The sequence below is a fragment of the Conger conger genome, chromosome 14, assembly GCF_963514075.1.
Source record: "Conger conger chromosome 14, fConCon1.1, whole genome shotgun sequence".
Lineage (NCBI taxonomy): Eukaryota > Metazoa > Chordata > Actinopteri > Anguilliformes > Congridae > Conger > Conger conger.
The window spans coordinates 3,785,443-3,857,531 of NC_083773.1; the positions used below are offsets into that span (position 1 = coordinate 3,785,443).

At 42.0% G+C, this 72,089-nt stretch overlaps 1 protein-coding gene across 1 annotated transcript; it reads left to right on the forward strand.

The window, feature by feature from the left end:
• Nucleotides 1-19,479: 19,479 nt before the first annotated feature.
• On the forward strand, nt 19,480-39,067 carry nicn1 (nicolin 1). The gene is made up of 7 exons (XM_061220862.1): nt 19,480-19,601; nt 20,863-21,015; nt 22,310-22,489; nt 26,140-26,253; nt 30,343-30,411; nt 37,893-37,997; nt 38,260-39,067. The coding sequence occupies exons 2-7, from the start codon at nt 20,878-20,880 to the stop codon at nt 38,299-38,301; spliced, it is 648 nt and encodes a 215-aa protein (XP_061076846.1). The 5' UTR covers nt 19,480-19,601; nt 20,863-20,877; the 3' UTR covers nt 38,302-39,067.
• Nucleotides 39,068-72,089: the final 33,022 nt, after the last annotated feature.

Here is a 72,089-nt window from a genome sequence, read left to right on the forward strand (position 1 = left end):
TATCGCAAATTATGTGTTTTAATTGGTTGTTTAAGGATGGCATCAGGTTTCGTCATAGTTTGGACATATGAAAACACAAACATGTTTGTGTGTTCATGGTTGAGTTATTGATTTCCTTGGACAGAACCGATGATCAAAAATATCACCAATTACTACTGTATTACATTTCGTAATCTATCTGTCACTGTATGATATCAGCCTTGCACAGCATGGCAGGTGAAGAGGTTCTGCAGAAAGATTATTATTTCGTAGTAACACACGTCTTTGCCTTTATTTCACAGCATGGCTGTTTGTTATTGAGACGTACTACTTGTTTGTGGTAAACGCGTGATACGCCTATGCGTGTACACGCACACACACACACACACACACTCCTCGTTTCACCTGCGCCCATAAATTCCGAGGTGCTATAAAAAGCGTCCCAGCTGATCCTGATGAGAAAGCACGCCATTATCTCCTTCTCCAGGCACCTGTGATATTCTCAAACTGATGGGCAGAACCCCTGCCAAGAGAAGATTGGGAGAGTAACATCAGAACTGAAACGGTAATAAAGACCTTACGAGCAGCAATGCTGAGGTCTCGGGGAAGCTGCTGGGTCAGTTGGGAGGTGTGTAAGGGACACGGTTTATGGATTTTCACTGAAACAGAACCACTGACAGCATTAGCACACAGCTGGTGAATAGAGAGAAAGGAAGGTTTGGATGTGCAAGGCTCTGTAACTATTCAGTGCAGCCTAAGCTTTATAACATTGTTTAAATTATGATTATTATTATTATTATTATGAATACTACTACTACTAAATGGTTGGCATTTATATAGTGCCTTTAACCAAAGCGCTGTACAATTACTGCTTCTCGTTCACCCATTCATACACACTCTCACACTCACACACTAACGGCGATTGGCAGCCATACAAGGAACCAACCAGCTCGTCAGGAGCATTTGGGGGTTAGGTATGGGGTGGGATCGAACTGGCAACCCTCCGACAGCCAAACTACTACTACTACTACTAATAATAATAATAATAATAATAATAATAATCATAATTGCATTTATATACATTAGTACTTTTCTCACACTCAAAGCACTTTACAGGACTGTACTCTCCTCAACCACCACCAATGTACAGCACCCACCTGGGTGATGCACAGCAGCCATTTTGAGAGGAAAATGCCCACCAAAGACCTTACATAAACAATACACAGTACTTTAAAATATTAAAGAAATTAATTATTCAAAACAAAGTGCCAATTATATTTATATGAGATGGGCAGCAAGTGGTAACACTGCACATATTTTCATATTTAAAGAGAACAGTCAATAAACACAGCAAAATGACTTGTTTAGCATCTACCTATAGCCAGCCTTTCAGTGTAGCCTACTCTTTGCCTAATATGGGTTTCAATTTGAGGAAATTGAAGCAGCCTACCCTGAACTATTATTATAAGAGTGACATCACCTCACATGCGCAGGTGCCAGGTTTAATAGAAGATCCCTGGGACACCATTACACAACCCTGCAGGATAAGGAAAGTTCAAGTTTTTCAAATGGGTCACCCCTCCCACGTACGAAATGCAACACCACGCGTGGGAGAGGGACTTCACATTAGGCAAGGGGTAACACCCTAGGAACGAGTCAGTTTTGAGGATATAAGGCCAGACAGGGTGGTGCTACAGCCTGACATGAGGCAGAAGGGCAGTTATCTCCTCATAACTGACTTGCTCATAGGGTATTATCCCACTTATACCACGGCTAACTTGCCAAAGTAATGTAGCTATGGAAAATGTTTTTTTTTTTCAGTCTAGAAACAAATGTATTAATTGAAACGCAATGGGAATTGGAGAAAATATTCCCAGTTGCTGACGAAAAAAAAAATCTTCTCACAGCCTAAAATTGCTTGCTGCAACTAAAAGCTCACTAGCTCACCACCACCGAAAGGAAACGTATATAAAAATATAATGTTAGGCTATATACTCATGTTATCTCGCAAAATAATAGTACGAAATTTATAGAAATCCTTCCCATTTAAAACGGAGGCATAGATATTTGTTGGATATTTTAGCTGTGAAAAACTTCTTCACACATGTTCGACCTGTTCAAAAGGTTATACAAAACTAATGCATGTTCACGTGGTGCGTCTCGGTCAGTTACTGCCATATTCGTCCTAGGTGGTTGGTTATTTTCGTCAGTGCAGTGCTATAATTGTACATAATGTACCGTACAGACTTCCACGGCGCATTAGCACAGAAGGATGCAAACACCCAATTTAAAAGAGTGAGTGCAAATTGTAGTCCAGAAAAAGCACGTTCATAAGGGGGCCTGGATTGTTCACCTGTGATATGATGTACTTTTCAGCATGAGCATTCTTCTTTCAATGCCAAACCCTCTGCTGGTGTGCATGGCCAAAAATGTACAGTTTTAGTCCCATCTATCCCAAACACCTGGTTCCAATCAAGGGTCACCACTGGGACCGTGAAAGGCCTGAGGAGCATTATGTGTTCTTGTGTTTTTATGTTATAAATGGGTTTATTTAAATGTACCATTAAAATTGCTGATGGAAGTGTGACATTATGTTCATATTCACCTTAGACAACCTAAGTTCCCAAAATATGCAGACCATCGTTCCCTCTTTGAATAAATTCTCTGGATGTGTTTGTTCCACTTCAGTTGAACTGTCAGCACTGGTGCCATGGTACTTACCTTCTGTGACAATTTCAACTTCTTTGCTCTTTCTTCTTTGTTGAAAAATCACCTTCATCTTTACAGAAAAAAAACGTTTGTATTTTTTGACACTAAAGCCTTCATTATGTTCCTGAAAAAGCATAGTTTCCCCAAGAAACCTTTCAAATCAGAGTAATCTATCACAAACTAGCAAGCTACATTTGAATAATGGCATTGATGGTATTTTGAATAACTCTATGCACTCAAGATTTGTTTTTTTTTGTTATTGATTAGCATAGTTAACTTGCATTAGTGCTTCAATGATAATGCATGCACTCTCAGTACTTTAATGATGTTAGCTAGGCCTGTTGCTCACACAGCTGCGAGTGGCTTTAGATAAGAGCAGATGGAGTGAAACTTAATGGCTCTCTCCACTAGCCTCCTTCACTTCTTAAAGGTACAATAGGTAAGATTTTTGTATTAAAACATTGTTAGAAGACCATTATAAATCCCTTCCTATCATTTGAAAAAGGCTCACTGACATGTTGACTCACCCTCTGCCTGTGTTTATAGTCCTTAAATCTGGGTTTCAAAATATACAGTTGACGCACCGACACTCTGTACCAAAACATTGCACAGCTGGACAATAATTCAAGCTCATTGGTTGAAAATAGGTTCTAACTGCCACAGCCAATGGAGTTTCAGCGTCAGCGCGTTCATAGAGAAGGGGGAGGGATAAACAGTGTCGTGGTTTGAAGGGCTTTGTCGCTGCAATTCCTCTCTTGACCGTTAGGATTCCGAGAATACCTGTTGTACCTTTAGGTCAAACTTTCGTCATATGTACTGCATACGTGTGGGAGGTGTGGAACAGAAATGTAGGAGCGGCACTATTCATTTCAAATCAATGCCTCGCAACTTGTCCGCTCGGCGCAAACGTCCACAGCACTGAGGATAAGCCACACCGCTGCCATGGAAACGGCAGTCGTCATTGCAGCTATAAATTCCATGAACATCCCATCCCCGGCGTTGCAGGGTTTTATTTGTACCTGAACACAGCACCATTAGCCACATGTTGTTTGAATAACCACCCGAGTCGTCTCCATGTCACCGTCGTATGAGTTACCCGAAGTTAACGAGTTGGGCGAGTAAACGATCCTGTGATGACCGAGGGGGGAACAGGAATTAGGAGAAGAACGGGGAAAAGAGTGGCCAGTGAGGAAGGTAGGGCAAGGTGCACAATAAGAGTATCACCAAACAAGAGCCCCAGTTCAATCTGTGAATGTCCTGGGCTTTTGCTTTGAACCCAAGGATATATCATGAAACAGAAACAGAAAAAAAAAAAAAACAGCTTGCAATACAGTCTGAAACTAAAAAACACTCCCTTGTCATTAAGCCGGGCGGCTAAGCTGCTTACAGGCAACATTCGAAATGGGAAAAAAACAAACAGATATTCCCAGGACGGCCGATGGTCAAACACAGAGGTTCTCACGCTGGCAGTTGGTCAGCTTTGAGTCGGGCAGTTACGCAAACAAGTATCCTGCAAGGTGTTAGCTTTCATAAATGCTACGAAACACGTCTTAATAACACACAGCTACTCCCACGCCGCTTTTGCGCACCCCTGACAAACAGTAATCAGCATCAGGTGTGTTGAATGCAGATGTGAGCCCATCCATTGGGATGAGGCATTGCTAGCGGTGTGGCGTCTACTGAACCTACCCCACCGCTCTCCTGCTTGTGACATTATATTGTCTATTCCACTGGAGTGCTTGAAAGTAAAAGTGAGTTCAATGCTAATTCCGCTCTGATGGAACAGAACTGCCTTCCGAATAGGGCCGTGGAATGAAATAAAAAAAGGCCTTGCCCTCACTGAAGATAAGGGAAGTGAGCAAATTAAAGGAACATTTTTATGTTAAAACGGTCAATCAAACTGCTGTGTCAGCAAATAATAATTCTCCATCCCTCTGCAGCCATTAAAGTCCTGCCAGGTAGATCTAAACTGCAGACGTGCTCTATTGCATTGAGATCACTGTTCATGTAGCCATCTTCAGATGTTAGGCTGTTAGAAATCAGAAGATGGGTAGACTGTGGCCATACAGGGATTCACATGGTCACCAGCAATGCTCAGGTAGGCTGTGGCATTTAAGTTTGTTCAATTTGTATTAAGAGGCCTAATGTGTGCTAATTGCATTCCTCACACCATTGCTTTTTTGGCATAAAATCTGAAGAACTGTTTTTTGCAGAAGTGCAGCAGGCTCCGTGTGCGTATTGAAAATGCTACAGTTTCATTATGCAGGCGAAAAAATGCTGTGTTGTTCTATGCAAGCCAAACAAATTATGCACCGTTAGAAATGTAATGTCTTGAAGGTCAGTCCAGACATTGAAGTTGAAGAGAGGTTTGGTATTCCAGCAACACAATGATCCAAAGCATACCTCAAACACCACCATGAAGTACCCCCAGGAAAGACGGATGAAGGTTTTGGAATGGTCACCACAGTCCCCAGACTGGAATATTCAGAATGTTATTGAAAATCTGTGGAGAGATTTCAAACATGTTGTACATGCAAGGAGACCAAAGCACTCTTAGTATTTCAATATTTACAGGCTGTTATATTTGCCCGAGGAGGAGTTACAAAGTACACTTTGCACAGGGCCTTTTTTATTATTTTGAAACTGTAAAAAATAAAAATAAATCTTGCTTTAAAATTTTAAGAAATTTGACTTGTTTAACTTTGTACGATTTAGTAGTCAGGTTTGCTTCCGTTCACTTATATATTAATTGTAAACACCTTTTTGACCAGCGGCCCCCAAATTTTTGCACACCACTGTATATATGTGAGAGACATTTGAAAGTGCATTATTCTTTCTGATGGTGCTCAAAATCCCAGAAACAACATGCAAGTTACATGAAAAATAGGACTATTGGGGCTTGATTGCTCAATAATTTGAATACATTTCCTTTTAAAATAATATTTACTGTACCATCTACATGTATTCTAAAAAGGAAAAAAAGAAAACTCGTAACAACTATTTGAAATAAATTGCTTTTTCAAACTAATGAAAATAACAAGAAGAAATATGTCAGATGAAGATGATGTTCATTATGCAAGCTTGCATTCTGGGAGAAGAAACATAATTAGATGAAGTTGTTTTACAGTACCTGCATAATGTGCAAGAAAATCAATTCTAATTTCGAATTATTCCAGAGTGGTCTCTCAGTTATTCCTGGCATGCAAAGCATGCTGGGATCTCTGCATTTCGGTTTCGGTGGGCATACTGTACACTCGCCGAGCACTTTATTCGGTATTTATTAGACTTCTTCGGCTGCTGTAGCCCACTGTTGTAATGTGTGGTTATTTACGTCACTGTCACCTTCCTGCCAGCTTTGACCAGTCTGGCCCTTCTCCTCTGACATCTCCCATTTACAACGTGTTTCTGCCTGCAGAACTGGCGATCCCTGGATGTTTTTTGTTTTACTCACCATTCTGAGTAAAGACTAGAGACTGTTGTGGATGAAAATCCCAGGAGATCAGCAGTTACAGATGTACTCAAACCAGCCCGTCTGGCACCAACAATCATGCCACAGTTGAAATCACTGAGATCACATTTTTTCCACATTCTGATCGATGACGTGAACTTGACCTGTGTCTGTATGATTTTATGCACTGCACTGCTGCCACACGATCGGCTAATTAGATAATTGCTAATGATATTAGCAATTATTCAGAATTAGATAATGAATAGGTAGGTATGCAGGTGTTCCTAATAAAGTGCTCGGTGACTGTATGTGCATTCGGCTCTCAGCTTACCTTGTTCTGTGCCGATCAAAGCTCACTGCAGTCGTCGCAGTGAAAGGGTGCCTCGATCACATGCAGAACATACATTTTAAGTGAAACGAGGAGTCACAAGAAAAAAAAGAGGATGTTTTTATTTTCATGAATCAGTTGCTATGAAAAACAGTATTCAGATGAATGAAATACAAATATTCCTTGAACAGTCTGACTGTAACTAATATTGCATGCTGAATAATGACCGCTTATCAAATATCATTTCAGTTATTGTAAAATTTGCGATTTTGTGCTCCCAACATTTTTATTGTAAACAAAGTGTAAACACTGTACTGAAAACAAATAATTGTACTGTGTTTATTCGCAAAACAAAACGAAAAAACAAATTTAATAGTCTAGAACACGCGACCATGGAAACTGCTAAATGCAAATAGAATTAATTTCTGAAACACAACTGATGTTAATGACTCAGTTAGTTGATCATTGTGCACAGAAACATAACAAGCTTCCAGGGAACATTCATTCATTCATTATCCTAACCCGCTTATCCTGAACAGGGTCGCAGAGGGGCTGGAGCCTATCCCAGCATATATTGGGCGAAGGGCAGGAATACACCCTGGACAGGTCGCCAGTCCATTGCAGGGCACACACACCATTCACTCACACACTCATACCTACGGGCAATTTAGACTCTCCAATCAGCCTAACCTGCATGTCTTTGGACTGTGGGAGGAAACCGGAGTACCCAGAGGAAGCCCACGCAGACATGGGGAGAACATGCAAACTCCGCACAGAGAGGCCCCGGCCGACGGGAATTCGAACCCAGGACCTCCTTGCTGTGAGGCAGCAGTGCTACCCACTGCACCACCCGTGCCGCCCCCACAGGGGGGCTGGAGCCTATCCCAGCATACATTGGGCGAAAGGATTCCAGGGAGCATGGAGCACTAAAACATCCCGCCGTAGGAGACGTGTTTAGAGAAAGCAGAGGTGTTGGATTCAAACGAGACGAGGCGATGGGGAGTTAAACAGGGCAGCAGATATGTAACCGTATCGCAGGTCCGTAAGGAAATACTGACACTGTAAGTGGTAACAGCCCCAAAAAATATATGTATAACAAGCCCCTCAGAGAACCTATAGCTGAAAAGCTAATACAATTACATTTCTGTTTAACTTCACAAGCTGTTCAGTCTGTGAATTGACAGCAGTGGAGAACCTCCAGCTTGTGAGCAGGTAATGAATTTATCCTGCTATATTAGCATCAATTAGCTTGGTTGGGTCAACGTAAGGTAAGGTAAAGCTTGGTACGCGGCGAGCAGGCCGGAGTAGTTACACAAGAAACTTAACTGGCAAATGATCAATCCTTCTCTGTCTTCATTCACAACATGGATGTGCAGCTGACAAATCTGCAGAAATTGTAATCACGTCAACGTGGAACAGAATCTCGAAGGAATGTTAATTTTGTGGAATCCATGCCACAAAGAAATGAGACTGTTTTGAGAGCAAAAGGAGGCCCTACCCAGTATTCGTTCCTCATAAAGAGCGCAGTGAGTGTATATATATATATATATATATATATGTTATATATATATATATATATATATATATATATATATATATATATATATATATATATATATATAACAATACAAATAATAATATCATTAGATTGTTATTGTTCGTGGGCTTTACCTTTTCTGTTGAACAGGGTGGTTCAACCAACAAAAACATCCAATAATAGAAAGGCAAAAGACAAGCAGTCACTTGTTCAGATGGTGATGTCATTTTAATAACTGCATTTCAAAGGAACAGTACACCAGTGTTTTTGCTGTTGCGCCTCAGTGTGTGTCATGATAATTAAATAAAATAGTGCAGATGGCAACTGACACACATTTGCCTAGCAACACTGTAGAAGATGAATTTGTTTCAGAATGTGGGATGAGTGGGTGGATGACTTTTTTTTACTCTAATGATGTATGGGTAGTAGTTTTTAAAAATAACAGTGAGGTAACCTATGGACTAATCAGCCACATAACTTGCATCACTATATAGACCCTTACGGTTCAGAATTGTATAAGCTTCCGGTCTTGAAAAATCCCCAGCAATAAAACCGTTTTTTTTTTTGTACTGCATTGCAGCTAATGGATCCCCTGATGATAACATCTGGGATCTGCATTAACCCACCCCAAGCAGCACGGTACAAATGGTCATGTTGTAATGTAATGTATGCACAAGCAAATACATGTGCACACACACACACACGCACGCACGCACGCACGCGCGCGCACACACACACACACAAAACACCAATATGCTCTTTGTCTCTCTCACACTCACACACACTCACACACACACACACACACACACACACACACACATTATCAATGTGACATCCTTCCTCCGTCATGTCACCTCACCCCCAGTGCTCTGTGTACTTTAAAGCACGCAGTCATAAATGACCCAGTTAGGTTGGCCTTACTTCATTGCCACACATAGAATATCAATTATTCATGCAGCACTGCTTCCTCCTGAGCAACAGATTCATGTGTGGAGCGAGTGCGCTGGCACACCGATAAATCAGCCCCAGCATGCACTGGGGCTCCGCTCCTTACCATATAAATACAGATGAACCCTGTTAAAACCCCCGTGTTCGATATCCCAACACGCGTTCATCACACGTTGTCTTCATAAACCGCAATAGATTAGCTTACGCGTTGAAAACTTTGAATACGAATATAATATCGGAATTCGTTTAATAGCTCCCATTTACGCTGGCGGCGATGTGGACGATAACAGGTTTCCGATTGTTAATTGTACGTGAGTTTGAAAACCCAATGGATATATATACCTCCACGTATTTTGTTAGCATTGCCTAGCAGCTATCTAGCAATTTCAGTTAGCTGGGTTACTTCATTTGTCTCATCCAACTGTTCTACAGATTTCTTTGACAGTGCATTTTACAATCTGAGATATTAGAAGTGTGGCTAGGCTATTCAATTGAATTTGCTAAAGGTTATGCAATTAACGAGGGTTGATTTTTGTGTGAAATTTCTCCGCCTCCTGCTTCTAAGAGCTGGTATAAATCACGGTGCAAGCCGGTGGTCCCCAAACTGAGAAAAAATAACAGTGAAAGATCTGTGATTGCAATTGTGGTTGGAACAAAAACCAGCATACACAGGGGGTCTCCAGGACCGAGCTTGGGAACCACTGGTGTAAGCAATGTGGAGACTTGGGTATGGGCCTCAAAGACTGAGTGAGAACATTTTTGCAACAAGAATCATACTCTACTCCCCGAGCCAAAAATCATCAAATGGTACAGGATTATGCAGCCACTCGACTGGGTGATTTTGAGAATATTGGCTATTGTCAAAGAGAAGTTACTGGCAAAGTTGTTCAAAAAACTGAAAAAAGGCAGAAATCACAATGTAAAATGATGTATTATTTATTAAATTAACAAATAGATCTATTTGTCACAACTATAGTGACAGTAACATGTTATGCTTGAAGTGGCAAAGAAATCGGGGGAGTTATCACTAGTATAAAAAAATGTAATCAAATAAATGCATGGATCGGCATTGAATCTTGGAAAAAACATTATTTTTTACTTTAGCAGTACATTGTAACAATAGAAAAACAAGGTTATACTGTGTTTGCTTCTTAAATTATTTCGATTTGGTAGGATGTGGTTGCGGCCTACATTCCGAGCTTCGAGTCTTTGATGGAGTGCCTGTTGTCACAGAAAATGTTACCATAGCTGCAGGAGAAAGTGCGCTCAGTTGACAGGGGCCCATCAAACATTTCACTGCAACAAGTGACTGCAGTTACCGTCCAAAACTGCCTAAAAATCACAGAAAGCACAACAAAAAAAACAAAAAAACAGGAAAAGTTACAGAACTGCCGAGAAATCGTGGAATCTGTGACAACTCCGAGTTCTGTGAGAAACAACCAGCCGTAGAAATAATTACACTTCTGGGACATAAACCCTCCCGCACAACGTTACCGCTCCATCCTGGCAATCAGGCGCATAGCGTGGAATTCCAGGCCTCCTAAAGACAATTGCCGTGGGCCCCCATGTCCCCTTTTATATAGGGGAAATATCCCTTCTGATGAGACGTCAAACCGAGGTCCTGACTCATTAAAGATCCCATGACACTCTTCGCAAAGAGTAGGGGGTTCCCCAGTGTCCTGGCTAAATTCCCAACCCTGGCTCTCTCAACCCGCCGCCTAATCATCCCCCTGATTCGGTTGGCAAAAACACTGCCCTCTCCCTCTCCACCTCAGCTGGTGTGTGGTGAGCGCTCTGGCACAAAATGGCAGCCGTGCATCACCCAGGTGGGTGCTTCACATTGGTGGTGGTTGAGGCGAGTTTCCCCCTCATCACTGTAAGCACTTTGAGTGTCTAGAAAAGCGCTATATAAATGTAATGATCTTTCTATCTATCTATCTATCTATCTATCTATCTATCTACAGTATATTGATACATTGAATTGGTTCTCTGAAATAATTCTGAAATAATACTAGTATCAACAGCAATACTACTACAGCAACCAGCTAACCTGTTCACATCCTGTTCAGCATGTGGGCTAAAAGCTCAAATTGTAGCCTGCCAGATCTACAACTGACTTACTGACATTCACAGCAAGTGTCAAGTCAACAATAGTCTACATTTCCTTATCGTTGCCAAAGCTGGCAGATTGTTGAAAAAGGCCACTGCAGTGTCAATAAATGTAGGTCTAACTTATATGACACACACAGCCCTCTTTCCAAGCATTGACAGGCTATTTATGCACATGTTTAGTACAACACTCAACTTCAAATTAGAAAAATGAGGCATGCTGACTTTCAAAACACTTTACATAATAAGCTATTATTATTGAATGGAACAAGCTAATATGCTATTTACTTTCTTTGAAATGTGTGCGTTTAAATTTTTAGTAGCTGTGGCACACACTCAAAAATTGTGGGACAGAGGAACTAAGAGCAGACTCGGGGAAGAAGGTGAAAAAAGCATGCTTTAATGAACGAGTGGCAGATCCAAAACACAATCCAGAAACAGGCAATGGTCAAAATCGGGGCAGACAGGCATATACAGGGCATGCAGCAGAGTGGTCAAAAACAGGAAGGCAGTCCACACAGATGAAGGCACAGAAAAGCTGAATCCAAAAACACAAAGTGGCTTTCGCCTTCTTGGGGAAAGGCTTTGTTGCATTTAACCGCAATAATGCTTGGCACTAGCATCAGTCGTCATTAACCATGTTCATTTCCATGCATTTCACCCCCCCACCACCACCACCACTGGTAAAAGAAAAAAAAAGAAAAGGAAATACTAAGAAACTAAAACTACCTACTAAGTATCAATTCAAATGACTGCCATGCACCTTAGTTATGAAATATTTGGTTATAGCCTGAGTCTGTGAGTCTGTAATACTTTCTTGGAAACACCTCTATTAAAATGTAAGCATTGTCTAATTTGCTAGGAAGTACGCAATTACACTCAGGCACATTTCCAATTAATGTGATATTCGAAAATAGAGTGCTTCAGTGCCCATATGAATTTTTCCAAATTTGTTGAATTGTTTAGATCTGCTCTCTGGCAGGAACAACTTGGAACTAGACAATGGGGAACCAGAAAGATAACTCTAACAATTTGGAACCAGTTCCTTGGTTCTGGGTTTTTGAACAGGTTCCATGGAATCCAGTCCTGGTTCTGGTCCAGTCCTGGTTCTGGCCCAGTGCTACTGATTACTGTAATTAAAATGCCTACTGTAGCAGCTTAGGATACAAACAGAGATACAGGTTATACCCAGGTCATGATTTCTGGCCTCATGGTCAACAGTTTCTCTGAGGAAATGGGATGCATTTGATGACATTACATTACATTACATTAATGGCATTTGGCAGACGCTCTTATCCAGAGCGACGTACAGTTGATTAGACTAAGCAAAACAATCTTCCCCTGGAGCAATGCAGGGTTAAGGGCCCAATGGCTGTGCGGATCTTATTATGGCTACACCGGTGGTCATTCACCTCAACCACTACGCTACAGGCCGCCCTATTAGCTGAAATTATAAGAAAAATGTGCAAGAACAGAAACGTTTTTTTTTAAATGTTTTTCCGTACAGTACGTGCATTTCTCTGTCCGCAGACAGGGTTGTAATTCCACGCTTCCAGGCCGTCCTTTATTAACGCGAGGGCCGTAACGGAAACAGCGTTTTTTTTAAAATAAATCGGAGGCGGTGGCGACGTCTCTCGGGACGGTATTCATTGGCTTCATCGTGAGCGGCAGACGGAGCTGTGATCAGCCGGGCCCCGGTGCGTTGCGAGTCCGTCAGGACGCGCGGCTGATTGCTGAAGGACTGCGGCTCCAAGATAAGCCCCGGGGCCCAGAAGACGGGCCCCCGCCTGGGCTCAGCTGGGAGAGCATTGTGTTCAAACCCGCGGAAAAGGCCCCCGCAAGAACAACCAACGCGAGATTCCATTGAAACACTCTCCCCCCCTGTCCAAAACAATGGATGCCGCTGCTTGGATGCGTGCCGGTACACTGTCAGCGCAAAGGCAGGTGCTGTTGGGTCCTGTTTTCTCTCCCACCCCCACACTTCATTCCTCCCCCCACCCCCCACCCCCACGCACACACACCTCACCATCCCCACATAATATAAATAAATAAACGAGTGAATGAAGAGATTATTCCTCTATATCCACTGTCTGCTATCAAGCTTTTGCCAGAGAGAGAGAGAGAGAGAGAGAGAAAGAGAGAGAGACTGGTCTCAGGGGAAAAAGAATTAGGACGCTTAAAGTAAGAGTTGCTGCAAGCTTCTGTGTTACATTCAATATTGCGGGGTACGTTTTCTCAGCTTTACGTGGGTCACTCAAATGGACTAAAAATGGCTATGACCCATCTGTACGCCACAGAGACTTTTCTCCACACGTCTGATAACGATCCGTTTCAAAGTTACCGGTTGAAGACAAAAATATACCCGAGCAATGATGTTCTTCGGCACATTTTTTAATTTGATGTGGCAGGGTCTCCTGTGGTGTTCAGCTTTGTCCGTAATGTCAAATAGCAACAGTACATTTTATGTTATTGTGATCCAACAGCCCATTGTTTCCAATTTTTTTGAGTAATTTCTCTGTCAAAGTTTCTCCTCAACATTCCAGCTTTCTAATAAGCAGACACAGTGGTCTCCACCGGTTAACACGAATCACCCAGTGCTATTACAATATGTATTTCAATGAAAGTCTCATTCTGTTCAAACAGCTCATTTCCTGTTATTTTGACCTACTCAACAATGTGTTAAAATAGAACATCAATTGGTTCAACGACCTGTGTTTTAGAACAGCGTATTAGTGTTCAGGGTCTGTTTTGAGGTATTACTGCAAAGACACACCAGTAAGCTTAAAATATTTTAGACTGTTAGAGACCTGCCAAACGGTGAGCCCTTTCTGTCTGAAATAAAGCCATGTAAGGACAGAGAGAGAAATAGACAAAGGTTTTTATCTGTGTGTGTGTGTGTGTGTGTGTGTGTGTGTGTGGGGTGGATGGGGGGTGAATGTGCTCTCATGTGAATCCTTGTGTGTTGCATGTAATGTTTGTTTGGTGGCTGCAGTTTATGTGTACTTGGACTGAAATTTGGATACATGTATAAACATAAATTCTGAAATGAGAATTTACAGAGAAAGTGTAGGGAATCAAAGCTGGAAAAGAAAGGCCAATTTGTTATTCTGCGCATGGGCCACTGTTCAGAAAAGTCAATGAAAGACAAATAATGCATTAGCAAATCAGTCTGTCTCTCCATTTCAATCCCCGTTTTTAATAGATACTGTTTGAAATTTGCCACGGATAGGCTCACTTTCCTGAAGGAAGTCAATAACTGTCATGAAGCATCCATGTTTAACTACAGGCTAAATGAAATCAATTTTGAAAACATAAAAAAAAACAAAAAAACACCAAAGATCGTAAGATGACTATTTTTTTTTTTTACTAATATATCTGGAAATGGTTTAGCTGCAGTATTTGTTTACATATCAATCAGTTTCTCCAGAGTGAAATGATTGTACCACTATTTTAAGGGGAGTAGCTTTTTCCGCGTGATTCAAATAAATACAAGAATGGTTATACGAGTTTTTTAAGACAAAAAATGAAATCCTCTAAAATTAAATGACTAATGTTCTGCTGCGGGAGCTATTACTGTATAATGTTAGTACTGACACACAAACAATTACGGAGGAGTATGTTTGATTAGTCAACATCCTGATCAAATTCTCAAGTTCCTCACCCTGCCTGATTTCCGCTATTATTGCATATTTTCACTGAATAGCACTCGATGGTTTAGAACAGGGGTGTCAAACTGAATTCCCAGGGAGCCACAGTGTCTGCGGGTTTTCGTGGTCGCCTTTCAATCAGCTGTCAATTAAAGCCTTGAGAACAAGGTGTGTGGATTCTTTAGCCAATTAAAGACTTAAATGAACCACAGGTGCCGGGAACAGCCCGAAAACCAGCAGACACTGCGGCCCTCCAGGACTGGAGTTTGACACCTGTGGTTTAGAAAAAAAAGGCAATATACGAATAACATTAGGATGTGTCTCTTGGATAGCAATGGCTCCCGCCTTGCTACTCTCCCATGTTATGCTCAGTCTTTCTGATTGTGGAGCAGTTGTGCAGTTCTTTGGATGTTGTTCTGGGATCATATGTGACTTCCTGGATCAGTTGTCATTGCGCACTTTGAGAGATTTTGGCAGGTTGGCCACCCCGGTTCCAAGGGTTTAGCCATTCGCAGATAATGGCTCTCACTCTGATTAGGTGGAGTTTCAGAGCCTTCGAATGGCTTTGTAATCCTTTCCAGACTAATATGCTGTATTTCAACAACTTTTTTTTCTCTTATGAATTTCCTTTGATCATGGCATAATGTGCTTGTGGAAACTTCCATATTAAGTATGAGTAATATTTAGCTTCAACATGGCAGGCTGCAATCAAGCCTGGCTATGGTCAATCAGCTGAATCTAATTATCAATTAGATGTGGTTAATTAGTGGATTGAGTGACTCTACGGGGGCAATTACTTTTTTCACACGGGTGATATGGGTGTTTGATAAAACATTTCAATAAATACATGAAATAATCATTTTCAAAATGTGTTTCCTGTTTATGCAGTTTCCCCTTATTGATTACTGTATTTTGTCTTAAGATCTGAAGTCATTCAGTGCGGCTAATGATACAATAATAGAAGAAATCGGAAAATATGTTTTCACACCACTGTACCTTCTGATATATTTGTATGCATTCATCACTTTGTATGACTCCTTTCCTGAGGAATCTCTTAAGTCCTCAACTCATAGAACTTTTCTGCCCTCTGCCTGTGGCTCTGCGGCTGTTATGTGTAGGTTCCTCAATAGGATAATAGGACAATATATATACGATATATTTGCAGATACGTTTTGGCAAAGCCTGCCAGTGTAGTGTGGTTGACTCGGCTAGTTCGCTAGTAAGTGCGGATGGTGCAGTGAAAGCGAAGGCTGGTAACAGGTTATCGCGACAACACTCCCCGATGACGTAACCCTCAAAATTCAAAAGAACGTTGTTGCCCTTGGCTAGAGGCGAGTTCGTCTTTAGCTGACTGGTAACGCGTTCGTTCAACAAATAATTTGGACAAGTGAGAAGGCCGGGGTTCAAATCCCACCTCGGACTCAGGCAATTTTTCACCTGTTACACCATCACCTTCTGAAGATTCAAATATGGGAACCCTTGGGATTCCTACATTCTCTTCTGGCCTGACTCGTGCTTCCACTAACCGAGAGGTCTGCATCTCCCGTTCTGGAGAGCCACAGGATCCCCTGGTTTTTATATTCACCTTAAAATCAGCACATGGTTCAGGGACAGGAAACCAATACGTAAACCACAGAAAACCAAGGTGAGGCTAAAACGGTGTGGTCAACTGCTTTAATTGATCAATTAAACACTGAGTTCCCGCAAACATTAACAGATCCAGTGGCACTGCAAAGGCAGAGTAGTAGGACCCCTGTGTTAACTGAAACTGAGACAATTAATCTATTATTCTGCATTGTGATTAGCTGAATGGAGTATCAATCTTTTCTTAAAATATGGGTGGGGCTAAATATCTGTCATACTTACAACATTCTGTTTAGCTGGTAGAATTATTGACTGTCATGTCACCAGGACTTTTGACATAACAAGGGAACAGAATGGTTGGTTTGAGAATTGAAAAATAGCAATGTTGTTCTTTCTCAACACTGGCAATCACCTTGGCAACCTGTGACTATTTGCTTTTGCTAAATAAAGAGAGAATTGCTTTTTATTCATAAGCATACAGATTTCAACACTAAATTTGAAATATTAAATTGCACCAGTAAGCTACATTTAGTCTCATATTAGTCATGGTCTTTTAATAAATAAATCATTAGGTTTAATTCATATGGTGTCAATATTTGTTAGGGAGATAAGTTACTTAACAGCATGGATGAAATGGGAATTGTGCTAATAAATTGAATTTAAGTTTATTAATGTAGACAACCAGAATTACGCATAATCACCAGATATTCAGGGCAGCATTTAAAATTGATAGAAATGAATGATTTTTATGATACAAGTTAAAGCCAATAGAAACATTGGTTTATGATGCAGAATAATTCACATTAAAACAACACAGATCTGTTGGCCTGCATGCATATGAAGTGATTCACTACAAAGTGTTTTCTCTACATCAATACAAATATTATATATCCCACAAATCCTTCTGAATGAAAATAGTAAAAGCTATTATCCAGAGTTCCTTCTGGTAAATTGAGAGGATCAGACCAGATAAATACTATCATAAAGAACTACATTACACTTAGCAGATGTTCTTATCCAGAGTGATGTACAGTTGATTAGACTAAGCAGGAGAGAAAATCCTCCCCTGGAGCAATGCAGGGTTAAGGGCCTTGCTCAAGGGCCCAACGGCTGTGCGGATCTTATTGTGGCTACACCGGGGATCGAACCACTGACCCTGCGGGTCTCAGTCATGTACCTTAACCACTACGCTACAGGCCACCCTATTAAAATATTTTTATGGGTGGGATTCAGAACATTGAATGCCATTCTGGTCATTTCTCTCCCTGTATGCCAGAAGCAAGGAAACCAGGTGACTTTTCACACACATAACAAAACTAATTACATATTTCAGATGCTTAATTTTGTGTTGAGTTTGTTCTTTCTGGCAACCTCAATTTGCCATGTAGGTCTTTGTTGTTTACATTACATTACATTACATTACAGGCATTTAGCAGACACTCTTATCCAGAGCAATGTATGACGAATCAAACAAATCAAACAGTCTACAGTCCATTGTATTGTTTTGTTGTCCTGTGTGAAATGTGAAAAGCCAGACCTGTCTCTGCTATACTTTTTGCAGCTCTTTTTCAGTGTCGTGTGAGTCCCACCAAGCACGACAGTGGCTCAGGCGGTAAGAGCAGTCGTCTGGCAATCGGAGGGTTGCTGGTTTGATCCTGTCCTGGGTGTGTCGAAGTGTCCCCGAGCAATACACCTAACCCCCAATTGCTCCTGACGAGCTGGTTGGTACCTTACATGGCAGCCAATCGCCGTTGGTGTGTGAGTGTGTGTACGAATGGGTAAATGAGAAGCATTAATTGTACAGCACTCTGGATAAAGATGCTATATGAATGCCAACCATTTACCATACCTACACTTTGAAAGGGACACCTCACTAATCAGTAACAGCTGAGAAGCCAAATATCCCCTAAAATGAGAGCACTATGTATAAAAGAGGAGGTCATTCCAACAAAAAGGTCACCCAATACGGCTCTCCATACCCTCAAATTAAAGTCTGCACCTCACATTCATTGCGCTGGAGTACGGAGCTGAATAGAACAGAAGTTGTACCACTGTCTAAATACTTATGGACTGGACTGTATACATATATTTCCGACCACTTAACACTGCTGACTGGACATTTGCAATAGCGTGTCAGCTCATGCCTTTGCCTGGTCTACCTTTTCTGGTCTACACCTGACAAAAGTTCTCAATTAGCAAAAACTTTTTTCTGGGACAGGTTTGATGGAGTAAAACATATTGAACCTTATTTGGCTGGAAAAAGGAGGCACTGCAGTCAGTAAGCCTTGAGGGGGAAAGGGATATTTCAACTGAAGGCATCTAAGGAAATATTTGCTGTTGATGCGCTCTGCATCTCATTGCTTCAAGACTGCCTTTAATCTCTGCCTCAGCCTTACGTGCAATCTCTTGTAGCAAACCCTTTGCATTTGCAAGGAAGTGACATGAAATGCCTTACATAAGCCGGGGGAGACAACAGTAGATTTCACGTTGAAAACATCTGCATTGGGAAGCCGTTGCTTTCTAGCGCTTGTAATTTTCTTTGTTGGATGATGTGTGACTGCTTTTAATCTGTGAAGGCTGAAGATTGTCAATTTTCATCCCTGTTTGCCATCGGTTTCTTGGAGATCACAGTCTGAGAATGTAAGCATTACGTGTATCTCACCACTCAGGGTTCCAACTAATCATTCAGTGACTTTGATTAAATACACTGAAGCTCCCAGAACCGAAAAAAAAAAAAAAAAAAAAAAAAAGGAAAGGAAAGGAAAAAGAAAGCTGTAAGTCTGAAAAAGAAACTAAAATGTGTTCTGTCCCTCACTTTGAGTAATGAATGCAATCAAATATTTTCTCTTGGGTCCCTTTTGCAAACATATTTAAGAAAATAAATACTGTCTAAATTTAGTTAGCACATAATGCATTGAGGTGAGACTGAAGAATTCGGAAAAAAAAACTTTACTTGTAACCTCAGATGATTTCAATGGAAAATATATTTACGGTGTGAATTATATCTGTTCGACACAGAGGCCAGTTGGCTTGGCTATATGATGTCTATTGGTGCACATTTGGATAGTGTAACTTAATAGAGCCATATTATTATTAACCGAACCCAATGCCCTTACTGGCCCTTTAAAAAGCTTTTGCGTCGCCATGGTCACGGACAGGAAGCTGGAGGAAGCGTTGTGCGCGTTCATTCATCGTACTGCAGAACACATCCAGTGTCCGCCCGAAACAACCTACGATTAATAACTAGCAGTATCCACATTCTAAATTTGTATATCTGTGAATTTGAAGACAAATGTCTAGTTAAAGGGCTAGGTACGTTTTTTATGTTTAATTCTCTTCTCTACGGTACATGTAGTAGCTGGCTAGCTAGCTAACAGATAATGAGCTGCCTAGTTGTGTATGCAATTAACCAAAACAAATGGCAACACATGTTTCATGTTCTGTTAGATTGTTGCAGGTACCTCTTGACTTTATCAAATGAGCGCTAACTCGATGGATATAAACGTTTATTTTAAAACGATTTATCTAGCTAACTAGTTTTGCAAGCTCGTTTGGTTGCCACTGCAACATGTAACGTTGGGCTAACTGTTAGTAGATAGATTGTCTAAGTTAGTGAATATGCGTGGTTGTAGTCGGCTGCTTGCTCAGACTATTCACAACCGGAAAATCCTGTCAGGCTAGCTGAGTATAACTGTACTATCACGATAAGCCGTTGTATATTTTGGAAAATACTTCCAAGAGGTGTCATTTGCTAACATATGGGTCAGTGACAAATAAAGATTCCAATTTAGAAGAAAACTATTTGCCTGCAAATAAAATCCGTTTTGACATTCATTAGAATTTTTATTTTCAGCAAATGCAATTCATATATTTTAATTCAGAACTCATATGAAGACACACCTGTCACAGGGGACTTCACTGTTTAATTAGCTGGTCCATATTAATTTCATTCATTTCCCTTAAAATGTGAAAACTACATGTATTAAATCCTAATGGTAATTAGGTAATCCTAATACAAAAATAATTATCTTTGCCAAAGGCTATGAATGTTTTGGATTGTCTTATGTTACTTATGGATATAAATGTAGATTTGTTTTATTGAAAAACATTTAAAAAATGCTTGTATATAAAAAAAAAGAGAAAATAATGCATGCTTGGATGGATAGGACACAACTTATGAAAGTAAAACAATGAAACATTAATTCACAGATGTTAGCAATAAAGATGCCACTGTTGTGGCATACATCGGGGCTGGTTATAACATTATCACCTATTGCTAAATAAATAAACACAACGAGTGTGTGTATGAATGGGTGAATGAGAAGCATCAATTGTACAGCGCTTTGGATAAAGGTGCTATATGAATGCCAACCTGTGCCTGCATGCTTGTGTATTAAAATAAAAAATAGCCATGTAATGTAAATATTAATACTGTGTTTTTTGTTTTTTTTTCTCCCTGTTACCAATCAATATGATATACGTGTGTATATGATTGTATAGACAGGATGTGTGTGTGTGTTCAGTGCAAATGCTGTTTTCTTGCCAATTTGATGTGTGTAGTTGTGTTTTCCAGCTGTAAGGAGTAAGCATGACTGACTTGACTGGCGTGGCAGCCTGCACGGTGAAGTCCCCGGTGGCCTTGGAGCTCGGGGAGACGATGACGGCGGCGTCCCGTCCCGGGGTGTTTGTCATTGATGTCACGTTCCCACACGGCCAGGCCGCTAATGTGAGTCGCTGCAGAAGGCCTCATTAAGCCATGCTCTTATTCTATGGTTTCGGGGTGTACACGGTTATTCGAAAAACTGAAAAAAGTATTCGGTGACATGATTACTGGGCTCTCAGGAGCATACCACGGTAACATGTCGGAGGAAACTTCATTCATTCCTTCATTATCCTAACCCGCTTATCCTGAACAGGGTCGCAGGGGGGGCTGGAGCCTATCCCAGCATACATTGGGCGAAAGGCAGGAATACACCCTGGACAGGTCGCCAGTCCATCACACACCATTCACTCACACACTCATACCTACGGGCAATTTAGACTCTCCAATCAGCCTAACCTGCATGTCTTTGGACTGTGGGAGTACCCGGAGGAAGCAAGGAAACTTGTTCATGTTTATTTATGTGAGCTAGCTTACTTTATCTATCTACATGAGAGGAGCACTGCTGCCAGACAAGGTCTAATTATATGGAACAATATACTGGGTACGTTTTAGTTATGGTTTGTGATATATAAAACACTTTTGTGTTTTAATTTTAATTTTGGAGAGACAACGATTGATGTTGTGCCTTGATCTTGGTTGAAGCGACGTATTCCCTGTGACGTAATTGGATACTTCCCACAGTAACTCATGTTGTTTCCACCTGTTTTTTTTTATTTCGGAATCTCATGCTTACGTGATTATACACATTTATGTTAATACAAACCTGTCATGTACGCATTTCTATGAAACAGAGACTTGCTTTGATTGCTCAGAGAATAGTGCAGCTATGGGATTCTACAAGAGTTCTAGAATGTAGTGGCCTGTAGCGTGTGGAGTGGTTGAGGTCCATGACTGGGACCTGCAAGGTGGGTGGTACAGCCATTGGGCCTGCATTGCTCCAGGGGCGGATTGTCTCCTGCTTAGTCTAGTCAACTGTAAGTCGCTTTGGATAAAAGCGTCAGCCAAATTACATGTAATATAAAATTCACAAGGAGGGGCACATTTTAGTTTCTGGTTAGAGTTAATGTTTTATTTTGTGTTTGTGTCATTTATTTTACTGAAAGAGATGCCATGATGGCTTGATCACCTGCGCACCCTTGGTTAATATGTAACGTTACTGTTTTTATGTTTTGTGACTGAAAACGTGTTCAGCGATATGTTTTTTCCAGACTTGGTTGTTGGCTCTTATTTCTGACAGTTGACTCAAAACTGTGCTTGTTATTTTTATTTTTTATATATACTCCCCATTCCCTTTCAATAAATTGCCTTTATTTTAATGAACACTTAATTGCCTGTTATTCTTTTCCCCCATTCATAGATTCAGGAGATCTCGTTCAAGAACTACTACACCGCCTTCTTAATGATGCGTATCCAGCGAAAGGCTCCCGATGGGGAAGGCTCAGCCAAGTGGGTCACCTGTCTACAGAACCACCCCCTCATGCCCAACCCGCACACGGAGGAGCAGTCCCAGGACTACTTCTCCATCCACAGGCAGCAGGTGAGGGCCGGGCACTGCCTTTATTCTCTGGAGAATACAGTAAGATACAGTAATTTACCGAAGACTGAAGTGCCCATGTTTTGGCGGTTATATCTGCGATAAACTGTCGTAAAGTGAAATCTGTAGTCTTTTTTCGATTCATGTAAGAAGCATGCTCACTTTAGGACACATTGGTATTGCGTAAGACCCGTTATGATTTTGACAATCCATCGAATATTTACTTTTTAATCTGACTAACGCTGGTCAGCCACAGAGAACATAAAGTTATGTGATGTTACCAGCTACAGGTGGCTAACATTAGGTAGTTACGTTAGATGTTCTCACAGCATTGCCACAGTTGAGTGCAGACTTCTTAATATTATTTACTTTTTTAGCCTAATTCCTGCATTGTACAACCTCTTTATAATATTGTTATAATAACAACTTTATGATATTCACCCTGGCTCAGAGTAGATTGCAGGTCTGGGTGAGAACGGTCATAAATGTTGCAGATATTGGGGTGTCTCGGTGGCGCAGCCTGTAGAGCACTGACCGCATGCTCATTGCGAGCCGCGACATCAGCGAATCCGACCGTCCGACCGTCTGACATTTGTCGCATGTCTTTCCCTCTCTCGCTCCCATTCTTCCTGTCTCTCTATACTATACTGTCCAATAAAGCTGAAAAAGGCCGAAAAAACATCTTTAAAAAAAATGTTGCAGATACGGGCGGGAAAGGTCAGAAATGTTGCAGATACGGGCAAGAAAGGTCAGAAATGTTGCAGATACGGGCAAGAAAGGTCAGAAATGTTGCAGATACGGGCAAGAAAGGTCAGAAATGTTGCAGATACGGGCGGGAAAAGTCCGAAATGTTGCAGATACGGGCAAGAAAGTTCAGAAATGTTGCAGATACGGGCGGGAAAGGTCAGAAATGTTGCAGATACGGGCGGGAAAGGTCAGAAATGTTGCAGGTCTGGGTGAGAACGGTCAGAAATGTTGCAGATACGGGCGGGAAAGGTCAGAAATGTTGCAGATACGGGCGGGAAAGGTCAGAAATGTTGCAGATACGGGCGGGAAAGGTCAGAAATGTTGCAGATACGGGCAAGAAAGTTCAGAAATGTTGCAGATACGGGCGGGAAAGGTCAGAAATGTTGCAGGTCTGGGTGAGAACGGTCAGAAATGTTGCAGATATGGGCGGGAAAGGTCAGAAATGTTGCAGATAAGGGCGCAAAAGATCAGAAATGTTGCAGATACGGGCGGGAATGGGATTTAAAAAAAACAGCGCCCCACAGGGCTCTATTCCAAAGTAGCGTCTGCTTTTTGGCAGTCAGTAGGAGGGGTGTAAAAGAGACTGCTTTACCTTGGGAGATCATTTTAAACACGACCGAAACATCTTCTGTCAACCTCATCACGAGAATGAGCCCAGTTTAAATAATGGCAGTTGTTAAAAGGACATTTGGTCATTTTAGCAATTCAGATCATTCACATCACACCAGGGGTTACACTCTCTGGGCGTACACCACTTTCATGTATTTGTTTAATCTCAGAGGTTAAAAGGAACACCTTCTCCATTAATCCCCCTTATATTATTCTGTACATGAACTGTAGCAGAACAGTTCGAAACGTGTGGGTAGTCGGTAGGCGCCCCTCGGCAAACCCCCAAAGGTGTTTGTTTGCTTTGAAGTTTCCTCCCAATTTAATTGAGTAAACTGCAAGAGGATGCCATACGCATGGCAAGGTCATTTCGCCAGCACGTAACGCATCGGCTCGATGAATAATAAATAAGCGGATTCACCATTGTGCCACGTACTCGTTTGTCGTATGACAGAGCCTCACTGCAATGCAGCAGTGCAGTTTCACTTGTTCCGTGCCGCCCCCTCCCCCAATCATTCAGGGCGATAAAACCGGCATCGGCTCTCAGCGCCGAGGGTGAAGCAGCACATCTGCCTGCCAGACGCCTTCTGAAAAGACCGCCACGTGTGTCTTTCTCCGGAGCAGCTTGAAATGAGAGCAGGTCCATAAATAAACAAATAAATGTGAACAGTTCCTCTTGGATGTTTGTTACTGTCAGGTGGAGTTAGGTGGGGATCTTGACGTGGAAACAGGAACACACACACCGAATGTTAGCGTGATGAATATTTGATGTTTTTTTTTTCTTTTTCCGGAATACGCGAGTCCGTTTCATTTAGCTCCTGTGACGCTGAATTAAAGGAGAGGCCAGCAGCGTCAGCGAGCCCTGCTTATTTAGACCGCAGAGTCCTGGGGAAAACGCTCTGTCCTCAGATTGATGACATTTATCTGCGGTTAGGGGCTCTTTCCTGAGTACCAGGTACCTCCTGGCCTATATCGGAAATAGGTAACATAATGACGAGAAGAGGCCATTCCACTCATTCTGACGTGCAACGTCTCCAGACAAGCGTATCCAGCATTACTACACGCCCGGACTTGAACACTGCAGGGGTCTCTGCCTCTAAAACTAAATCATAAATTGTTGTCCAAACACTGGACTCTACCTTCATGACCCAAGTAGGCTGTGCCAGGTCATGGAAGGTCTCTGTATATATTCTTTTGAAATATTGTTTGGACATTTTTACCATTGTTTTACTGACAGACCTCGACCTGGAGAAAAATCTATACGGTTATAAGTTATTCCAACTGAAATTCTGAGGAGGAAGAGGGCAATGGAGGGGCCAGAGGGGATTGAGAGTTTGTGAATCCCTCTCAGAGTGCCCGTGTTTGGCTGTTTAGTGTGTGATGCCTTTACACAGAGAGTACATCCGCCCCAAGCAGCTGCATTTTGCATTGTTTATGATTACTGCAACGGCTCTATTTCGCTTCTCTGCTTTGGGTTATTCCACCTTTGGTTCTGAATGTAATGGGTTTGTGCACACCTGCTATGGAGTGGTAGTAGCTTTGGAAGTTGCATAAACACACGGTAATTACATTTTATCCTCACGCCGTGAAGTGGTCTTCTTTCAGGACCCAACAGCACACAATAATAGCAGGTTACATTTCCTAATTTAATGAGGCGTGTAAAGTAAACACGGGATGGCGTCCCGGTATCTGAAAATAACTTCCGTTCTCTCAGAATCACGCACCCTCTCGAGGGTAAACTATACTACCTGTTTGACTAAGAGCCGGCGTCAATGCAACGCACTGCAGTGCAGAAATAAAAGTTCCAAAAGAACATTATTTAGCAAAATGTCTAAAATATGGTGTGACAGCCCACCCCTATAAAAGAGCTGCAGGACAGCCCACAGAGAGACGTCCTCATCCCTCTACATCTTGGGTCTTTTCTTGGTTGGTTTAGGGTGGCCGGTAGCTTAGTGGTTAAGGTAAATGACTGGGACCATGCAAGGTCGGTGGTTCAAACCTCGGTGTAGCCACACTAAGATCTGCACAGCCGTTGGGCCCTTGAGCAAGGCCCTTAACCCTGCATTGCTCCAGGGGAGGATTGTCTCCTGCTTAGTCTAATCAACTGTAAGTGACTTTGGATAAAAGTGTCTGCCAAATGCCGTTAATGTAATGTAATGTTTAGTTTTCGAACAGTACCTATTTACTCACATAGAAAAACACTGACTGGAACAAAAGTGTATTTTTTAAATGTATTTTTTACATATGTGGCTTGTGGAATGAGAGCTGTAATCATGTTTTCTGTTTGCGTTTTGTTCCAGATGCTGACAGAACCTGACAATGTGACTTTAGTTCGGCTCGTTCTACGGCAGCCATCTTCTGCCTGGTTGAACTTCAGTCTTGAAGACATCAAAATTCACCTTTGTGCAGATGAGGTGACCCACCCTTTCATGTGTAACAAGTGCATGTACAGTGCTGCAGTATTAGTAGCAGACAATGGGAATCTGTGTAAACACAAAACACATTATTGAATTTATCGTACGGGTGTTCGATACCTTTTAATTAAATAAATGAAATTATGTGATTTGTGTTTACTTGGTCTCCCTTTGTGTCATATTACATTTTGCCTAAAGATCTGAAACTATTGAGTGTGACAAAAATGCAATAATAGAGGAAATCAGGAAGGGGGGCAAATACTTTTTAACCTCTCTGTATCTGCTCCAGGATGGTTTAGTTAGAGACGTGAGCTGCGTGTGACGGCAGTGGAAAAGCTCCAGAGCGGTGCACTAATTCTTCACGAAGACAGCTGTGTTTTTTCATTTGAAACGGATAATTGATCCGGATGGCTCATTAATTTAACGCAACATTCAGCGTGATTCGGGAAAGGTGGAACTAAAGCGTCTCTGCGTAAAGTGTATCGCTGGTTAAAAAATCTGCGACGGTGGTCCCGGATTTGTAAAGGTGGGTTCATGAATGACGACGGTGGAAGACGGTTGTCACCTTTCTTTCAGTGCGTGATTTTTAAATACAGTTCCTGCCGTTTTCCCCTCCAGTGGGAATGTCTAATCACACGCAGGCTGTTCCCATGCTGCAGTCTCCACGGAAAAGTGTAGACACCACACACGCTCTCCTCTGATGCATGTGCTGATCTACGCACAAGCCTGGCTTACACAGGCAGGATTCGGAGAAGTGCACTCTGGGCCCGATTAACTAAGACCTTCAGCATGCAGCAACCCAAATTACAATCAACGAGCTTTTCACTGGTTACTGTCGCCTGCCGGCACGGATGGTGCAGTGGGTAGCACTGCCGCCTCACAGCAAGGAGGTCCTGGGTTCGAATCCCCGTCGGCCGGGGCCTCTCTGTGCGGAGTTTGCATGTTCTCCCCGTGTCTGCGTGGGTTTCCTCCGGGTACTCCGGTTTCCTCCCACAGTCCAAAGACATGCAGGTTAGGCTGATTGGAGAGTCTAAATTGCCCATAGGTATGAGTGTGTGAGTGAATGGTGTGTGTGCCCTGCGATGGACTGGCGACCTGTCCAGGGTGTATTCCTGCCTTTCGCCCAATGTATGCTGGGATAGGCTCCAGCCCCCTGCGACCCTGATCAGGATAAGCGGGTTCAGATAATGGATGGATGGATGGACTGTCGCCTGCAGACTAACTTGCAGCAATGTGTAATTGGCAGTGGCATCGTCGAGGACTTTTACGCCCGTCTCATCACTCTCTAGCGACTCCTGCTGGTCGAGTGGCCGCATGCTTTTAGCACGCACAAGGCCAATAACATGACCAATGATTGGTCCTTCTATTCGTTTGCCACCGATCGTTGGTTGCGTTACTAGTTTCGCGTGTTCTAAACGGTTTTTGCATATGCTGATTTATTTTATTTCTGGGCCCTTTGTATACAGTATTGACAAGGAAACCTCTTACACCCATTGAATTAGCAGGAGTAGAGGTGAGATGGGAATCAGAAAGTGGACCCAAACGGTTGGTGATTGTAGCCACAGTAAGATCCGTACAGCTCTCGTGCCCTTGAGCAAGGCCCTTAACTCCACATTGCAAGCGTCCGCTAAAATAACTGTAATGTAGGCTAATGCAATGATAGTATCCCCTAACCCTCGATTATGCTGCTGCCAGTTATACATTGTTGCAAGTTAGTCTGCAGGTGACAGTAACCAATGAAAGGTTTGTTGACTGTACTTTTGGGTTGCTGCACGCTGAACGCCGTGTTGTAGTCAGGATTGTGGACGGTTTCTTCAAAGAAGGTCATTTCTTTGGGTCATGTGATCTGCGAGAAGCATCAGCCGCTAGCTGGTACATTGGATTTTCACAGAGCAGTGTGAAAGAAAGCTGAAATCTCCTGTCATCAGACATAATATTTTCAGAGAGGCAGTGGTAGGCAGCTCCATAGCAACATAATTGCAAATTACAGTGTGCAATGTCATAATGGCTTGCTGGAAGAAAAAAATACATTCCATGAGCAGAGTACAGTGATTTGACATTAGAAAAGCACCCTGTAATCTATTAACCACATTTTAGCCTAGCCATACAAAAGTGTCATTTTACATGGGTTTCTGAAATAACGTTTTCCGAAATCTCTCCTCTGACTGCATCGAACCCCAGAGGAGAAAACGGTAGCCTTACCAACATGTCTTGAGTTTGTGAATCATCTCCATGACATGGTTCTGACAGTTATGCAGGTCGTCATGGCGATGCTATAACAGCCAGTGGCGTCCAATCCTAAAGGATATGAAGATTGTTGAATAGGGGAGTGCAAGCTCTCTAATGGCACAGAAACAGTCTCAATCCCTCCAAAAATGTATTCAGCAAAAGGAATAATGTAAAAAAAAAAAAAACAACAAAAAAAAAACAAAGGTTGGCTTTTGATAAAAAAAGGGCCTTTTATCTCTCAGGTCTTTTATCTCATCTTTCAGGTCTTGGTGTCACCCACGCCCTGTAGTTCTCCTGTTATACACTTGGCTGCAAAGCAGTAAGAGCATTGCACACAGTATCTGGGATAATAACCCTTATCCTAGATACTGTTTATATGCGCTATGCATCGACTGTCACAGCAAGTCCTCGCACACATGGACATCAGTATGCATTGGGATATTCCATAAATTGCGTTGGATTCATGCCTCTCTTAACTGAGATACAGAAATGTGTCTTATATTTGCTGTGATCTTTCCCCAGCTTGTCTGTTTCACCATGCACTCTAGTGAGTATGTTAAGACTGAAGGTTCCTTGCAAAAATAGATGGTGCTGCAAGTATTTCTTATTAGTGGAAGGTATAATTACACAAATCCAAATAAGCTATGCACATGACTCAGTATTGCGTTTAATGCAGGAATATTCCTCGTCTTACACCGGGATACTGGCTTATTTGAGTTACGGCTATGAGATTAAGGCGTTTACATGCTCAAGTGGTAATCAGTCAGTCAGTGAAATGTTATTTATATAGCACATCTTTACCAAGGATTTGGCACAATACACTGAATAGTTTACCATAGTTTTCCCACAGAGGAAACCATAAGCTGCAGTAGCACGGACATCTCCCTGGGAGACTCGTAGGAACCGGGGGTGGAGGGGGCCATCCTCATGTGGCCCTCAGTGGGTCCACAGATACAGAACCAGTCAGAACCAGTCAGAACCAGAAGCGGTGGGTTTCAGGCTGGTCGCGTGGAGTGTCTGAAGGTGGCGGTCCAGGAGCGGGGTGGTTAGCTGCAGGCGACTGAGAGCAGGATCCTGGGTGACGCGGGGAAGGGGGGGCGGTTCCCCACTGGTGGGGAAACAAAAGAGCTAGTGCACACTCTGTGATCCTCCACCAAATTGAGTTTGACACCCCTGGCCTGAACACGGGCAAAGAGTTTCTGTAGAACTGAAAGGCCCTGTTTCACAAACTTAGAAACTTTCAAACTGGGTCAGATTACTTTGACTGATACATTTGCCAATGGGAATTTGACATAGTATAAAATTAATATTTATCTGCTGGGAGGAAAAAAAACTGCTTTAATAATTGGAGGTGATGTAAGGGTGGACAATGCCAGCGATCTGTAATGAAGATATGTGACTGAAAACTTGGCCGAGGATTCTTTGTATAAAAGAGAAAAATGATTGCAGTACAGAGAATTTCTGATCTTCATTTAATTCAGCTTTTTTTCTGATGCCAGGTACGTGTTCCTTCTTGGCACCTGTGTTGAAAGGCACATTAAGCCTTGCTTTGTCTTTTCAATTTGCAGATGTAGTTATTTCCTGAAGTTATATAATATTATACACATGTTATTGTTCATGTCACTGCCATGATGATGATTGGACCTACAGTATATTTAAAATAAATATGCATACCTGTCTGTCTCTGTTGACCCTGCAAGTCATTTGCAAGCTACCCATCCATTTGTATTTGAAAAGTGGTCTTTGTGGGGAAAAAGATGATATATAAATTGCAATTGTGTTTTAATTTAAAATAAATTATGGCAATATTCATAATGAAAAAAAATCTGTAACAAGTGTAACCTTAATGTCTTTTGCCAGGATACAGAACGGGATGTTCCAGCCTGGTTTTCTCATCTGACTCCAGTTGACCAACCTCCTGATTTAGAAGTAAGGCTCATAAACACCAGAGCAACCGTACTTTCTGCTGCATTCTATCTGTATGATCAATCTTGTTTTTGCCTCTGTTTTTATCGAATGTCTTTGAGTTCGGTTTTAAAGGATTTTCATAAGCTTCGCCTTAATGCCGAAGAAAGGATAAGATCCTTCTTTGATTTCTTTGACTTTTTTATTTTCACGTTAATTATATTTTGCTTAATAATATTCTTTCATCAATTAATTATGTGTCGGCTCAGAAGTGGGCCTGTTCTGATCACCAGACCTCACTTTTGATGTTCCGTTCCCCCATGCAAACGGGCTCCCTGGCCGACCATGCTATTACATCATGTGAAGGGCCTGCAGTGTGTCTCTGATGAGGGGGAACAGGGGGAATCCAGGGGAACATACAGACAGATAGTGAAAGCAGTGTGCTCACACAGACAGACAGTGAAAGCAGTGTGCTCACACAGAGCTACACAGACAGACAGTGAATGCAGTGCTCACACAGAGCCACACAGACAGACAGTGAATGCAGTGCTCACACAGAGCCACACAGACAGACAGTGAATGCAGTGCTCACACACAGACAGACAGTGAATGCAGTGCTCACACACAGACAGACAGTGAATGCAGTGCTCACACAGAGCCACACAGACAGACAGTAAGCACAGTGCTCACACAGACAGACCGTGAATGCAGTGCTCACACAGAGCCACACAGACAGACCGTGAATGCAGTGCACTCACACAGACAGACAGTGAATGCAGTGCACTCACACAGACAGACAGTGAATGCAGTGCTCACACACAGACAGACAGTGAATGCAGTGCACTCACACAGACAGACAGTGAATGCAGTGCTCACACAGAGCCACACAGACAGACAGTGAATGCAGTGCACTCACACAGACAGACAGTGAATGCAGTGCGCTCACACAGACAGACAGTGAATGCAGTGCACTCACACAGACAGGCCGTGAACGCCGTGGCCCTTCCAGCCAGCTCTGGATTGATCTGCGGACTCTCTGACGAGAGGCGGGGAAACCTTCCCCTCGCCAGGCTCTGTGGCCTCACTCCGCTCCTCTCCCAAAATAACGCCGTGTCCTCGGATTTTAAAACAACGGAGACGGGTCAGCGGGGTGCTCCGTGGGCCCTCGCTCGGATTTGCATTCCCCAGAACCGCAGAGGGCTCCCTGTGATGGAGGGAGATCAGGGCTAATTAGGGCTGCGGGAGAGCGCGGCGCAGACTGAGGGGTTTCTCTGCCGAGTGCGGGGACTGGAATCCCAGGCTGCGGAGGATTCAGGTAGAGAGTCTGGAAGAGGAGCGAAGGCAGAAACGTGGTGATGGACAGCTCGGTTAAGCTGTTGGGCAGAGAGGGTAATAAAGATATATACCGCAGCCTGTGTCTAAGGCTTGAGGAATCAAGAGTAGCCCCTTCTTTCTTGGGAAGAAGCATAATGGCAGGCAATTTGAAAGCAGGTGCTTAACAATCTGAAACAGTTTTTCGTCAATTTTATTTTTGAGTCAAAGGCGAATTTTAACGCTAGCCATCAACAGAACAGGGCCAGGTGGTTGGCCATTGTGAGGAGAGGGAAAAAAAAGGAACAGGTAGATAGAAAAGTCTTTTTGCAAAATATGTGAAGGGGAGATTTATTAAGAGTGAAAGTCGGCGATGGGAGAGCTTTCTGTGGCTCAGAGGATTTTCTCTGGGAACGGTTTGTGTAGAGCTGGCGGGGGCAGTAGAAAATGGCAGATGGAAAGAAAGAAAGAAAGAAAGGAAGATAAAAGTAAAGGAGTGTATGTGGTATGAGGACCCACACAAATGATGGGGATATTAGAGAGGAATGCTGAACGCTTTGCGTGAGCGTGGGTATCATTACATTACATTACATTACATTACATTACATTACATTAATGGCATTTGGCAGACGCTCTTATCCAGAGCGACGTACAGTTGATTAGACTAAGCAGGAGACAATCCTCCCCTGGAGCAATGCGGGGTTAAGGGCCTTGCTCAAGGACCCAACGGCTGTGCGGATCTTATTGTGGCTACACCGGGGAGTGCCGCGGGAGAGGAAGCCTGCTGCTCGGTGGGCAGTTCAGACGCGCGTGTCCGTGTCGTCTAACGAGGCGGCCGTGGGGGAGAGGAGATGAGAGAGGTCGGGGTGCAGGAGGTTTAGAGGCGCTCTCAGGTGTAACACGCCGGCCGCCGTTAGCGCAGTGCTGCCTGTGTGTGTTCATCTGGTGATGCAAGACTGGGCTAATATTTTCAGATTTTCTAATGGAAGCTGAATCAAGCCGCGGTGTTAAAATGTACCCCAGTTAAATATTGTGAATCAGGTTTCCATTTAATCATCAGTGTATACACGGGGTGAGCAATTTATTAGGTAGACATGTACACCAGCTTGTTTAATCAGCCAATCATATGGCAGCAACAAAACGCATAAAAGCATGCATACATGGTCAAGAGGTTCAGCTGTTGTTCAGACCAAATGTCAGAATGGGGAAGAAATGTGATCTAAGTCACTTTGATTGTGGAGTGATTGTTAGTGCCAGACAGGGTGGTTTGAGTATCTCACAAACTCCTAATACAATCAGTCCTCACTGATTGTATATACTTTTTCAGTAATGCGTGAATGTGCTTGAAATGTGTCTGTTACACTGACAGCAAACACGTGCTTCTCTCAGGGTTATGGACAGCATTAGGGTGCATTTGGGCGTGGCATGCTGGTCCGTTTTTTATCTATAGAAGCCAGCAATTGAGCTTGCAATGCTTTTTGGTTTGCCTTATTTTTGTCAGTAAATTATCAGATACATAAGTTTAGATTCCTTTTGTCATATTGACCTGTCATATTGTTGCAAATCTACCCGCTGCTAACATTGACAAAATGAACACCTACGTACACAAGTTCTACAGCAAAGTTGTTGCTGTTTCCCTTTAAAAAGTCAGATCACCCCAGTGTCGTATTTCCTCGGCTGGAAGAGAGGCCGGTGCCTTCAGTGAGTTTGACAGGAAGAGGCCGAGCACCAAACCGCTCTCAGAATGCACAACCCTCTGCTTACTGTGACAAGCACGGATCCGCTTCTGCCGGCCTTTAATTGATTCAAAGTGTTTCACTTGGAATTATGCTAATACCATTTCACTGAAATTGTACAGCACTTAGAAAGGCTTTTAAGATCTAATCTATTTATGCCTATATGCAGTTAAAAGCAAAAGTATTGTATTGGGACAGTAGCGCATTTTTTTTGTTGTTGTTTTGGCCCTCTACTCCAGCACATTGCATTTGAAATTCAACGATGGGTATGAGCTTAAAGTGCACTGCCAGCTTTAATGTCAAGGTGTTTGCGTCCTGGTCGGAATTACAGCAATACTTTTGCATTTAACTCTGAGCGTTTCCTAAAACATTAGTCTGCATTGAGACGTTTAATGTTTCAATTGAATGAAATGGTATGCTTGACGCCGAACAAAATGATTGCTTTAATTGGAAAATGAAGCAATTTGAAAGTGATGAATCGTCCCTATTGCAAGCATACGCGATTGTAAAAGTATCTTAAAACCATGTTAGTACGAGATGCAGAGGTGTCAATTTAGCATTTTTCTGAAAAGAATGCCCCAGAGCTGCAAATTGTGTGAAAAGATGAAGGGAATATGTCATCTTCCTAAATTATGTCTAAAATAAATAAATAAATATATGAAAGATGAGCCTTTTCATGTTTCCGGTAGGGGATAAAAGTATGAAAGCAGCTTATTATTATTACTACTATTATTATTACTATTGTTATTGTTTTAATGTTATTTATGGCATCCAACATTTAAATAATCTGAAATATTCTGTTTTGCTCGGGGAAATTTTACCACTTGCTCGTGAGCCTCACAGAACAGGTCAGTATAGGGAAACTCAAATTAATATCCAATATCTTTTCAGATAATTAACATGGTTATGGCTATCTGCTGTGGGAAACGACTGCTGCTGTAGATAAGTGTGCACTGTGCTAAGTAGCTACTGTATGTACTGTTCAGAAATGATATTTAAGAAATAGTTTTATGGAAAGCAAACTGCCGACTGTAGCCTGCAGCACGGCTGGAGCGTAGCTCAGGGAGGGGGGGGCTTCAGAGGGCTGGGAGGACTCCTTCCCATCATGCACCACCAACTCCCTCTTGACCCGGCTCCCAGGTTCACCGGCACAAGAATCGCCTTCCCTCCACCTCACGTGAAGTAGTGGTAGCGGGCATTGTGTGCTTTAAAAGGAGGGTCGTAAGTGTGTCTGAAAGTAGCAGTCGTTCACGCGCGCCTGTTCCAGCGTCTTTGCTCAGTGATATCGAACGGCTTCGTTTGCCCCTCTCCGCTCGACAAACAGGCCCTCGGTGTCGCTGGTCCAGAAGCCTGCCACTGCTAACAAATTGTCTTGCTGGCAGGGGAAAATGGAATCGATCAAAATGGAGTAAACTGCAAGTGTTGCGCAGTGAAATTTAAAGCGTTTCGTTAAACAGTGCAAACTGCTGTGTCAAAACGTGTTGTCTTTAATAAGTGGCAGTTAAGGTATTTAAACTTGAAATGTGTGACTGAAACCCTGGCTGCTGTATCTGTGTCAGCTACAGTAGTTATGCAGCAAATGGCTCAGTGAAATAATGAGCCGTTTGCTGAAATAAAAATGTAATTTATTATTACTTATTATTATTATGTTGATGGGAGAGTGGTGAGCCGCGTTCTTGATCGTTTGAAATACTCTGCAATACAATGGAAACATTGTGTACATTTACATATAAACTGTATGCATTATGGAACCATGGATTGAAGGACAGCTCATCTTAGACCCTGCCTGTCGGAATACGACACAATCAATGGTGTCAGTCACCCACTGTTAAATTACTGCTATTGGGTTAAGAATCCTGTAGCATTTTCCCTGATGTCTATTGAGTGACTTTGTGAATAGACCTTTGTCATTAAAGACATTGATATTTTTACGAATCTACATTTTGTAAAGATAATCCATCATCTTTATAATCTGTTCAGAAAATGTAAATTGGAATACTTGTAATAGCATTTGGTGCACAGTTGAGTTCCCTTCAAATATTATCCACTGCAACATTGGGGCATTAGAATACAGGTTTTTACAATGTGTCTGGTTTGCTGAAAATGTTCATTATTATGGGTAATAATGAAGAGGACTTGCCGGGGAAAATCTTAGCAGGTCACAAGGCCAATTTAATTATAGTTTCAACATGAAAAGTCCCAACCGGCATCTGCAAAGCCAGTGGTGTAGATATTACACTGCTTTGAGAAGCGCAAGCGTATAATTCATGGCATTTTCCCCAAATGAGAACGCTATTATCATCGATTTTGATCCATCATACATTTGCATACACTTTCACGTATTAATATTACTTCAGTGTTGTTAAAGCTCTCGTATCCAAACAGCAATCCCAAACTTCACGGTTGGATTTTTCATCTTTTTTCGGTATGCTTTCTGGATATGAAGGCTGGGGTAGTAAGTTATTTTTCAAATACTTGTTGCCTTTAGGCACTGCATCACACACATATTTGTCAAGTTTAGCTGTAGTAGCATGACGGCTTTGATTTGTTACTCCTTTGTAACAGAGTTCAACAATATTTTTGCCGGTTGAATTTATGGAAAAATCAACCATTTGCCATGTATTCACGTTCGGCTGTACAAGCAATACTTAAGGACAAAAAGGAAGTATGAAAGAAGTCTGAATCAAAATGTTAAACTTTTCCACAAATAGAATTACAACAAATAGGAATATGCCGGGGAAGGCAAATGTCGTAGTAATGTCACTTGCTGCAGTGGTGACACGACACTTGTGTTTGTTTTTCGCACCATTCTGAGTAAATTCTGAGACTGTTGTCCGTGAAAATCCCAGGAGATCAGCAGTAACAGAAATACTTAAACCAGCCCATCTGGCACCAACAATCACGCCACGGTCAAAATCACTGAGTTCACATTTTTTTCCCATTCTGATGGTAGATGTGAACATTAACTGAAGCTCCTGACCCGTATCTACATGATTGTATGCATTGCACTGCTGCCACATGATTGGCCGATTAGGTAATCACACGAATAAGTAGGTGTACAGGGGTCCTCTTAAATTTTGAAACGCAATATCACTGAACAAAGATGCTGTCTGGGAGCTGGATAAGACGTTGAAAGTGTTATTTTATTCCTTGCAGCAAACGTACGATCGACAGCGGACGTCTGTAAAGCCTGAGAGCTCCCATCGACGTACTCTTTGTAATTTAACTGCGCCGATCAGCTGATGCGATCAATGGAGAGTCACTAATTGTATTAATGGCCCACTTCTGGGCGGTGTTCAGCCGCTGCGACGTTGTTTGCCCAGGCTACGCAGTGCTCGCCTTCGCTTTGAGCGGAGCAGTCTGACAGGGGACTGAAGCAGTGTAATAGAAATGAGTAGATCAGTGTGTAATGACCACGTTTTGATCTGTGGCATGAAATTAGCAACAGTCCATAGATCTGCGCTTATGTAAACTAAAACCTTCCCCATCGCTCCAGGCATGGAGGGTTCTTTTCAAATCGCGACGGCCTGAATTGCCATTCTTTCGCTTATTAATTATTAAGCATGATAGAAGAAAATATACAGTCTGACCTCAACAGTGACTTAAACTTGTGTAAGGAATATTACTGGTGGAAATACACAGGACTCTCTCTTTCAGACCAGGACGTTGGATTGAATGTCTTCCTAAATAATAATGTACACGGTTATGAAAAACAGTGTTAATGGGATTCAGCAAGACGGTCTGTAGAATATGTAAGGCACTCTGGCGAATTGTAATTATATCCCAAACGCTGAGTCTTCTTGTACCTCTGTATGAAGAGAGATGTACGGTTTCCCCATCTTTGCAAATCACAAAGATTCTCATACTGGCAGTTATTTCCGTGGTCTTCTACTGCTCCCTGGTGTTTGGAAAAAGAAAAATGGTATCGTGGCACCAGTCCAGCAGTCTTCCTATTGTTTCTTGCAGGTTTAATACTCTGTGTATTTATTTTTTTATTTGATACAGGTAATTGATGTTATGTTGACATTAGTTATATTTCAGTATAACAGATTATAATGTAATACGAGTATAAATACCACTCTCTCACACACACACATTTGCAAGCTACTCATTCTGTACAGGATTAAAAATGCTAAACCAAGTACATCCAATACTGCCATAATTGTAATTGCAGACCTCTTGAAACACTGCACTCTTACCCTAGTCAGCAGACAGCCTCGTATGTTTGAGTGTGTGTGTGTGTGTGTGTGTGTGAGTGAGTGTGAGTGTAAGTGTGTGTGTGTGTGTGTGTGTGTGTGTGTGTGTGTGAGTGTGAGTGTGAGTGTGTGTGTGTGAGTGTGTGTGTGTGTGTGTGTGTGTATGAATGGATGAATGAATGAGAAGCATCAACTGTACGGCACTTTGGATAAAGGTGCTATATAAATGCCAGTTTAAATGGTATTTGTGGATGTTATTTAGGGCCTGCCAGATGCCCAGACTGTGTCCTCCAGCATCCAGCAGATGTGGGCGTTGACAGAAGTCATGCAGACCCATCAAACAGCAGCTCCCATTGGCCGATTTGATGTGAGTGACACACCTGTGTACTGAGACATTTAACATAAAAGTAGTAAAATGATACTAAACCTGCATGCTATCTCAAATCTTTATTGAAACCATACTGATCAGTATTGCACCAAAGTCTAACTGCATTCAGATGACTAACGTATCACTTTGTCAAACGTGTATTCAGAGTGTATTTGTGTTCAGAGTAACATTTTCTTCAGATAATTGTAAATGATATTTTGTGAAATTGTCTTAATGTATTTATGTTCTTGTTTGCTGACAGGTGGATGGCTGCTATGATGTGAAGTTGCTGTCTTACACATGATCATAATATTACAATATTGTTTTCAGTGTTCAGAATCAGAAGCATAACTGTACAATGTAACTAGACCTATACACATTATAAGCCCATCCTTTTATGAAATATGTACAGGCTACCAGGTCCACTGAATATTTTACCAGGCTTGAATCGTTTGTATTATTTTTGTGTTTGTTAATTTATTGGTGCTGTGTATTCTTAATTTATTTGACTTATGTTTAATTTTCTTAATGCATCTGTTAATGCATCTTTGAGTTGTATTTCCAAAGTGCCCGTAGAATGTCAGAAGATGATTTCAAACGCTGAACAATGAAAGCACTCAACGTGATTATACATCTTATCACAGTCTGAGTGCTCTCCAGGTCTAGTGTTTTGAGAAAGAAAATGCATAACTTATACTTCATTATTTTTGTCAAAAGGCGGGAGATCGTGTGAGCATTTGGCACATCCACAGTTTTGTAGTTTTATGTTGAAAGTTGAATAAAATATGGACCATAGGCTATCTGGATTTGAAGTGGCATGACTGAACAGAATGGCTCCCCCTGGTGTCCTGTATCAGTTATCTTCAGATAGAATATGCATATCGAGACATTTCTCCCTGTGTACATAGTACCCACGTGTTTCTGTTGATAGTCAAATTGAATAACACAATGCATGGCTCAAGCATAGGCACTGTAATCAGTATTTTATGATGAATGATGTCATGAAAATGTCATTTGATGATATTGTTGTACTGTATACAATCATTCATTAAAGCATTTGGACAACAGTATCACCATATTGAGATGCATTAGAGGTTAGAAATGAAATGTCCTATAATTCATTTGATGTCAAAGGAGGCAAAGGAAACCATGGCAACGCAATACGTTTGTTACCTGAAGGGCAATATTATTTTAGATTCTAAATAGACATTTCAACATTTACTATGTTCTGGTGCATTTAGATGGACTACTGTGGCAGCACCAATGATTCATGTTTAAGCTGTTGATTGGTTTAAGAGCAGAAAGTATTTCTTCATCCACCAACTTCCAGTGCTGCTCTTGACCTCCATATTGGTGTGTGAGCAAAATACTGTGAGCTAGTCTCACAGACACAGACTAAGCTTAATAGAGATAAATAGAGTTTTGTATTGAAAATGGAATTTAGTCTAGGACTAGGCTTAATCTGTGTCTGAAACTGTCCCTATATCTGTTATGATTAATTCATTTTAATGCATGATGTGAATCCAAAATAATATGAGCATCATACTGTGTGAGGGAGAGCATGTGTCTAGCAGCATAATGAGCTGAAACTGTTGTGTTCACTGTTTTGTGGTGATTGTAATCTCTGTAGCATTGTTTTTGATAGTCCTGGACTTATTATATCATGATATAAAACTGATGACACTGTATGTCCACCTCGGAGTGCATCCAGCTCCAGTTGCGTAGCCAGGAGATGGCAGCATCTTTGTGCACCTGAGTTTACACAATGTGACACAACACGGTGTGTCTTGCTCATTGAGGTGAGACATTGAACAGGACTGTGTGTGCGTGTGTCGCTTTGCTCCGGGATGGTCAGCATCCTGTCGGCTGTTGGCCTCGTCTCAGTGCCCAGCTCCGTCCACAAGGCCAGGATTTTTATTTCTTCTACCGTTTTCCTCTTTCTTTCTGACTCCAGTGTTCAGGTTCTTTGTCCTGAGGTATTCGGGGTGGAACAGCAGCAGCAATAAGCAATACTGCAGTGGCAGGCACTAAAGAGGGCATCGTATAGAGGAAAAAGCAAGGAAACTGCCGGGATTCATCACAGAAGACCAGGCACAGAGCACTGGACTGAGATGTTCAAGTTCATGTATATGTCAATGTTCACTTCTACCGTGTTCATCCACACGTTCCTGAACACAAAGGCGATCATGGCCCCCAGCTGAACTTCCTTAAATTCCTCCACACCGCTCCTCTACATCACAACAGTGGATTCTAAACAGTGGTGGGTTGGAGTTTCCCCCTTCACTCCCACAGAGTGCTTCGATATCATGGGAAGAGTTATACAGTGAGGGTGGAGACCGCCAGCCAAGGTTAGCCTCCACCTGGATAATGCACAGCTGGCTGTAGCAGGCTACCTCTTACTGTGGCAAAAATGTGGAGTTTTATTATAAGCATTTCTGAGAAAGAATACAATCATTGTTTCTTATAGATGGTTGGTAAGCAACCGTCAGCTCCAGCCGGTCATTAATTTTGCATTCAAACTGTACATTTACTGATGAAGGATAACGATTTCAGGAGCACTTGTTGCACACAAGTTTATCTTGTGACTATGAAGGAACGTGAAAGGGTATTTTCCGACCGCAAGGTAGGGGCAGCGGAGTGGGTAACGGCGTTAGGTGCGAATGTTAATGAGCTGTAACCGTTTGACAAAGCCCCGCTCCGGTAACGGGTGGGTGCGCGGTTTTGAGGAAGAACCCTTTCGGCACGTCTGTGTCCTCTGCGGCATGCGCGCTGACGCCAAACTGGAACTGCGTCTGAAGACCACAGCATCAAAAGTAAAGAGTATGGGAGTCAAACTAGTTTGGGCGATTGGGGGACCCACTGTAGGAAGAAAGCCACACAGCGCTCTGTTGCAGACGAACCGCTGGCAACCCCCACACTGGGGTGAATGCTGCGGCTTATTATTTCACTGTTCTTTAATGCCTTTGTTTCTTGGCTAGTTATATTTTACAGTGATTTTACTTTCATGTTCTGCAATTGATTTTGGGGCGGTTGGAGGATAGAATCCTTGTGGCGTTTTGTTTGATCCAAAGTTCACCCGTTTAGGGGCCCCTGAATCGTAGTTTATAATTAGGCTTGTTAGCCACAGTGTGATCCATATGATATATCTATGTGTGCGTGCTACATGTTTCTTGCAATTATTAATAATAATTCATTTATATAGCACCTTTCATACATAAAATGTAGCTCAAAGTGCTTTACATTAAGCCAATTACAGAGACGACATAATAAACACTGTGGAAATATATCCACAAAACAAACAAGACAAACACTTTGGGGCCTTTCCCCTGTGCCTCCATCAGTGGGATGACACTGATTGTGGGAATAAGTACTGTAATCCCACACAACAACCACGAGGTGGCCGAAAAGACGGACAAACGCACTGATTTGCCAGCAGTACGTCTTAGCCTTCAGGACACTCTCGTTCTTGTGGAGGTGGTGATGCATCGGTGATGTGGCTGTCTGTTGGTAAAGCTGGTTTGCGCTGAATTGTTACCACTTCCCAAGCGTTTCCGACTTCCTGCTCATTCGCTGTCATCTGGACATTGGTCCTTTCGCCTTGCCATGTATGTCTCCGCAGTTTGCATTGCACTGAAGGTGTTGCAGCATGAAACTATGGGCTACTGCTCAAAATGAGACCGTGATAGACTGAGCAACCGAATGAATGAATGGCTTTACTTTCCACCACAACTTTGGAGGGGCTAATGTAATTGCATCTAGGCAATTACATGTTTTATATGGAAAATGTCATGATGTAGGTTAATAGTGAAAAACAAAACGATGGTAATTGTGTCATTGTTAATACCTTGGGAGTCTTGAGACTCCTTTTTGTTTACCTGTCAAAAAAAACGTGGTAAACCCAAGTAAATGCAATTCATAGTTCAACATTTAACCAAGATCAGCAGATGTGCTTTGAATGACTCTTTGTTTATTAATAACTTGCTGTAACATTTTACTGATAACTTGCTGAACTTCAGAGTATCGGACCTATTAATAGTCAGAAAAGTTTCTGATATTCCCATGTTGTATTCTCTCATCGGAATGCAGTTCAATGCTCATGGAAGGAGTCTAATGGCACTGTGGTAATAATTAACCTTGTTTTGATTCTAATTAAAAATGATTTTGTAAACTCTTCTGGGATGTTTCTCCAAAGAGCGTGTTGTTCTGCAAATTAACATGAGCATTTAAAACTGGCGCCCAGTGTCTGTTTAGATAAGCTGGATGGTCAACCGGGGACCCGACCCATACTACAGGTCCGCACATTCACATTAGCAAGCATACAAGTGGTCCATAACATAATGTGTATATGTGGATAATATGTGAACATGCAAACTCCACACAGAGAGGCCCCGGCCGACGGGGATTCAAACCCAGGACCTCCTTGCTGTGAGGCGGCAGTGCTACCCACTGCACCATCCGTGCCACCTGTGTCTGCGTGGGTTTCCTCCGGGTACTCCGGTTTCCTCCAACAGTCCAAAGACATGCAGGTCAGGCTGATTGGAGAGTCTAAATTCCCCGTAGGTATGAGTGTGTAAGTGAATGGTGTGTGTGCCCTGCGATGGACTGGCGACCTGTCCAGGGTGTATCCCTGCCTTTCGCCCAATGTAAGCTGGGATAGGCTCCAGCCCCCCTGCGACCCTGTTCAGGATAAGCGGGTTAAGATAATGGATGGATGGATGGATGGATGAATAATATGTGAACATATCAGCAGCTACAGTCAGTAATGTCACCCCTTGAAATACTGCAGGTATTATTAGTTCCCTTGACTGGGGGCCCTGATCTTATCTCATTGTGTGGGACAGCTGACTTTGCCTGCGGCTTGAAACCTGCAGCAGGCCAATACCTCTTGTAAATGGTAAATCAGCATTTAAATAGCGCTTTTAGCCAGAGCGCTGTACAATTCATGCTTCTCATTCCCCCGTTCACACACTCACACACCAACGGTGATTGGCTGCCATGCAAGGTACCAACCAGCTCGTCAGGAGCATTTGGGGGTCAGGTGTCTTGCTCAGGGACACTATGACACACCCAGGGTGGGATCGAACCCTAACATTAACCCTCCGACTGCTCTTACCTCCTGAGCTAATGTCTGCAGTGTCTAGTTGTAACTCTACCTAGATAGACAGCCGGCCTGTCACGTAGTGGTTAAGGTACATGACCGGGACCCGCAAGGTCGGTGGTTCGATCCCCGGCCCTTAACCCTGCATTGCTCCAGGGGAGGATTGCCTCCTGCTTAGTCTAATCAACTGTAAGTCACTTTGGATAAAAACATCAGCCAAATGAAGTGTAATGAAACTTGGAAGTGGCCTGGCTTGCCTGTGCATGCCATTTTATTTATTTATGTATTAATACTTTTCTCCCCCCTTATGTGTGCAATGAAATAAATGAGATAGTTTGTAGAACTTGTAAAAAAAAAAGTTTGTGAAAAGCAAGCAAATTGAAAGCAAAGGCTGCTGGCTGGAAATTGGTGCCCCTTCCTGGTTTAATCTGAAGTCCCCAGCAGCAACACGGAGAGATTGATTCAAAAGGCTTCCTCAGCAAGAGGAATGATCTAGCAGTTGACTTTTTGCTCTAATAGACTTCACAAATCTCTCTGACCTTCTGGGAATATATCAAGTTGTTAAAACTTTTTTCCCTTGTTTCCTTTTTGTGTTTTTCAATACTGATGACCTTATTGAAAGAACTGCAGCACCAACCTTTATGAAAATCTTGAAAATCTTGCTGTGCCGGACATTGGAACTTGTCCCTGTTCAGTAGTAATTATCTTTGAGAATTCATTCTTAATATTGAATTAAAACACATGGGCATTTAGAGAGTTTCCTAAAATATTAAGTATGTCTCTCAAAGGCAATATTCCGATGAGTTATCTGACATACCATCCCTGCCACAATACCTATCAATCTAGTTTGTAATTGGCATGTCTTTGTTGATTAATTTTGTGTAAGAGTTGTCTATTTGCTTATTTGCCCTTGTAATAAGGGCTGATTAATTAATTTGGTTTTTAATACTATTAAGTGCTTTATTGGTTCCAATTTTGAAAATATAAGGATATTAGTTGAGAAGAAATGTAATTCACATTCACACAGTATATTAATATCCTGTTAATATCCCTTTTTAGAAAGACTGCTAACGATCATGTGGGCAACTCCATGGTAACTCAATTCAATGGGACATTGACTTCATTGTGATGCTGAACATACCTGAATTGTGGTATTACATTATTGGCATTTGGCAGACGCTCTTATCCAGAGCGACGTACAACAAAGTGCATACCCATAACCAGGGATAAGTTCGCTGAAAGACCCTAGAGGTAAGTACAATTTCAACTGCTACCTGTACAACAAAGATAAGGACAAGGGCCAATTTTTTTTTTTTTTTTTTTTTTTTTTTTTTGAACAAACAAACAAACAGAGCAAAAGTCACCAAAGTTAACTATCCAAACACTGCTTACCTAGCCAACTAAAAATATCGATACACAAAGCAAGTCACAGAGACAACAATTAAGGATTAAGGTTCACAGGGAGGTAGGGAGGGATGGGGAGAGGTGCTGCTTGAAGAGGTGTGTCTTCAGCTTGCGCTTGAAGGTGGGGAGAGATTCTATAGTTCTGACCTCAACGGGGAGTTCGTTCCACCACCGTGGAGCCAGAACAGACAGTAGTCGTGAGCGTGAGGTGGAGGTTCTGAGAGGGGGAGGTGCCAAGCGGCCTGTGGAGGCTGAACGAAGAGGTCTGGCAGGGGTGTAGGGTCTGATGATTTTTTGCAGATAAGCTGGGGAAGACCCTTTAACTGCTTGGAAGGCTAGCACCAATGTTTTGAATTTGATGCGAGCCATGACAGGCAGCCAGTGGAGGGAAGTAAGCAGGGGGGTGACATGCGAGTATTTGGGAAGGTTGAAGACCAGACGAGCTGCTGCATTCTGGATGAGTTGGAGGGGTCTGATGGCGGACGCTGGGAGGCCAGCCAAGAGGGAATTGCAGTAGTCCAGGCGGGACAGAACCATCGCTTGGACCAGGAGCTGGGTTGAGTAGGGGGTGAGAAAGGGGCGGATTCTCCGTATGTTGTATAGGAAGAACCTGCAAGACCGGGTCACCGCCGCAATGTTCTCGGAAAGGGACAGTCTGCTGTCCATCACCACGCCGAGGTTCCTTGCACTGGGTGACGGCGTGAGTGTGGTATCCCCGAGGGAAATGGAGAGATATGGTATGTTAGACTGACAGCTTCTAGGCCACAGAAAAATGACTCAAACATCTACTTTTGTATCATTTTGGCAAGACATGGAAGATCGGTAACTCGTGTTACAAAAAGTACATGGTTATAATGCTAAATACAGTTTATGTGACATTCTCCTCATACTGAACAACCATGGTACAAATGATCCTGTGTTTTTATGGCGTGAGTGAGTAAGCAGCGTGATCACATTAGAGTATTTTGCATAGTTATCAGTAATGGGACCACAGCGAGCACATACACTCAGTGAGCACTTTATTAGGTATTTATTAGACTTATTTTTTTTAGACTTCCACTTAAGTGTTATGATGCGTTCGTGTGTTCACAGATACTCTTCATTCCATGGTCAACGTCACTTAAAATCACAATTTCCCCCATTCTGATCGCTGATGTCCACATTAACTGAAGCTCCTGACCTGTATGATTTTATGCCTTGTGCTGCCACACGATTGGCTGATTAGATAATCGCATGAATAAGCAAAAAAAAATATATAATTGTAATATAACATGAGTTAGATCTGTTCATCTTATTAGGCTTTCAAAGTGTTATATAAAAACATGATCACTCAGAATTCAGATGAGCTTTTCCACATCTTACGCCGACACACTAATGTTTTTGTTTTATTCCACATTTAGAAAACGTAATTCATATTGTATCATAAACCTTTTGAAGGAAAAATGCATGCAAGGTATTATTCTTGTTGCATAATGCGCAATCTATTCAGCCAGGGAATGACTTTGCTATTTCGGGTTGAGCATTTTTGTCATATTGGATGAACCAGAGAATAAATCAGTCCTATGGCTTTTATTCCCTCAAAACATTTTAGACTGTGTACGAGTTGCCCACATCACATCACATTTGGACGCAAATATACATTACTCCAGTCAAGCACTTTTCTTTTAGGGTCTGTTTTCTCTTCACGGTTTTACTGTGCTAGAATTGGCATTGCTGCAGAAATCACAAAATGACAGGCTTAATTAGGCTATTTAAGATTATTTATTCATTAACCATATATTGAGTTGAGTTGATTGGAATAGCCTGCCACGGGAACGATTCTTATGAATTATCACCATTCCTGCTACCTTTGTGGCAGACGCAGCGTGCATTTTCGACTTGATAAACATTGTTTACTGAAGCTTTTACTGAAGTGTTACTGTTATCACTGTCACTGACTCCTCTTTCATGCCTTTCTTGTGGTTTATAAAATTGAATTATGTGAATGGTTCTCACTGTAACATCTTAGTTTTACATGATGGTTGTAAAAGGGCCATTCTGGCGTTTGTGAACTCATTGGCTTGCCATGTGGATATCTTTTGATATGCAGTGGGGACTATTCTACAAAGGCAGTAATCCCAGAAATGGACCCCAAATTTGCTGTGCCGACCTAGTGGCTTCTTTGGCCACCCTGTTCTCATTTTACTGTGTAATTCCTTCACATGTAGGACTATAGGACATCACTCTGGATAAGAGCGTCTGCTAAATGACTATAATGTAACGTAATGTAACATGTAATACTGCATGTCATACCGGTGTGTGCAGTATGTAGCACATTATTTATCTGCATTTTATCTGTATGTACTTTCCGGTATGGAACTGTTCCTACATTCAAACGAACAATGTCATCCTCAATTCAAATGACCTCTATTTCTACCCCAGCGTCTTGGTGCTGATCAGAACAAGTAAGAATATAATTTTCTTGTTAATTTCTGATGATACGCCCTCATAATTATGTCCTACATATTCAGAACAGGTGAAGAAACACCATTACGAAGTGTGACCCAGAAAATTGATAAGTCAATTTTGATTAAGAAATAATTATTGAGAAAAGAATGAGACTGGCCAAGAGCCTCTGTCAATTTTTCCTCCAGGAACATTTTCATGCTGTGCATTTAGCGAGGGAAAACAATTAGTTTCTCCATTACTGAAATAAACCCATTGAAAATGAATCAATTCGTGGACAGAAAAGCCATTTATCTTTTTAGTTACAGTGTAATGGTATTAGAGACTAGGACAGCCGGCTTTAGTTCAAAGTAAGGACACCTAACTATAGTTAGCCTGTCTGCCAACGTTAAAATGGTGTTACAATGGTGTCATAACTGTATAATAACGTCCTTATTACACAAGTTACTCCATACGTGCGTTCAAGACAGTGACCGTTCACAGCAAACTATGTTTGCAGCAAACAGTTAATGTTTTAGTGTTTACGATTTTAAATTAACATTCCAGTTAGTTCGGCACCAACGCATATTGAATACAAATGGATGCGACTTAGATTTAACAATGCCAGCTAGTTGATTCGTTGCTTATCTGCTATTTCTTTTTTAAAGTAAGAACAAATACTACATTGATTAAAGTGTATTGTAACAGCAAACTAATTGTCAGCGTTTGTTCTTTCCGCATCTTCCCCATCAGCAGCCATTTCTGTTCGTGGCGCGTTACCCTTAAAATAGTTAGCTAAATAGTTATAAGCATGTTTTTGTGGCAAACAGAAAAAAGTTTGAATATGTTGGCGAACGTTAGCTAACGTTTGTGATTTTGAACACACTTCACGTTTCACAATGATTCACTTATGGAAAGCCCTTCGTGTTGCTACACGGTGGACTCCAGAATTATTGGCACACTTGATAAATAAGCACAGAAAGTGCAGTAAACTAAACAATAATTCAGTTATTCACATAAGCTTTATTTTCCCATATGCGTAGAGTAGTGCACTTTATTAATGATTCAACGGAATCAACCAAAGTCTTATATTTTTCAAATAAAAAAATATTTCCCCATAAAACAGGTTCCACAATTATTGGCACCCCTGGTTTAATATTTTGTGTAAACACCCCTGGCAAAGATGACAACCATGAGACTTTTCCTATAATTTGTGATAAGGTTACAGAACACATTTGGAGGGCTTTTTGAACATTCCTCCCGGCAGAACTTTTCAGAATCATTGATATCCTTGGGGTACCCCCCTCTTCATGTTTTTCATGGGATTTAAGTCATGGGATTTTTGTTTAAACAAACATTTAGAAAGTAAATTGTTAAATCAGACTGTAAAGTTGCAGAATAAACACACGGAATAAAGCTGCAAGAACGCAGATGGGAGGAGAGGGGGAAGGGGTTGCCTCACATTTGAAGTCTGTCTTGAATGTTTTATATTTTGTGGTTCAGTGGGTCGGAGAGCTCTGCTACAGCTTTCAAAACAATATGAATGAGCGTGTTCAGAGGAACGATGACTGAAAGGCAGAACGATGGATCACCTTTCCCTCTCTGACACCTTGGGGCTGAGAGCGCGAGGAGGTTGTTTGAGAGCTTTTTCAGGAGCAGGCAGACGCGTTAGCTGGTTGCCGCCGCTCGACTTGGCCTGGTCGCAGGGCACGGGATCGCACACTAGCCGAGGGCCCTCGTCGTGCATTCGTGGAACGCGTTATTGTGCTTTTCCCACTTTCATTAACATGCTCATTTCATGAAATGTGCCCCTTTGAACTGGATGCATGTCAATGCATTTTCAAGACATGTCAGAATCTGTGCTGGATTTGCTGGATTCAATGTTTATGACTGAATTGTGCTATCCAGTCTGCGATATCTTCAAAACGTGGGTCCCTCGATTGTCACTGTGTGTGTGGGTATTCCCACGCTGTGCTGTTTTTTGGGGGAATGAAAGACGAGAATATTCATGCATTTGCGAGCACACACATTTTGGTAAAATTGCCTTCTTCAAAAAAAAAAAAAAAATGCCTACATCCTTTGGGACTGGATGAAACTGCTATAACAAAACGGGATAGGTTATCCCAGCATCTGTGAGGCTGCATATACCACCATGGGGTCAGGTTCAACCTCATTTTGTTATTTATAATATGTGGGGTATTGTAAGGAGCACTCCATCCACCCCCCCCCCCCCCCCCAAACCCCTGCAGTTATGTATGTCTGCTGTTCATTGTAAAAAATAAAATAAAAATGGTTTTAAAAGTTTCTGTTGCATTTTAAATGCACCTGGAGGGGTGGGGTGGTATTCATTGACCTGTTTTTTTTTTTTTACCGTTTTAAGGGCAGTTAATCATTTGAGGGGGACATTAGTGCACGCACAGTGACAGTCTCACACTCAGTTCTGACTGCTTATTTTGTGTTTCGGGAAAACAAAACTTTGCTGCCGCAGATTTTGTGTAACGCTCCATAGATCAGAAGCAGGTCTATGCAGCTCTGTTGTATCAGCTTCATTTTTCTCACTACCTACAGTACTGTGTGCGCTGCTTGTTTTCATGCAACTCGCCAAGCCGAGTGCATATAGGGAAATTCACAAGGGCAACATTTTGTTTGTAGTGTATTTTTTATTTATTTTTTTGCCTCGAGAGCCCTGATGTTATAAATGAGGGGTACTGAGGGCTCATTGAGCTACAGTGGCCCTGAAAATGTTATTTATTACGTGCTGATCGTAGCCAACGCTTCACCTTATTTCCCCTCAGGGCAGTGATCCCAGACTGGCGACCCAGGGGTAAATCATAGCCCACTGTGGGGCGGCCTGTAGCGTAGTGGTTAAGGTAAATGACTGGGACACCCAAGGTCGGTGGTTCTAATCCCGGTGTAGCCACGATAAGATCCGCACAGCCGTTGGGCCCTTGAGCAAGGCCCTTAACCCTGCATTGCTCTGGGGGGAGGATTGTCTCCTGCTTAGTCTAATCAACTGTACGTTGCTCTGGATAAGAGCGTCTGCCAAATGCCAATAATGTAATATAATGTAATGCAGTCTTAGACTTGGATCATGGATAAGATATTCAGGTACGTCAAAATATTTTTACTTTGTTTACTTCTGTAAAAGTGTCAGCATTCCTCCCACTGGTGATAGAATGCGTGCAAGCCTGTTCATATTTAAAGGTGTGTATATGATTTGCATTCATATTTCATATCTTTGTAGTCATTTCATTAATTTTAAAAAAGGTTCTCTCCCCCAGGAACGAGTCGTTTAAGAGCCTGTTGTCAGAGCTGTTGTCTTAAAGAAGTGAAGAAATACAGGAAACACCAGGGCTGTCATCCAGGTAATCTCTGTCGGGTAGTTTATTACAATATGATTAAAGAATCACTTAAAATATGAAAATAGATATAGAAAATATGATAGAGAGCCATGGGAAGTCTATTAGTTAAAGATGTCAGTTTTCTTCACAGTTCATTAAACTTGCAGTATTTTTTCAGAGATAAGGATGAATTGAATAAAAATGAAAAAGTAATACTTTACACACTTAACAGAACAGATTTGTTCTCAGTGAGTTGAATGCACACCTCCACCCACACGCAGATTCAGACGCACGCACAGACACACACACACCCACAAACACACACACACACACTCATCAGTTATGTTGCCTGGAACAAAGGTTCCTGCTGGTATGTGACCATACATTCTGGCCATTCCAGCTGGACTGCACATTTGCTGAAAATTACTTCAAATGCACCATATAAACTTTCTGCATGTTCAATTATCTCATTCTGGGAGGTTGAACATTGCACTGTTCTGCAAACCTTGACATATGACACGCAAAAGAGAATTAAGATAAGTATTCCTAAAAATCAACGCTAACAAACGTGTGTTTGATGAGCTGCCTGTTCCCCCTTCCAGGTAAGTGCATTTGCCTGCGTCACTGTTTTCAAGAGGGGGCACGGAGGGCTGTGAGCTAGTGATTTATCTCCAGTGCCACCAGCCAGGCTATATCCGTACACACTGGCATGCATGCACTCGTAAATGGCACCGTCAAGAATCTGGATAACGTGTTTTGGTTGTCAGAACTGGAAATATATTCCCCTTACATTAACTGTTCTCCAAGTTTGGCTCAGTGACGCAATGGCAGGAAGCCAGCTGCCCAGGTCTGCAGGTGCTAAAACATGGCCGACTGTTCATCTCAGGACCTGGATCACCCCGTATCACACTTGATTTAAGGCAGGGGTGCGCAACAAGGGCCGATCCGTTTCAGGATTTTGTGGCAACTTCTGGGTCTTAATTATTTAATCGACTTAATCATATCTCATCTGACATGTGCATGAGTACCGGCTACAGCTGCAAGACTGCAACTATGTCCTAATGATTTTACTGTGCTCAAGTACAGGCCTGAACTAGGGTCATTTATTGAGCTGTCAGCAAATTAAAAACAAGGCAATTGGTTGGAACAAAAACCAGTATGCAGACCGGCCCTCGAGGACCGGAGTTTGGAATGCCCAGTTACACTATTTACATTATTGGCATTTGGCAGACGGTCGTATCCAGAGCGACATACAGTTGATTAGACTAAGCAGGAGACAATCCTTCCCTGGAGCAATGCAGGGTTAAGGGCCTTGCTCAAGGACCCAACGGCTGTGCAGATGTTATTGTGGCTACACCGGGATTAGAACCACTGACCTTGCGTATCCCAGTCATTTACCTTAACCACTACACTACAGGCCGCCCCACATGTATTTTGTTTATTGGCACTTCCTGCCATGTCCTCTTCTGTGGATACAGGATGTGCTCTCCTCTGGAGCACGTGACTACACGGCAGTGTTCAGGTTGGGCTCACACATACGTGAGTTATGAGTCAGTAACCTTTCATGTAACATTAATTTACATTATTGGCATTTTGGCGGATGCTCTAATCCAGAGTGACGTACAGTTTTTTTTTATCTCAATGTGACTTCCTAGTCAAATAAAGGTTTATATCTTTATATACATTAATCAACATTTTCAATTTTCCACATCAATGTAAATGTGCCAGAGTTAGCTAATGAGCATCTGTATTCCCTAGCCTGCCTGTCCTGGACTGTGGGGGGCAGGCTGAAAGGACATTTCCTATCCAGACACTCTGAAACGTCAGAAGAACATTTAAAATCTACAGAGGGTGGAGTTTGACGTACACTTGATTTACTCGGCGAAATAACAGAGCTGCGGACAGATGCCTGAGCCGGGTGTTTATTGCTGCAGGTGTGGTCTCACTGAAACAAAATGTATAAGTGATTAAATTTGGCGTCATTCACAGCGAAGACTTCTTCAAAGGAATTAACTAGATTTACTGTGCCACGACGTACACTTTCTCTTCGATTCGATACAACACCGGAAAATAACAACTCGGGGCTTCACTTTGACGATTTACTGAAACTTGAAAAGACACCAAAGGAGCATGCCAGAAGTGTGACTCCTTTAGGGAGTGTCCCTGCACGGAAAAGTACCGTAATCTCCTGCATCCTCACGGACTGTGCGCTACCTCGCATTACGTAAAGTACACACTACTAGTGCAGTGCATAGTACTCATACTAGTTTTGAGGTGAATTTGTAAGTAGGCCTGCGGGACCGTGTGATTTTCGGCAGGATGTGTTTTACAAAAAGTTTTTGATTGCCTATGAATAATAAGCAGAATTTTTAAGCGTGAATTTTTTTGCTTAGTCATTTCACGGCTGGTCTTGTCCAGAGTGCATTGCAAATTGCATACAAAGAGGTTAGTTAAAGAGCAGTGTTATTCAGAGTTATTAGGGCCGCGACGCATATTAAACGTCTTTATAGTAGGCGCAGGAGGGAGTCAACCGTCTGCATCAAAGTTACTCTGCATTGGATTATGGGAGTTTACATGAAAATGGGGAGAGGTGAGGCTGTTAGCTAGGTAGGTGGCTGAATTGAAAAAAAAAAAAAAAAAACTTGAGCAGTCAAGGCAATAATGTAATGTGCTATTTGTTGCGGCCGTGTGAATTCTTAAAAGTGCTTGCAGTCAGCTTTCTTGCCGTTAGTTGCTGTGCTGTTGTTTTTTTGTTCGACGATGTTAGCGAGCCAACTTCACCCCGGTGCTTCGTCTGCCTGGCTTCACCACAGACCTGGCTGTAGTGGTGGCAGGGAGGGACATTTTACAGCCGTTTCAGTTCCCCAGTAACCTGAGCGCACATGTGATTCTTCACAAGGCGCACGCTCATTTTCAGCGCCTAATGCAAATGTGCTCACTGGATTTATTTTGTTGTTTTTTTTTTTCACCATTCTTTGCAAACTCTAGAGCAGAGGTCACCAACCCTGGTCCTGGAGAGCTACTGGGTCTGCAGGTTTTTGTTTTCACCTTAAAATCGGCACCGTGTTGAGACCCAGGTAAGCAGGTGAGGTGAGTTCGCTGTGTAATCATCTGCTCTAATTGATTAATTAAGTGCAGAGTAACAGCGAAAACCAGCAGACCCTGTAGCTCTCCAGGACCAGGGTTGGTGACCTCTGCTCTAGAGACTAGTGTGTGTGAAAATCCCAGGAGATCAGCAGTTTCTGAGATACTCAAACCACCCTGTCTGGCACCAACAATCATTCCACAGTCAAAGTAACTTAGATCACATTTTTCTGATGGTTGATGTGAACATTAACTACATGACTGCATGCATTGCCCTGCTGCCACACAATTGGCTGATGAGATAATCGCATGAATAATTAGGTGTAATAAAGTACAAATGTTCCTAATAAAGTGCACTCTCCCAGGAGGGTGTTTCCATGAAACGTGAAGCTCAGTGAAGTCTGAGACGGTCCCTGGGTGTACTGTTCTCAGACCGCCTATTCATACCTTTTCATGCATAGCATATCTTTAATCTTTAAACCCACATATCGGTGGCCATGCCAGTCCTTCTTTAGTGAGGTTTGGTACTCTGTTGTGTCATTGTCACAACATGCTTCTGAAAATGATTTATATTTAGGATAATATTTGGTTAGAGAAATAACTGCCATATGGGTAGATTGCCACAATGGGTAACTGCCCACTAAATGCTTATATAACTAGGTAAATACCTTTGTAGAGCAAACGGTTAATTCAATTGAATCTAGTAGCACTTCTCTGTCTGTCAAGCCATATATTGTAGTGCTGTATTTTGAGAGAGACAGATTTTTAGACAAACAGCACTGACAGTATAACACACCACTTTGCTGGTGTATAAACGTCTGCATCGATAAGAGTGTGTGTTCGTATTGTCTGCTGTGTCAGAACTGATTAACATCTGTAAATAGTATGCACTGTCGGGACCTCTTCTTCTGTGACCTCCAACCCTTGGTGCACCCTGACGACAATATTGTTCAAGCTAGCATTCACTAAACTAGCGTGATATGCACAATAACAGAATATCATCAGTCATATCAACCAGGAAAGAAGCAGGGAATGTTTTTTTATTCATTTAAAATTGCATTAATAAATGAATAGTCAAATGATAAAATACATAAGCATTATTTTAGTGTTTGCAGAGAGTACTTTAATATGCTCCATGTGTGGTTTGTGTTTTACTAAACGATACTGTGTAGGTTATGAAACAGGGTCTAATTTTGGAGCACTGAGCCTGTAAAAACAACTTAAATGTAGAGACCGTATGTCATTCAAGTGTTAATGTACAATTGCGTTTCTGAATTTCAAGTAGCCTTATATTATAACATAACATAACATAACATAAGGTAATGGTGAGAACAGGCCATTCAGCCCAGCAATGCTCGCCTTTTCCTACCCCTAAGTGTACCTACTGCCTAGTTTGCCTACAAGCTAAGTAGAATCTAACACCGTATCAAGCCTGGTCTTGAAAGCCCCCAGTGTTTCTGCCTCTACTCCATGCACTGGCAAGCTATTCCACACAGTGACCACTCTCTGCGTGAAAAGATACTTCCTAATGTCTGTGCGGAATTTATCCTTTCCAATTTCCATTTGTGCCCTCTCGTTCCGCTAACTAACCTGAACTCAACCTGAAGAATCCCCCGTAATTAATTTTGTTAATCACTTTGCTAATTATGGCCTGAAATGTAGTGGTGTCAATTATCACAGGTGCACATATGGTGAACATAATTCAAATAAACAGCTCGGTCACAGTTTGTTTGCTTTCAAGAGAACAGTGATGCAGCAATGAAATCTCCACAAAAACCCAAAAGTCATGAATGAGCATACAGACTTCAATAACCCCCCCCCCCCCAACACTTGAGAGTGCAAATTCATTTTTCTGGACCCTTCACCCAGTAAACATAAATCATGCAAAAATATATGGGGCTGTCCAACTGATGTCAAACCATTATTAAATGCGTGTCTCGTGGTGACATTTTATGTAATCTTTTCTGCGTTTTGATCTTGAAATCGGCGTACAGGAGCATCACAGAGGGTCTCACCCATTTGTCACTGCAAATTGGTTAGGTGACAACTGAACAAAAAAAAATAAAAAAAAATAATAAAAATGAATAGAATTTGCAGGGCTCTGCAGAGTGTGGTGTGTGCACTCTTGTTTTCTCGTGTGCTCTCTGAAATACTCCAGCCCCCGCTCGGATCTTGAAACTAGATTGTCATTTCCATATGAAATTATTGTCTACATAAACTGCGGAACATAACTGAGGAGACATTGATAATGCACTCCATTAGGTTAGTGCGGCATAGCCTGTGTGCCTCTTATCTCAGTGATGGTGGCTGTTGCCTCATAATAATTGGACAAATATTTTCCAGTGCAGACACTATCAGTAAAGGCTTTTTATCACAGCCATGCTGGACAGGGTACATTTTCAGGAGAGCGTTAACTGCTGCATGTACACTCAGTGAGCACTTTATTAGGTATTTATTGGACTTCTACTGCTGTAGCCTGTCCACTTTGTGGATGTGTTGTGTGTTCAGAGGTACTCTTCTGTATACCACTGGTGTAATGTGTGCTTATTTGCGTTACTGTCAGCTTTGACCAGACCAGCCATTCTCCTCTGACGTCTCTCATTAACAAGGCGTTTATGTCTGCAGAACTGCTGCTCACTGATTTTATTTGTTTGTTTTTTGCACCTTTCTTTGGCAATACTAGAGACTAGTGTGTGTGAGAATCCCAGAGGATCAGCAGTTTCTGAGATACTCAAACCACCCTGCCTGCTACCAGCAATCATTCCACGGTCAAAGTCACTTAGGTGACTTTTCCCCATTCTGATGGTTGATGTGAACATTAACTGAAGCTCCTGACCCATATCTACATGATTGTATGCATTGCACTGCTGCCACACAATTGGCTGAATAAGTAGGTGTTATAAAGTAAAAATGTTCCTAATAAAGTGCGTGGTGAGTGTATATCAGATGTGTGGACAGAACATAATAATGTGTGTTGTTTTGCTTTGGTTGGCTGTGCCATGCAGAATGTAGGCCTCATTAATGTGTTCAGGTCATGTATCCATCTGTTGGACATTGGAGAATGAGGCTAATTGCAGTGGAACTGGAGTTCTTGCCATTACATAAACAAGCCCACTTCTCTTGATTGTCAGATGGCATAATGCAAAATAATGTTTAAGTTTAATAACCAGCAGTGTTTTATTTATTGCACTTACACAAGTGATAATTTAGCCTATGTATATAATAAGCAAGCATGCTTTATTAATGCACACAAATTAACTCAGAACATATTCTACAAATTAACTTTGCATTCCTTTACCAAGGCAACAAAAAATATTAAAAATAAATTATATACATATGTGCTTTTATGTTTTTTTAATTAAAATATTGAAGTTATTATTGAAGTCACTTTTTAAGCTTGAGTAGCTATCCATGAGCCCTTTGAAAGTAATTGACCACTGGAGTAATGTGCACAGAATGTTTGTCCAAGTGTCCTTTCTTGTTATTTAATAATATTGAACTATAATGAATCCCATTTAATCTTGTGCCGAGCCAAAAATATATTTATCCTTTCAGTTAATTCCAACACAACAGGGCCAAGTGAGGCGACATTTACCCATGGGAGCTGAAGGCTGGGAAATGAGAAACCAAAGAGCTACTGGATATTGTGTACAGCAACCGGTACCAATACGAGCGGGTATTGTAATGGGACATGAATCTGCATCACCCGAAAATATGCTTCCAAAGTGACAATCGCGCGATCATTACACACTCGTGTACGTTACGAGAGCGAAACGTTCTTTGATAAAGGTATTTAATTTGGACGCCGCACATAGCCATGATACGCTAATGAGCACGTCGTCCTGGAATCTCTCCCCCGACGGTCGCATGTGGCCGCTCTGGTGTGTAAATAATCGGCCAATTTCTATTCAATTTCAGAGGCAGGCCAGCACTAATGCACAGCTCGGCTCTCCGCTTCACGTCTGTTCCCTCCGGGTGAAACGCACCTCGTTCTCTTTCAAACACGGTTCCGTGTGTAAGTAAACTCTTGCTTGTGTAAACTCTAAACCGCTGGTGTATATAATTGATGTTGTTGGCTGCTGGGTGCGAGTTAGCCAAATTTTGACATTCACAGAAGATGTGCCCAGATGAAGGAAGTTATATTAGTTGTATAAGAAAATGTTTCAACTTGCTGATTACTCGACAGAGAGAATGAGTCAAGATAGTTGAGTATTCAGCTTATATTGTTAGTTTGGCTGCTGAAAATAACGGATTAAAAATAAAAAAATAGAGTTTCAGATGAGTAGGCCACCCTCCCGACCATGTAGGGGCAACATGGCTCAGGCAGTAAGAGCAGTCGTCTGGCAGTCGGAGGGTTGCCGGTTCGATCCCCCGCCCGGGCTGTGTCAAAGTGTCCCTGAGCAGGACACCTAACCCCCAAATGCTCCTGACGAGCTGGTCGGCACCTTGCACGGCAGCCAATCGCCGTCGGTGTGTGAGTGTGTGAGTGTGTGGGTGTGTGAGTGTGTGAGTGTGTGGGTGTGTGAGTGTGTGGGTGTGTGGGTGTGTGGGTGTGTGAGTGTGTGGGTGTGTGAGTGTGTGAGTGTGTGAGTGTGTGAGTGTGTGTATGAATGGGTGAATGGAGAAGCATCAATTGTACAGCGCTTTGGATAAAGGCGCTATATAAATGCCAACCATACCTAAAGCATTTTCAATTAATTTTTAGCATCAACGGTGCTTCAAATGCATTTCCCCTCTGACACAGACCTATGTTTAATCAATTCGGCCACAATATTTTATGGGGCTGATGTCTGTCCTGATATTGATATGACTGAATTTAATGTACATACAGTACATGTGTGCATTTTGGAATTTGTCAGTCAGTATATACACTGCATAAATCACGAGAGTGTTCAAACTGTACTCCACCGAAAAGTATAGTTTTATATTTTGGTCCCGCGCTATCATTCACATTTGGAGGCGATTCTTAAACCCTGAACCTCCTCAATTTGTCCACGACATTAGCACTTTGCCTCTCCACAGCTCTCTTTCATAATAAATGATACCTGCTGCCAAAAATGATCACTGAACCCCACAGTCAACATAATAAGCACCCCGCGTACGCCGCAATATTGCTTGGCCACTGCCGACCTGTTCCGGGCTATACATAGCGCAGGCTGACATATGGGGATATTTCCCTGCTGTTGGCATTCTGGCATAGGTGCACATTTTGTCACGGAAAACCAGGCAGAATGATACACCGTCACCCTCTCACACGCACACACGCTCGCGTAAGAATACTAAAAATGAAGCGTTAGGACTTTTGTTGTTGTTAAATTAACTTCAATATCTGTCTTGCCACTCCTCCAGTGACCGGCCATCACTGTCTCCTCATTCAGGAGCAGCAGGCTGATCTGATGAGAAAATTCAACATTAAAAAATGATGAAAACCATCCTGGATTAGGATGCTTTGTGTATCCATTGTACTTCATTCGGCTAAATGAGTGAACGCTGATAAATGTTGGAGGTGTGAAATTTGAGTTTGATCACGCAGAAATCATTTTGGGATGGCGGTGTGTGATCGAGGACTTGTGCCCGATCTGTGAAAAAGCGCATTAAGCCATTTAGCAGCACTGGTTGGTATGAGCTGGGGCTTTGAAAATCATTTTGCAGATTCCTGTGGTATGTGTTGTATGAAAATTTTTTAAGAAGATTGAAAGATGCATAAAATGATGGGGGCGACATGGCTCAGGCAGTAAGAGCAGTCGTCTGGTAGGGTTGCCGGTTTGATCCCCTGCCCGGGATGTGTCGAAGTGTCCCTGAGCAAGACACCTAACCCCCGAATGCTCCTGACGAGCTGGTTGGTGCCTTGCATGGCAGCCAATCGCCGTCGGTGTGTGAATGGGTGAATGAGAAGCATCAATTGTACAGCGCTTTGGATAAAGCTATATAAAGCTATATAAATGCCAACCATTTTTTGATGGGGGGGGGGGGGGGGTAATTTTAAATCTAATAATTCTAACAAATCTAACAATAAATCATACTCATATTCACAAATCAGCTTCACTGAGTTTCATTCATAATCCATCCATAATTTATTTTCCTGTGCACACGCCAAGTGAAGGTGGTCCTGGCGAAAGAATATTTCTTTTGCCATTCTGACTACTGTAGATTTCCAGGACAGAAGTGAGAATGTGTTGTGGCTGTTTTGTGGAGGAGGACTCCCCTAGTGTCATCCATCACAAAATATGTTGCAGTTTCTAACATTCCGGCTATCAAACTGTCATACATTATGTATAGTGCAGTCCGTAAGTATTTTCGGAGTGGTACAATTTCTGCGCTTTTGGCTCTGTACTCCAGCACATTGGATTTGAAATGAATATGAGGTTAAAGTGCAGACTGCCTCATTCAATTGGAGCGTTTTTTTTTTTTTTTTACATCCATATCGGATGATCCGTTTAGGAATTACATCACTTTTTTTTTTACTTTTTTTTTTTACATAGTCCGCAGCCAGCAGCCATACCATCATGCAACCTGCTCCTGCTGAATGGACGAAGCTAAGCTGGTGTGGGCTTGGTTAGTACTAGGATGGGACACTTCCTGAGAATATTGCTGCTGAAAGTGCTGTTCCTTTGGTCAAATAAACCTCAATGCCCCAGTGCAACGATGGGGACATCGTGCTATAGGAGTTGCCGTCTTTTCTGATGAGACGTTAAACCGAGGTCCTGACTCACTGTGGTCTTTAAAGAGTTCCCTGGTGTCCTGGCTAAATTCCAAACCTGGCTCTCTCAACCTGCCGCCTACTCATCACCTCATTTATTCGGCTAAAGAGATTGGGTGATGTGTGGTGGAGAATTCTGGCACAAAATGGCTGCCATTCCCGTGTGCAATGGCAGCCATTTTGTTTTTTGGTTGAGTTTTTCTCTCATCACTGTGCTTTGAGTCACCATCTGGTGAGAAAAACTGTTATATCAATGCAATAGAATTAAAGTAGTCCTCCCATTCCAGGGGACCGAGATTAGACGGTTGGTTTCTCAGCTGCTTATGATTAGTCAGGTGTATTCAGTTGCTTCTTGGACGCTTTCGGTGTCTACCCTTGATTCTAGGCTTTTGATTGGCTTTGGAGTCTGTTGTTAGTGTTTGTTTATATGGAGACCATCAAGGAGCTGAGAAGTAAGGAAAAACAGTCAAGAGACATTATGTCAAAAAATGAACTAACCAAATTAACTGTTCTTATACAGTACCTGCACTAAGGAAGAACATACCTGACTAATCATAAACCGCTGATAAGCCAACTGTCTGGTTACTTTTGGTCCCCTAAAATAGGGGGACTATGCGTAAGAAGGGATGTATTTCCTACACAGATCACCTGATATGGATGTAGATACCCTGAAATTAAAGTCTACACTTTAACATCATACTCAACATTTCATGTCAAATCCAATGTGTTGGGAGTACAGAGGCAAAAGAGCAGAAATTGTTCCACTGTCCAAATACTTACATACTCCACACAGTAGGCCTGCATGTTTAACATAACCCCGGTCACCTCGAAATGTCTTCCTGTTACCCCCTGTGATCTCGAGTCACGTCGGACACGAGGAAGCAACACGGCTGCACGGCCCGCCCCGGTGATCGATAAACAATTTCTAGCACCTCTGATTCGATAATACATAATGAATGAGACGAGGTCTCTGTGCAGATGAATGGGTCTGTTTGAGAGGGCATGAGGGCGAAGGGATGGACCGTGGGCTGATGAATCGGCACAAAAAAACCAAAAAAAAAACATGGCCGTCTCCGGATTTCATTTCCCCGGACTGTTTAGCTGGACCGGTCCCACGTCTTCTTGGGCTCCGTCAAAGCTGGTAGTGGGCGGGGGGGGTGGGGTGGGGGGGGGGGGGGGGGGTGAGAGAGGATCGAGACAGACCACAGACTGCTGCTGATACAGGGAAATACACAGAGCGTTGAGTTATAGGGCTGCATGGTCACTGGTCTACCTGTGGGCAAGGTTCGTGGTAGGATTAACCAAAAGGAAGATTAGTTTTGCCTGTAGCAAAGTAGGGGAGGAACAATGCCGATATCTGCAGCCTGTTGCACCAGTAAAACGCAAATTAAAGCGTAGGCTAGTTTGAACATAAATTCAGAGCTACACCGTAACTTCATTTAAATCGGACGCTTTAGTTACAATGTAGAGTTAAGCATTGTGGTTAAGGTACATGACTAGGACCCACAAGGTCGGTGGTTCGATTCCCAGTGTAGCCACAATTGTGCAGTGTAGCCTTGAGCAAGGCCCTTAACCCTGCATTGCTCCAGGGGAGGATTGTCTCCTGCTCAGTCTAATCAACTGTACATCGCTCTGGATAAGAGTGTCTGCCAAATGCCATTAATGCAATGTAATGTAATGTATAATGTATGTTCGAGCATAGGTTAGTTTGAACGTAAATTCAGAGTTATTAAACCATAACTTAATGTAAACTGGTTGCATTTTAGTTCTGATGTAGAGTTATGAAACGTCAAATTTACACCTGGTGAGCAAAGAGTCTGTGTGACATAGGTGTTAGAATGACAAAAGGAAAAACATAATTTAATTATATTAAATGATAATAAACCCCTTTCTGCAACTGAATAGTACCACTGAATGATAACAGTGTTATGACTCATCTTTGTGTCCGTTGGAAAGGTGGTATGATTGATTCTCCAAAAATTATGCATGTGATCTGGCCTGTGTCTGTTATTACTGTGAGAGCCCTTTAAATATTCATATTCACTTTAAATGTCCAAATAATCAAAATCGGACTGCAAAAGTACAACAAGCTCAATGAATACATTTCTGTTTATTTATTCATTGTTGTCCTTAATGATATATCCTGAAGATGTTTGTTTTTCTACATGAAATTGCTAGTCACAGAGCCAGCCTACATTCCGGCAGACATCTGGAAATAAACTCACTGAATTAAAATATATATTAAACTTAAATGATTTAAAAGAAAATGTGTCATGTAACTCAATAACTGAATACACACAATGCAACCTTATGACAGTCAATATATTTAATATTTAACATTTATGTATTCATTTGATGTATTTTATCTATGTAATTTTACTTTTTTTGCCAAAAGTTTGGGTCATAGTTTTCAGCTATGAGGCTTTTCATAAAACAATTTATTAGTATTAATCAACTTTATCCTGCATTTACATCGGGACAATACGGGGTCTATGCCTTTTTCTGAACTCTGTTTAGCCTTTCATATATAGAATATAACTATAAGTATGAGGTTGTAGCGCTTACAGATGAAATGTAGCGTTTCTGGGGCTCCTACCAGTGGACATTCTGTAGTCCTGGATCTATCTCTCTCTCTCTCTCTCTCTCTCTCTCTCTCTCTCTCTCTCTCTCTCTCTCTCTCTCTCTCTCTCTCTCTCTCCGTATTTTTAACGTCGCACCCAGTAGGTGGAGCACATGCTCTTCCACATTCCTCTGCCGCCGTAAATACTCCATTTCCATCACTAAAACCAGCAAATATATCAAATGTTGCTTTCTAGAACTGTTGCCCGTCCTTTTATTGGAAGATAAAATTATTGGAATCCTTGACTCGGTTTGGTAATAATAAAAGATTTGGCTCTGTACTCTGTACACAATCTTTTGACAAAATTACAAAATGGTTACTGTTCTTGAACCCGTTTGAGCACAAGCATAATCCTGGTCTCTTCTGAAAGGACAAGTTCAAATTGCATCGTTGCAACACAGTAGCCTCTACCATTACATGTAATTTGGCTGACGCTTTTATCCAAAGCTACCAGAGCTTCCTACAATAGCTTTCTACCTATCAGAAGTCACACGAGTCATTCACTAATCACAACTTCATAAATGACACATGACACAGGCTGCTCAATATATTTAATTCACAAGTGATCGTTATCATGTTAGGAATGGTAACAGGAATTGTGGTATTACTTACTGCTGGGTTGCTTATACCGTAACCCCTAAAAAGAATAGAACGATGTTCATTGTAAAAGAAAAAAAGAAAATTGCATTGACAAGACGAAATCCCAATTCCCCAAATTCAATCACAAGAGCAATTTACTGAGGTTTCCCAAGCGGGCAGCGCTTTATTTTTAGACTAAATGGACAGGAGGAGAGGATTTCAGACATTGTTGCCGGACCGCTTAGCATCAGCTGAACACTGTTGTCACTGCTGGCTGAGCTGGTGTGCAGCGATGTGGGGCTCAGTGAAGTACCAGTTCTGATCTGATTTGTGAAGCTGGTCGAACCTCACTCTGTTTTAAAAGGATTCGGCGAGCGTACACTACAAAAGAAAAGCAGCGCTTCGGGATATTTACGATCGCATTCGTTGTCGGCGGTGTTTTTTTGTGCGTTTGATATCGGGGCGATGTGGATCTGGCCGGCAGTTGCTCAGCGTGCATACATATGTTGCGGTGGACATTCTGACAGAGTGGCCGTATGTTCTGGGAATTGATCTGCGCTTGTCACACTCACAGTCGAGCAAGCCTAATAACATTTGTCAAAAGCTGACACACCTGCTTGAGGCCTGACTGTATCTTGTTAAAAAAAATAAACCCAGCTGTTAACATTGATAATCGTCTCTGTCAAGTAATCGCACTTTGGAACGGTGGCCAGGGGGACATTCCAAGCACCAGACAGTACTTGTCTGGCCAGTTAAGGTAATTTGCCCACAAAATACTTGTCTTGAATTTCGGAAGAATTAATGGGAGTCAGCATATTAATCAGGGTTTCAAATTCCGCAGTAATGGAATGACTGTGAAATATGGGCGTATCAGCTTGCACAAGCAATAGGCCTATCACTGAGTGCAACGGCTCTAATGTATGCATTTCACTCACTGAAATTAAGTGCTAGTTGGCACTGAAGCATACTGTCACAATTAAGTTCAATTATTCAGTTGATCTGTGTTCAGGAAGGATAGAAATCGGTGACAACAATAAACCCAGAAGTAAGGATTCCACAAAAAAAGGTAAATGGAAATGCTAATTGAGCCAATTATCCTGTTATTCAAATCTAGAAATGAACTTATGAACCAGAAAATACAAAGCTCGGAACAGAGATGCAAAAAGAAAAAAAAACTGCTATTTTCAGCTCCCACAAACTCTTAACTTGGGATGAGTTTCCCGTGGACCCTTGATTTCATGTGATTAAAGTTCATATCCCCAACCTATGACCCTGGTGGGGGAGTGAAATTGGCTCCATTGTTCTGAAAATGTACCCGCCTCCTCCCTCATTCAGTTGCTTACAGTGGTGGCGGTGATACGGGACCAGATACTACACTCAGCGAGCACTTTATTAGGTATCTATTAGCCGACAGCAAATGAGCGAACATCGTTCCACGTCATAACACTCCAGTAGAGGTCCAGAGACTTGTAGAATCTATGCCAAGGCACATTGCAGCTGGTCGCTTGTTAAGGTGTTGGCCCAACACCTTAATGAGACACTTTACATCGGGTTTTCTCTCTGTATATTCAGCAGAAATATATACAGTGCAGTCCGTAAGTATTACAATTTATATCCCTTTGGCTCTGTAGTCCAGAGCATTCAGACTGTCAGCTTTAATTTGAGGGTATTTACATCCGTATTGTCCAAATACTTATGGACTGCACTGTAAAAGCATTAACATTATCCAAAACACACATAAACACATGTATGCAAAATGGACATATTATCAAACTTTTATGGAAAAAAAACAAAAACTATTTTGACCACACTTTAATAACTGTCTGCAATTTCCTTTCCAGGTTAATAGTTAATGCTTTTTTTCTTGCACTGTTTAATTGATGTCATTTGTGCTTTGTCAGCAGTTTTGATGGCTTTTGTTCTATAAAACTCATGAGCTACCAAGTTAATAATGCTGAACCACAGAGGCAAAGGACACTGATGTCACCCAAGAAGACGAGATATCATTGAGAGTTTTTCCCCCCTGGAAAGAGATAAAATTGAATAAATGACGAGGACATCATCGTGCTATATGGGACTGGAAGCGGAGTGGAACAGGAATGATTGACTGCTGCTAGTCAAATATTTCATTTCCCAGGATTTCCTCCTTATATCTACTAAAATACCCTCTTATGTGGTATGGCTTTGGAGATATTTTTTATTAAATTAAAGTCTAGTCTATCTTAATTCCGCAGTGTAAATGTAGTGAAAGATTGCCTACTGATTGACATCACCGTCAGTTTGGCAGTAATGGCTCCTGTCTCAACATTGACAATGATTTCTGACGTGTACAGTCCGCCACAGTCCAGTGAATGGCGAATATTTCCATAATGCCTGAATACATAAAATTACACACATACTGTAGTCTTGGGTTACATTACAGTACATTAATGGCATTTGGCAGACGCTCTTATCCAGAGCGATGTACAGTTGATTAGATTAAGCAGGAGACAGTCCTCGCCTGGAGCAATGCGGGGTTAAGGGCCTTGCTCAAGGGCCCAACGGCTGTATGGATCTTACTGTGGCTACACTGGGGATCGAACCACCGACCTTGCGTATCCCAGTCATTTCCCTTAACCACTACGCTACAGGCTAAGATTATTTTTTTCATTTTGTCTGTTCCTCTTCCAGATCCATTTCCGATGGGATGACTCAGCTACAGACTTGTACTTTTTCTAGCCAAACTATTTTGCTGCGATATTAATGCATTTTTTTTACAAACAAATCCTGTTTTGTCATACCAACAAATTTTGTGTTGATTTGTAAACAAACCGACTGTGCACTCTTATAACAGGACGAGGGTGGCCACCCCACCGATGGGAAAGCCATAGGAAGATGTTGTTCTGAGCTATATCAAGGCAGCTGCTAGGCTGCTGCACTCATTGATTTTTGATAGCATATTTCCATAGCAGATGTACCTTATTGACAAAGAAAATGTTAAACACTCGAGTTCTGGCACCAAAGCAGTCAACAGTGGAAATGGCGACTAATGGCATTGACAGCCAGAATGAATGTCCGCAATCAGAGTATCGACAAACCTGGAGGAAAGTGCTCCTTGTGTTTCTCCTCAGGAGAGAAAAGATCCATCGTTTCGGGGGCTTGATGACAACCCATCCGTCCTGAGATATTTATTTCCTCCCAAGGTGGAATTTTTCCAGTGTTGTTTCTCCAAGCCGCATAGCGGTACTGTGCTGAACATAAAGGATGAGCCAAACCGGTATCGCCGCGATTTCAGGAAGACAACTGAGCTGGGCCAGCAGTCGAGACCCATGAAAGTGCTTTGACATGTCAGTATCGGACCTTTGTTCTTTTTTGGCAGTTGGGATAATCAAGGTAGACGTGCAGGAGCAGTCACCTGAGGCTACGCGGTTCAAAAACCAACGTTGCCGTGGATCTGCTAACCCGCCCTCAACACCCGACAAAGTATTTTCTCAAGTCTGCTTCCTTTTCCCTTTATTTTTCCAATAATGGCTGACCCAAACATTCCCCTTTCTTCAGCTGCTGTCAAACCTCCAGCGAGAGGTTTAGTGTACCCTGTCTTTATAAAGGTGTTTATATCGACGTCGTGGAGAAGCAGAGACACGTCATGCACGAATGGCCACCTGAGTAAGCATGGAGGTCTTTAACTCGGTGGGCTTGTTATAACTCCTGTTGTGCAGTGCAGTCAGAAACCTGCAGGGTCTACCTTTGTGTTGTCTTAAGGGTCAAAAATGACCTGTCACTATGCTTAACAGCAGAGAAAAGCAGAGAGGGTTTTCTTGAAATTTTCAGACAAAGTTTGTGATGAGCGACAGGTTGTTTCTTCATGCAAAATAGATTTCTGAAACTATACCCATTACATTACATTATTGGCATTTGGCAGACGCTCTTATCCAGAGCGACGTACAACAAAGTGCATACCCATAACTAGGGCTAAGTGCGCTGAAAGACCCTAGAGGGAAGTACAATTTCAATTGCTACCCGTGCAACAAAGATAAGGGCCAGGGCCTATTTTTTTAAATTTTTTTTTAATCAACAAATAAACAAACAACAAAGCAAAAGTGACCAAACTTAACTAGCCAAATACTGCTTACCCAGCCAACTAAAAATACCAAAACACAAAGTAAATCACAAAGACAACAATTAAGGTTCACAGGGAGGTAGGGAGGGATGGGGAGAGGTGCTGCTTGAAGAGGTGCGTCTTCAGTTTGCGCTTGAAGGTGGGGAGAGATTCTACAGTTCTGACCTCAACGGGGAGTTCGTTCCACCACCGTGGAGCCAGAACAGACAGTAGTCGTGAGCGTGAGGTGGAGGTTCGGAGAGGGGGAGGTGCCAAGCGGCCTGTGGAGGCTGAACGAAGAGGTCTGGCAGGGGTGTAGGGTATGATTTTTTGTACCCCAAACTAGCAGAGCAAATTAGCACACCATGTTGAAGCCATGCCTAGCCTAGAGGATGTATCTTACATACATACCTGACCAGACAGTCTTTTGCTGTCACTGAGAGCAGTGAACTGGCTTCTGCGTCAACAGGAGGGTAAAATGATAGTTCATCAAAAAGTGAAGGGAGGTGTGATTTAATTCAGGAATTATTTCACTCTCCTGATCACAAAAAATGCCATGAATCTAGTTTTCTTGACCAAATGAAAAAAAATGAACAAATTGGACTGTATTCTTGGAGACCTTTGGTCAAATTGTGTGTGGACAGCTAACATGGTAATGGTTGTACACTTCTAAGCTTATGAGAGGAAAATACTATGGGAAGCCTTAGAAAATGTGTATAAGAAAATACATAAAAGAGGCTAATGGTGGCAGTTAGAATCAATAACTTAGGTGCCCCTTTGAGCCAAGGCTCATGCAGAACATACAGAAGGCTGTAATGAAGCCAAGCACTCTTACTGGTTTCAGTTTAAACATGGTGAGGAGATCGGCCTTGGGCTGTCTGAAGCTGCTGAAGTTCTGTCGGTGTTTTCTTTGTGCCTATTGTGATTCTGTATGTAATTCCGCCCTGTGTAATGAACTTAATTGGCTTTGATTACGCATAATTTGTTTCATAATTATGTGCAGATGTGACAACTGATGTACAGCACTAAAATGTCAGAGCCCTAAAACAGCTCTTTTGTTATGTATGCTTTTAACGATTGTCTGTGGCTTTAAATAATGAAAACACTGCTCATTTCCATTGATTGTTAAGCATGTCCATCTTAGAAACCAAGTGCATAAATATAATGGCCTTGATTTCTCTGGCTATGTCAATATAGGCAGACACTTGCGTGCTGAAGACCCCCATGTGCCATCTTTTAACATTTATTTAGAAAAACTAATCTAGATAAAGGCAATTTAACGCCATTCCAGCTTTCTTCTGTCGGAATTCTTTGAAATGCATCAACAAATATTTTAACTTTTCCAGTGTTGACCCTTTCCTTTGAACTTGAACAGCGCACAAGAAGAAGGGAACATAATCTTTGCGTTCTCACTGTAGTGGGAGAGAACCACAAAAGACATACTGTATGTTGCGCACGGGTGACCATTCTAGCTTGTTTCAGTCTGCGTTGTTGTCTCTCTTCTGGCACATACTATAAACATACCCATTAACACTCAACTAACCCTGCATTTATAGTTGACAAGCTGAGTGTTTTATTGCATATTCGGCAAGGTCTTGCCTGTGAATAATTCCGGTTTCCTGGCACCAGTGGCAAATTAATACATAGTTACAAGAAAACAATAACGCAGTGCTTCTGAGAAGAAGTTACATTTAAAAAACGTAGTTTTACAGTTCATATGTTCATCAGATAACAGTAATGAGAATTCCTCAGCAAGCAGCTAATAATTGAATTGTACTCTTGGAACATGGAGAACATACAGTGTTCATGCATAAACGTTTGAGACCACATTGAAAATCTGGGATGTGATTTTCATGTAATCCTGGAAATGATTTTTAAAAGTTTTAAAGAAATGTGCTTTAAAGTTACTTCGAAGCATTTACAAGAAATACTTGAAGGCCAAAGTAGAGCAAGGAATGCTGCACAATCCATAATCACCTGACCTCAACCCCATTGAACATTTATGGGGTCACTTGAAGACCGACAAAAGCCAAGGATTCCGTATCATCACAAGAAGCTCTTTGCAACATTGTCAAATAATGCTGGGATAACATGGATCATCAGGTTTTGCACAGGTTTTTGTGGAGTCCATGCCAGCTTGAGTATATGTTGCCACTGGTGGACATACCAAATACTAAGAACTTCTGAAATTCACATACATTTTTCAAAGATTCAATGTTCCAGTCAAACTGTTATGCTGATAATAACATTTGTATTGAAAAAGTTTGTATGAAATACAAGCATTTTCACTAGTGGTCTCAGCTGTATGCTGTCCTGCTTCAGTTACCTGCACTGAAAGTTGGTGTCTTTGCCCAACAAAAAAAAAAAAAAAAAAAAAAAAACTTTAAGACATTCTTATGAAGGCAAAAACAATCTCAAAGGAGTAAATAATAATTAGCACTGGGGACCTTTTAATTTATGTTTAGGTTAATCTATGTCTACATTGTGTTTTGCTTTTGTGCATTCCGCTTCCCTAAAGCAAACAAAAATAGGATTAATTGCTTTTCAACAAAATAATATACATGTCAGATTTCAGTGTTCGCCCCCTAAAGTTGTTTACCAATTTAGTCTCTGCCCTGCAGGTTTGAGGCTCTGTTATTTCATTGTTGGTTACTTTACCAATATTTACTCTGGAGAAGACTAGCATAATGAAACGACAAATTACTTGTGACTGTTTTATAAATTCTGTGACTCTGTGCGTACATTATAGGGCCTTGCCATTGATTGGTTTTTGTAAAGCTGTAGTCCTACTGTCACATGAAAAATTAATACATCTGTCTGGTCTGATATAACAGAGATAGCGCTGTAAACAATGACCCTTCAGAAATAAATCAAAGTAAATGCTTTAATTTCCACGAGTGCCTTTGTTACATTTTGAAGAGCAAATGTATCTGTAGGACAGAATCCTAATGCATCTGTTTTTATACATAGCCCTTCTCATTCATGTTTTACCCTTGGGACTACAGTGAAGCTGCTCTGCATGCACTCCGTGAGCACTTTATTAGGCATTTATTGGACTTCTTTTTTAGACTTCTACTGCTATAGCCTACCAACTTAGAGTTATGATGCCTTGTGTGTTCAGAGATGCTCTTCTGCATACCACTGTTGCAATTTGTAGTTTTCGTTACTGTCACCTTCCTGTCAGCTTTGACCAGTCTGGCCATTCTCCTCTGACATCTCTCATTAACAAGGAGTTTTTGTCTGCAGAACTGCTGCTAACTGGATTTTTTTTTTTTTTTTTTGCACCATTCTTTGGAAAATCCCAGGAGATCAGCAGTTTCTGAGATACTCAAACCACCCTGTCTGCCACCAACAAACATTCCACTTCGATCACATTTTCTCCCCATTCTGATGGTTGATGTGTACATTAACTGAAGCTCCTGACCTGTATCTACATGATTGTATGCATTGCACTGCTGCCACACAATTGGCTGATTAGATAATCACATGAATAAGTAGGTGTAATAAAGTGCTCGTATGAAAGCGTTTATATCTATGGTAACATCTGTGGTGGGCTCATTTGGAGATATATAATCCTCAACATGGTTATATTTTTATATTTTACTTATTTATTTAAAAAAACAATTGCCTTATTCCTATTAAAGCAATCATAAAGGCAAGGTCAACAGAGAACACCTACATGAGGAAAAGGTGGGGAAGTAAATTGAAGGAGTGGCAGAAACAGCCATGTACAACCATGGCGTGCATCTCCAAACCCACAGGATGTTCGCGTCACCCTAAAACAAGGGCCGATTGTTTCACTCTTGCACTTATTTTATAGAGCTTAAATAACGTTTTAGTGCCACCTTCCACTTTGTGGTTAATTCGTTGACTGTAGCTTTAAGGCGAACAGATTTACCCATTACTTTTTCCTCTTGGGTAGAGCACCCAACATGCCGGGATCCCCGTGGGAGGTGTACCTCTTCGAATGGTTCAGTTTTATAGCCGCGTAAACTCATCGGGCCCCTGGCCTTATTAATAAAAACGCAATCTGGATCTGCAACCTGATGACTGAGCATGAAAACTGTTCTGTCAGTGAGAACAAACACAGAGTTTAGAGTGTAAACACTTTGTTAATAATTAGTGACACCAACTTTGCTGTTGATGATCGTAATTGTCAACAATGCTGTCATGGAATATGAATGGTGAAGCAGTGGGATTCTGAAGACTGAAAGGTTTGAGAAGCTAAGATCCAGAGTGGCAGCAGGATTACTGAATGAACTAGCAAATGGAGAGGTAATGAAGTCATTTTTCATGATTTACACTGTAATAAGAATAGAATAACTTTCAGAGCCTTTGTGTGGTGCTTTTCCGTTTCTCAGCTTTGATCATATAGGTGTCATATGGCCTACTGTATGCTGAGTGAGAAACAGGAGGGAAACAGGGCCTACTGTATGCTGTGTGAGAAACAGGAGAGATATTGGGCCTACTGTATGCTGAGTGAGAAACAGGAGGGAAACAGGGCCTACTGTATGCTGAGTGAGAAACAGGAGGGAAACAGGACCTACTGTATGCTGTGTGAGAAACAGGAGAGATATTGGGCCTACTGTATGCTGAGTGAGAAACAGGAGGGAAACAGGGCCTACTGTATGCTCTGTGAGAAACAGGAGAGATTGGGCCTACTGTATGCTGTGTGAGAAACAGGAGAGATATTGGGCCTACTGTATGCTGTGTGAGAAACAGGAGGGAAACAGGGCCTACTGTATGCTCTGTGAGAAACAGGAG

Bases quoted from the DNA above. Each gene is read 5' to 3' on its own strand.
- nicn1 (XM_061220862.1), top strand. From the start codon at position 20,878: ATGACTGACTTGACTGGCGTGGCAGCCTGCACGGTGAAGTCCCCGGTG. The intron at 21,016-22,309 runs GTGAGTCGCTGC...CCCCATTCATAG, and splicing joins CACACGGCCAGGCCGCTAAT to ATTCAGGAGATCTCGTTCAA. The intron at 22,490-26,139 runs GTGAGGGCCGGG...GTTTTGTTCCAG, and splicing joins TCTCCATCCACAGGCAGCAG to ATGCTGACAGAACCTGACAA.